Source organism: Varroa destructor, unplaced genomic scaffold, assembly GCF_002443255.2.
Source record: "Varroa destructor unplaced genomic scaffold, Vdes_3.0 BEIS01000005.1, whole genome shotgun sequence".
Lineage (NCBI taxonomy): Eukaryota > Metazoa > Arthropoda > Arachnida > Mesostigmata > Varroidae > Varroa > Varroa destructor.
Genome location: NW_019211458.1, coordinates 33,220,806 through 33,281,006, shown reverse-complemented (window position 1 = coordinate 33,281,006; position 60,201 = coordinate 33,220,806). Strand labels below are relative to the sequence as shown.

At 39.1% G+C, this 60,201-nt stretch overlaps 3 protein-coding genes across 8 annotated transcripts; 2 read left to right on the top strand and 1 right to left on the bottom strand.

The window, feature by feature from the left end:
• Positions 1 to 9,902: 9,902 nt before the first annotated feature.
• On the bottom strand, positions 9,903 to 36,163 carry LOC111251371 (uncharacterized). Of its 6 annotated transcripts, XM_086989803.1 has the most exons (12): positions 36,025 to 36,163; positions 35,694 to 35,774; positions 35,353 to 35,443; positions 31,095 to 31,188; positions 17,731 to 18,211; positions 16,332 to 16,413; positions 13,781 to 13,991; positions 12,806 to 13,303; positions 12,530 to 12,643; positions 11,894 to 11,986; positions 11,176 to 11,417; positions 9,903 to 10,965 (listed from the first exon to the last, which is right to left on the bottom strand). In XM_086989803.1, coding segments are annotated over exons 6-11 (993 nt in total). In that variant the 5' UTR covers positions 16,334 to 16,413; positions 17,731 to 18,211; positions 31,095 to 31,188; positions 35,353 to 35,443; positions 35,694 to 35,774; positions 36,025 to 36,163; the 3' UTR covers positions 9,903 to 10,965; positions 11,176 to 11,342. The 6 variants fall into 6 exon arrangements, with proteins under 6 accessions (XP_086845929.1, XP_086845930.1, XP_086845931.1 ...); XM_086989804.1 differs by lacking the exon at positions 35,694 to 35,774 and having other exon boundaries at positions 36,025 to 36,136; XM_086989805.1 differs by lacking the exons at positions 35,353 to 35,443; positions 35,694 to 35,774; positions 36,025 to 36,163 and having other exon boundaries at positions 31,095 to 35,295.
• On the top strand, positions 34,674 to 37,050 carry LOC111251291 (uncharacterized). The gene is made up of 4 exons (XM_086989801.1): positions 34,674 to 34,807; positions 34,998 to 35,051; positions 35,237 to 35,311; positions 35,729 to 37,050. Exons 1-4 carry the CDS (start codon positions 34,691 to 34,693, stop codon positions 36,845 to 36,847), a joined length of 1,365 nt encoding a protein of 454 aa, XP_086845927.1. The 5' UTR covers positions 34,674 to 34,690; the 3' UTR covers positions 36,848 to 37,050.
• A 1,216-nt stretch (positions 37,051 to 38,266) lies between these two features.
• Positions 38,267 to 51,145, top strand: LOC111251289 (uncharacterized). The gene is made up of 8 exons (XM_086990512.1): positions 38,267 to 38,600; positions 42,337 to 42,667; positions 42,990 to 43,206; positions 43,607 to 43,874; positions 48,802 to 49,123; positions 49,508 to 49,724; positions 50,177 to 50,404; positions 50,801 to 51,145. Exons 2-8 carry the CDS (start codon positions 42,407 to 42,409, stop codon positions 50,893 to 50,895), a joined length of 1,608 nt encoding a protein of 535 aa, XP_086846638.1. The 5' UTR covers positions 38,267 to 38,600; positions 42,337 to 42,406; the 3' UTR covers positions 50,896 to 51,145.
• Positions 51,146 to 60,201: the final 9,056 nt, after the last annotated feature.

The window sequence follows — 60,201 nt, the reverse complement described above, 5'->3', positions numbered from 1 at the left end:
TATATACAGGACAAAATTCACAGTAGGAAAGAGCTGCCTGTAGCCCTCTTAATGCAGCATGTCTCGATGTATCTGGTGTGTACAGTAACGCTAAGACAGCTCCTTCTATGGGAAGTTTATCGATAGCTGCAGGAACAGCACAGGGAATTATCTTGTGATGACAAGGTAATAGTAATAAGCTCAAACGTGGCAATAGTATAACGCGAGCGCTGTTCACTGGAGCTGCTTTACGTTAATATACACAACACAAATAATGAATTGCTATATCAGACATATGCAGAAGTAAGAGCTAAATTCAAGAGCTAGAAAATGGGACGAGGTATATAGATAACTTTACCATTCTGTTTGAGAATGATATCTTACAGAGGGATTCTGAACAGTCAGCGAGACAAAAACGCCAATTTAACGAATATGAAGTATTGGGAATTCACTGCCGAAAGAGCGCAATTTAGATACTCGGGGCAAAACAAACACAGAGCCCAACGGAGGTGGTCAGGAATCAAACAAGTAACCAGATGTAGTAATATCGCCTAATGAGAACTGTTTGCTAAATGACGGAAAAACGCTAAAATATCTGTAAGTTATTACTGAAGATCTGATCTAGTGAGGTCATCTGCATACACATATAATAGTAATCATCATTATCATTATTTTGATATCGTCAAAGGATCGGGGTTAAGCATCGCAGTTATTGTGCGTAGACACACGAAAAGCGAAGTGCTAGCCATATATGAAGGGCATTCGAGGGATTATTAAAAAAAAAACTACAATACGAAAAAAATTCGTCACCAATGCATTTTTGCCTATCTAACTTACTTAGTAAAAGAAATTCAAATGATCAATATTCGATACGCAAGAAAATACGTTCCGCGGAAAAGGTGCATCAAAAAGGACCAATATACGCCATTCAATAACTGGAATAGAAGATTAGACACAACGACATAATTCTTGTTTTATACAAGCCACATAACATCCCTTACCGTAAAGTGTCCCGTAGAGAAACACCGAAATATCGGAGACTGAGGTTGACGTTAAAATAATTAAATGGAGCACAAAATCACGCCCAACCCCTACATGACTCGTAAAATTAGACTGAAGTATAGATCAACTTCTTACGCAAATGATCGTAATAGTTGGGAATAAATATAGGAGTGAGACCGAGCACCTAAAGGGACGAATGTTCGCTACAAAATATGCTGGGAGAAACCAGCATCGATATAACTGTCCAAACAGCAATTGCTATTTCACATAGGTAGCCACGCGTTAGTTGAAAAGATTCCAAAATTAGTATTTTTTAAAAAAAATCGATCCGATTATTGCGTAGGTGAAAATAAAAATCAATATATATACAAAGGATCGGTCCGTTCAGGTACTTCTATTTTTTGTACTCGTGTGCATATACGCATATGTATATAAGCATAATTGAAAGATTGAGCAATATGGGGAACTCACATGTTGTCACGCTTGGCTTCAACTCTATAGCTGCCACGTGGCTGGCCTTATACTTCTCATCTACTACGTAGCATACGTTATCTTGAACGCTCTACGATGGCTGACTACTTTCTTTACAGATACCTCGTCCACACAGCCAGGGCATATCATACTTTGTTCACATTCTTTCCATCAATAAACGAATATAGTGAAACGAGGGAGCTCATTATTATCGCTTAAATTTTACGTTCTTAGCGTTGCCAATACTATAGATTTGAGCTAGCAAGCCCTTGATCTCTGACTTGCCTGAACGGTATCTGCAAACGCATACTCCATCCGGTTCGTATTCCGTTTGTGTCTCACAAACCTGACGACATCGAGTGCAAACCAAATTACTATGTAGCAGTTTCTACATTTTCAACCGTCACAACTAATCATGCGGTGACATGATGTAGACAACAAAGGATCGGCCCTGTTTAGCCTTGTGTCGATTTGTCCGTTCGTCATAAATATATTATAAGCAAAATGAGAATTAAGAGTGGTCAACTTGTAAGTTATAAAAAAGAATTCTCTTTCAATAACAACAGGGTCGTTTTTTTTAAATGATTAATTATCATAAATTAGGTGGAAAGAAAAAAAAGAAAAATAGTTAACATATGTATAGAAGTCTTGCTCTGCGTATATCGTATTTAATAAAAAAAAAAAAATATATAACTTTTTATGTTCACACAAGTCGTTCAGTATGTATCGTTGGTAGGACCTTATCTACTAAACGTCTCAGTTTTTATTTCCGGTACTGCGGTTTGACATCGTCTCAGGCGGCAGGCCCTCAGCACGAAACGAAGTATGTTTATGCATAAATTATTTGTAAAAATGAAAAAAAAGATACTTCTACAAAAACCATTGAAGCTGCTTGCAAGGGCGCTTCCCGCATAATGAATTTTATGGAAACGATTTCATTTAGACGCGGTACACCAAAACATTGTCGATGCTGTAGGAATCTATTTGTAGCGACAGGTTACGCAACAAAATTGAGGATAATCCAGAACGGGCCTCTTAGTAAGGTATGTCAAGAACATAAACTGCAGACGCGCAGCTAGGAAACGATCCTGCACCTTAGTTGCTGATCTCTGCTCTTGTTGTGGATGCATATACACTATCGAATGCAGAATGGAGAATTAATATGCGGATCGAAAGAGGGGCGATGGGGCAATGTTCGTGGAGTCTCGGTGGCTGTATCCATCTCATGGCTAGTGCCATGGGATACTATCATGAGCTTATTTATGGTAATGTACGTCATAATTAAATAAGCATGAACCTTCGCCGGTAACTCTCTTCGAGAAGCGCAGGCTATGAAGTTTGAGTGAGGATCGGATGGAATTGCAAAAAGTAGGTTTCTTTACGAGATAGCGATTGTAACGATTATAGGTACAATAAAATCACTAAAACATCCTTAAAAGTAAGGTCATTGCTAGGATTTTTTTTCCAAGTAACACTCTGATGCGTAATGACGAAGCTATCTTGCATAAATAGACACGTACGATAGTCAACTGAGATACAAGCGCATCGTATCGTACATTTAGTATCATATTGTTGGCCAACATGGATATGTTACAAATGAATTTACCAGCGACAGATTTTAATTGCAGGACGTCTCCCTTCCAATTTTTATAATGAACGTGTAGGCACGAGCTGCCTCGCGCAGTGCTCCTGAGCGAATCTGAGTGCCAGAGGTTTGCATGAGACCGCGTCAAACACTGCACACGAATGTACAGTGCAGATATCGATTCAATGTACCTTTGTCTGCAACGTGTCATATACAAAACCAGTACACCCTTTCGTATGCTAAAAACCTGTAGTTAGCTTAAAATAATTTATAGCAGACCAAAAACATCAGCCGATGGAAAACTGTCCAGCAATTAATACTCATAGCTATTCCTAGCCAAACTTCTCCATAGGGTAGATTTTTGATAACATTTTTTTTGGTCTTTTTTTTTGTCTTGTGGCGTAATCGTCGAAATGGCCTGTCTTCATACAGCGCGCATTCTTTTATCGTAAAAGCATATAGGAGACCCAGCGTGGTGCCAGTTACAATGTTTACTAAATATATTCGCTACATATGTCGTTAGGTTTAGGCAATGCATTCTGAAAGGGTCGCAATATGATTTGTTGTACTTTCCGAGCGGTAAAGTTCTCTTCCAACTTGGCTGTCCACCGTAAGCCCTTTCCGGCCATGGGATTCATTAGTCTTTGCCGAATCATTGCATTGAATATTTAAATTGAAAGGGCGCTGTTATCCGTTGGACCCGGCGATCTCCCCTCTCTGAAGTTACGTAATTACAAGTACAATTTTTCCAGTAGCAATCGCGTTTTTCACCCCGCTTATAACGTAGCTTAGCATCTTGTAATGGGTTGGATAAAGACCTGAATGTTCCAGATCTGCCTGTTAAGTTACGGTTAAACACTCTCTTGCATGAAACTGCATGGCCTTTGTCTGAAAACGTTCAGTACTTCACTGCGACTTTCAATCCCGTTGGTTAACGTACTTGGTGCAGGCTCGGAAAGCGTCACTAAGCGGACTGTATTGTATTGAAAACTGCTTTCACTCAGTTTGTCCTAAAAGTTTTCGTCTCTGCTAACGCCTTAAAAATGTGAGGACGGCAAAATTCATTTCAATAGAAGAAAGGGGCTGTCAGTTTCACTCCTTTCGGAAATTGCACAAACAAGCTTCTGCCATGTTGAAACAGATGTCTCAACAGTTGACTTACGCCTTGTACCACAAAGGTAAGCAAGGTTGGTTCGTTGGTAAGCTAATTATCTACAAGTTAATTATCATACCTAAACTGGCTACTAGTGTACACTTAATATCGGTCCTTATTGTACCATAGTCTGCAAAACTTCGTAATTATATTATAATAAGGGAAATGACCCACTTTTTTGCTTTGATAAGCTGATTACTGATCTTAATGCTAAGCAGGTCAATAGTCTGTTTATGGCTAAAATTGTTTCAAGACAACGTAAGCGACTAACCAATTATCGTTAATGCCTAAAGCTTTTTCCAGTCACGGTTTGAGTCCCGTGTAATATTCTATGCTATAACACACCTCTTTAACACAAAAGTAACAAGAATTAAGCTCCGTTCTTCAGTGTTTAGAGCAGGTCGTTTTACGATTGACGTAACGGAAACGGTGGCTAGCTGCCGATCTATATATATTACGTCGTTTTATTATACATTATTAGAATTCTTGCACCTTAGAAATATACACTGCGTCAAAAAAACAATCGGTAGCCCTTCTTCGTGTAAACTGCACACGTCTCAATCGCTCAAATCTGTGCTATCCTTTTCGAAATAGCTGCCGCCGTACTCAATGCACTTAGGTCACTCTTTTCAAAACAGTTTTCTAATTTAATTGTGGGTGCGATATAGTGCAAAAAAAACTTTGTCCTCACCTTTTTTTGGAATTCCCTGGTTATCCTGAATACTTGCCTTTCAAATATATTTTGAACTTCAGGACAAAGAAAAGCCACATGGGACTAGCTTTGATGAATACGTGAGCTAGGGATCCTCGTTGAGAGCTCTCCTGTGACAGTTCCTGGCGGACCTGTGTTTCCTCAAAACTCAGGTGCGTCGACACAACTCTTGCTGTCAACCTTCAACCTCCAAATGACCTTTTGGGGTGGCTCAACATAATTCGTGCAAGGCTGTAAACTTTTGAAGGGTAGCTCGGCGATCCTTCAACTAACTGTTCTGCTTTTTCGGTTTTCGCTGTGACAGATAGCACAGAACGTCGTTTCCGAGACCGTTTGGTTTGTCGCAAAACAATTTGAGCCACTCATATACCCAGTGCGAACTCAACCTGACCCTCAACAACCTTAACAACGACTTAGCACCTTCGTTACCTGTTGATTTTTTATTTTCGTTTTCTAGAAAAACAGAATACCCCTGAAAGCCACCCAGTTCGAAGCGCTTGCAAATAGAAATCATACGTTTGGATACTCAGAGTGAGCTCTTAAATAGTACACAGGTTGTGAGGGTGCAGCAGTGAGGTTGCTAAACCTAGGCTCGGAGCCGGGTGTAGTCACGTCAATGTTTCGTACTGGGAACCTACCGTCTGAAAGCAATGGTCGAGGGCAGTGTTAATCATCGAAAACGTACAATCGCGTTTGCGGACGCAAGCGGGACGGTTCGTCAGTTCGTTTTTTAAGCAGTAATTTCTAGAGAATTATATGTGTTAATGAAACATGGCAATGCACCAGCATCTATTGATGATTGTTGCTAGCTCTCTCCAACATAGTTCCGTTCTAAACTGCCCGAAACGAGAACGTCACATCTGCCTTACTTTTTCAAATAGCTGTGGACTGGCGTACGGTATCATCGTCGTTCGCTAATTAAGAAATCCGAAAGATAGAAAATCTTCAATGTTAGATAAGCCAGTCAACATACATATGTCCGCAGAGTCAATTGCCAACAATGGTAGTTTCGTATTTGGGCGCCCTGTTACGTGCCAACAATGTCAAGCAAAATAAAAGCGAATAAGCAGACGAGTCTTTGAGGTGTGGTTTGTGCGCGTCGCAAAACTTGACCATTGGCACATGGCGCACGATGATTGAGTAACAAACATCCCCAAAATTCTAGATTTCGAGCAGTGGCGAACCAAGCTTGTCCTATTCATACCTTCTTCCTTACCGAGTTTTGTCATAAAAATGAAAAAAAGTTCCATCCTTGCTAGGGAAATATCATCAATGCATCTAAAAAGCAACGTAGAATGAACACTTCCTCGCGGAATATCCACTGTGACGTCTCAAAAACGGCGTAAAACGTACAAGTTCGTGCGGCCTTTCTCCATGCACTAACAGATTTGCTCACTTATTCCTTAGCATAGTAACAGAATTATTCCGATCGTGCGTTGTTACTATTTCAACCTGCGGAACTTACATGCGATTGATATTATAGATCAAAAGATCTAATAGACGTCCAAGCAACGGGTAGCGTCCCAGTTCCTGGTTCCTCTATGATTATGGGTGCATTCGTTGTTGCACTCGAAAGCAAGCCTGGCATATGATGACTACTGCTGTATATTGGGAAGCTGCTTGCTTAGGTTCGAATTCCAGCGTCATTCGTTTCCACAGTCTTAGAATAGCGCGTTAACACATCCTTCCGATGTCGGCATTTGTCAGTTTTATAAAATATGGACATGCGAAAGACGTATGTACTGTACCCTTGGCAATGGGTCGTGCACTTCGTATGTAGGTCCGCAGTTCGCTACAACGCATAAATAGAATCACTGACATATGGCCTTGTGTAAACTAGGCGCAAATTATACGTCTGCGGTAATAAGCGTCCTGTGAAATATTATCGTGTCATATGTAGAAAATTTGGGGCTATATAGGACCAAACGCTATCACTGGCAAAAAGCGTTGCCACAGGAGAAGAAACGAATTCACTGTGGAAGATTGAGAAATAATAAATCATTAGTCTTCGAGAGATCGTCAGTTAGAGATATTTGTGAAGATAATCCACACAGCTATACCTGGCGAGAGCTATTAATGGTGCCGTAAAAAGAAGCCAATCTTAGTGATTGGAACAGCCAAGCTTCAATTATTTTCGTAAAGGAAGTAGTACATTTATTTGGACAACACAGTTAAATATGGTTGACTCGCTAACACAACCGGAACAAACGAGTTCGTTCAAAAATTGGTTTACTGATATTGAATAACGGATGATTTACGGGCTCTGTTCCCTGCTCTATACAATAGAATGGCAATCGTAAATGGAACCAGCCGTAATGGAGACAGACTCTCTCTCTCTCCTATTTGAATGACGCTCCGTGATGTTCCAATGCCCCCGATTGATTGCTAGCCTCCGTCATTGTAAGAAAAGATCCATGTTCTGTAAATATGCTCTCATTAAGCGGAAAGGGACCTTCGTTCTTTCCGTATTTGCTAAATGATTAATTGTACACAGTTTCATGTCGTAGATCCTGATTCTTCTATTATAAGAGATCTTAAAATGTGAAATCAAGGTTCGTTAGCTATAAAAGACGGAGTGGCTCACATAGCCCACGCTCTCTTCGCTCTTTGCTACCTGTTACTTCCAGTGACATCGACAATGGACGGCCTAATAATCGACCTATTTACTCCAAATGGGAATCCTTTTTTAGATTCTAACACAAGATCCTTCTCTTCGGCATAGTGTTGTTATTTACTATGTTGATAAATAGCAATCGTTGTACGACTGAACGAGGCCAATACGCATGCACTTTACGGCGGGGTGGATCTTAGAGCTATGTTTTGGATATATCCGTGGATTTTGCCGAACGTGACCACCCGATGAGGTATACTAGTCGGTATAAGCGTATCAATTGAAAGGCGCTTGATTTTTCACTGCAGCAGGCTACACAAGACTACAGAGCCTGTGGCAGCGTGTAGAGTTGTATCTAAAAGAAGATGTCTCACTACTACAGCCGCTCTGAGTAACACAATGTCCGGCCACCATGCCCGAGACCAGATTCAGCATCCATATAGTGCACGTTCCATGTACTATTTATAAAACACATGTAAAAATAGAGCACACACGTAGAATTTTTCTTCAATGGGTGGTCCCATTGAATCTAGCAATATCTGTGACAGCCTGAGCGGATATAATTACCTACTACTACTACTACTACTACTACTATCTACGTGTCAGACACACCCGTCAGCTGCTCTCGCTCGCGAATCATCGGTCATATAGTTGTGAATGATATCTTTGTGATTTGCTAGTAACAATATGTTACATTATTTCTAAAGCTTTTGCGGACCGACCAGTATAGTCGTCCTACAACAACCCAGATTGCGGGTTTACCGCATTAATAGAAATGTATGAATCACTAATCTGTCCTTCAAAGAACTGTGCCGAGTTCGGTATCTAAGTAAAAAATGCATCTAGCGCTACCGTTAGCGGTAATTCATTTTTGAAAAAGCTTTAATTTCTGCACTGTCGCATTGATTCATTAAAGCACGTTTATTTAAATTTCTAAATCTACGTAACTATGATTCTGATTCGTATTCAGCGGGCCATATCCTGTTGCGACAGTCGTTTTATATTCACATCAGATGTTCATAACTATATATTTGTCATAATTTTCATAGAAATTCAAAGAATAATTGCGTTCAGAGCGAGCGCGGGATTTTTCGAAACGGGTGATAAGTTTAGTTGGGGAACCCGTACGTCCTAATCACGATATTAATGATATTTTCAAGGTTTTTTTTCATGATAATAAAGCGACAATTCTTATCGTCAAATAGTTACCTTATGTCCGTAATGCCCTCAGTGTTTGTTATTATCATTATTATTATTATTATTATTATTGACTCTGGTACAAATTCCACTTGAAGCGTCCTAATTGAATGCATTCTGCGGCTATATCAGGACCTCTGGTTCCATCACAGAAATGAAAAAACTGCGATGTGAGACGATACGTAACTTACCATGTCTAAGTTACTGCTTTCCCGCACCCTAGCTTCCCAGCACGTAATGCTGCATCGCAAAATCTCTCTGCTAATGTCTTCTTGCTATAATCCGAATGGCGTCGCTCTGGTTCCTCTCTATGCGTATGTGTCACACTGAGCTTATGGTCCTCAGCATCAATTCTCAACTGTTATTTTCTCGTTAATAATAATAATCGTTATATGAATTGTTTTTGGGCGCCTTAGCATGAAATACTCGGTATATTGCGCCCGTATGTATCATAATGGAAAATGTTTAATAAATAGGACATAAATATATCCGAATTATTATAGAGGTATTCACCCAACGTTGAATCTTGTTCGCCCCCCGACTTACGTTTTTCATCGTTGTTGGTTAGTAGAGATCCTATTTTTCCCTAATCTTTTTTTTTGCTATAATAATAGCAATAAATATTCTTGCGAATCATACAAAATCATGGCAATAATATAACACAACAGAATGGATAGCGTTAGTGACATTTGTGGGTTGTACGGACGTAAGCATACGATATGTTTTTCTAGTCTAGTAAAAATCAATTACTAGGTGTACTAGAGACTTCGTATTAAAAAAAAATAGAGTAATTCAAGCCACATTTAAAATCCAAGAGTTTGTTCCGTGAAGAATAAATATCAAATGCGTAAGTTTGGATGTAATAACAAACCGTAACATAGTACACCCTTCCGGATAGAAATACACATCTTTTATTAGGGAAAGCAGAAAGCGTGGTCAAAGTCTCCGATGAAGCCAATCAAATCTATCTTTATGCCCCACTATCCCAGTCACAACAACTCGTTGCTCTGAGTTCAGTGACCTTAAAAAAGTTAAGGTAGCTCGCTTTTTTTTGCATGAGGCCGTTTTTAAGGTCAAAAGTGGGTGTTAACAAACAAAAGTGGGTGTCAAAAATCGCTGTGGATGATACTTTCTAAACAACTGCAAAATGTTGGATTAGCTCTGAATTAGTTGCAATTGGCATGTAATATATTATGGCAAATTTTTTTCATAGCAAAGTTGTTACTGAAACCAATACTGCAAAAGGTAACGCCAATCAAAATAAACTCTCATTCAAAATAAAATAAATTCTGAAATATATAAAAAAAAATATATTCTGAAATAATGTTTCGTTCTTAGAAATAATGAGGTGAAACACCTCTGTCATACTAGCAATTAGTCCCATCCGCATTATTGCGTAACCCCCTTGCCTCAAAACCCCTCGTGCCTCGTTCAATACAAGGCTGACGTATGAATTTTCACATTAAGTTGCCACAGATCTCACTATGCTGTCCCCGGACCAACGGCGTACAAAATGCGCTATTTAAAACTCATAGAACAAAAAGAACGGCGTGTCATACGTAGCCGATAGAAAGTTGTTTTCAGCAGTGCCGGCGTTAAACTTAAGTCAGCCGAATCTAAATCCCCGAGAAATTGTTAATTTTTAATCTGGCTTTGGAGTATAGACGGCAGTTTTGTTGGGCTTTGCGGTTCATTCGAAATTATCTTGCATCCGTTTTCAATTTAATTGTCTCTTTAGTATAATTGTTATCTCTTCTTTATTTATCCAGGTCTAAGCACATTAGCCGCCCCGACAGACTTACATGTTATAAAATAGTGACTACCCTGTAACATCTTCAAAATGGGCCTCAAGATCGTTAATGAACTTGATATCTTCCAGACCTATAAGGTTGAGACTATAGCATTGCAAGCACGTTCCAAAAGAAAAAACCCATTCGAAAAATTCATACCACAGAGATTAGCTGGAAAAGCATGTCTCTGATTAGTGTGATTATGTACGTTTTCATATTTTATATAAATTAATAATATTTTTATTTATTTATTTATATTATATATATATATATATATTTCTTAATTCAAACATATATATATATATATATATATATACATTATAAATATATTTGAATTACTATGTTCCTCGAAGTGAAATGTAGATCTTTCTGATTCACCCTTGCTTACCAACTGATCACCCTTTCTCATTCTTCTTTGAAGTTTACTGGTCTTTTTGGTGACAATATCTTTTCTTCTTTGCCCATCTAAATACAAAATGATCACCAGATATAACAGGTTTAGAAACGATAGCTTAGACCATATTTAGTATCTATGTGCATACGTGCAAAGGAAGAATGATTAAGACTGATCCTTTTAATAAAGAAAGACATAATACTGATGTATAATGAAGTGGTAGACCACTCTTTTCTGAGGAATAGTCAGTAGCATGCATGGCGTAGCCTTTCCACACTTACAACATCAAATTGCTGGGATTATATCTGACAACAATTTAAAAAAAACTCCGTCAGAAGTAGAACAGGTTCTGGCCCACATCTCCGCAATGGAGCCCTCGAAATCTGAGGTTGTCAACTAGATTCTTTTGGCCAAAAATAGTGACAGCCAATCACTGTCATGAGAACTCTCATCGCTTCTGCTTAGATGAATGCTCGGGCCGTCGATATGGGCGATTCACCAGAGGGGTCGCACAACTTTGACTCTGCAAAAGCCGAAATTGTAACTCGAATTCTCAATCTTCATCGTATAATTACACAATGATTTGCTCGAACCCAGTTAGGTTTGGCTAAGAGTCGTAGATGAATATATTAGCAGGGATAGAGGTAGCAAATAGATGCCGGTTCGGCCTGCAAAAATTTTTCTCGACACTACCTAATTACGCCGCGATCCAGCTGACACAAACTGAGTTTAGTTATTTTTCTTTGAAGGTTCTTTATTAATATATATGTTAATAATATATGTTATATAACATTTTGGGGTAATAACACCTTCCATAATAACACCAGAATTTAGAAGCGACAGTCGCTCTAAGCGACCCTGAAAGGTGGTCAGGGTATGTGACAATATACGAGCCGCGGAATAAAGCGAAGTAAGAACCTGTGTTCCATCAACCGAGTGTGTTCCATCTGTGGTCGGTAAAAACGAAATTTTCTAAAACAGAGTACATCATATACGTACCTTCGACTGCGGACGCAGCTTCGCAAGTAAATGGGAGAGACCACTCCTGATGGAGGTCCCCGACCGCTGTTTATCGCTTAGCGATTCTAGTCCCTGGTGAAATAAATATGATTAAGTATTGAGTACACACAAGAATTACGTCACGTGTAAACAAAATCGACGGTTATATGATGGCCTGACTGCTCGTATTTTATGTTAGACTGTGCCAATAATATTCAATATGTCGCGTTCCTTTTATTCCCTTCCGCAAGGGACTGTGAGAGAGATATGCTAATAATACTACCGACGTTCCACAGCAAGTCTCCGGTCATATAGAAACCGGTGGAATATCACAGTTATATCTGTGTCCACGTCGTTGCCTAATGGAAGGTAATTATGTACAGTTCCCTCCTCTTTTCCAAAGAAAACATTTTTCGTCACTAAATTGATTCTTGCCGCGCCCCATGCAAAAATACCCATAAGTAAATCTTTGATGACTGGAAATACCATGTTACAGAATTGTTTTAATAGATTTTAACAGCAGCCTTAAGATAGATTTTAATAAAAGCCAGAAGCAACAGCGCGCCTAATGATTTCATGACAAACCATAGAAGCGACAATAAAAACAAACGTTTGCGTTATTTTCCAGCCACTTACTTTGATTGCCTGGTGCAACTGGCTCTTTAAGCGGCTCACATCACTCCGATGCTCTATTTCAGAGGTTTCAAGTTCATTTGCCAGGAACGCGTTTCGTTCCTTCTCACCTTCCAGCTAAAAATACACAGAAAATTACTTTGAGAGCTGTCCAGTAGAATGATCCATAGAAGAACATGTTACAACAGATAAGCAATAGCAACGACTGTTAAATGTAAGAATGTCTACATTAACAGATATAATGAAATACTATTTTGCATAAAGAAACGAACTACCAGCCTTCGTTAGCAGTTCTTGAAGGTGACTCTCAAGACGATCAATACGTTTGTGAAGCTTCAGGTTAACTGCAACAACCTTCGAGTTATCCACCGTTCGCGTTCGTATTTCGTTTTCGAGTTGTTCTACCTTTACCCTTAGCTCCTCGTTTTTATCCTTCGCCTTCTGCAGGAGTTCGGCTCCTTCGAGAAGTTCTTCTCGGAACTCCTTTATTTCGGCCTCTTTGTTGGCTAGTTGTTTTTCTAGCTGCTCAATTTTATCATAGAGATTCGCCTGCCCAACACTCTCCGTTTCGTTTCTGATTGAAGTACTACTTGTACTCGCGAGATTCGTTGCTGAGCTACCACAGCTTATAAGGTACCGGTGCCTAAAGTCATCGACTAAAGGTTCTTGGCCGGCGCGTTTCTCCTGAACTCTTTTTGCTTCTTTGCGTAGTCGCTCGCAGCGATCCTCAAGGTCCTTTACCAACGTCCGGTGAGTGATTAGCTGTTGCCAAAGTTCCTGAAAATGTTTGTTTTCAAGAGCGTAAAAGTAATGCTTCTTATAGGTTCGTATTTGCACTTAGCCTTGTCTCCCTTTTGCCTTGATGCTCTAATTAATAGCTTACCTCAAGAATATATCTCTTGATTCTAGTATTACAGCGGTTATATTTCTACGAGCTTTTCCGTTGTCAAAACCAAACACTACACGAGGCCGACAGAGAAAAGTGCCCCCAATATAACAAGGATTAGTAGCTACTATTATCAATATTTCAGAAAACTTAATACCCAAAATTTTATGGCTGTAGTAATATCCAGGGCTTCCAGACCGGTTTAGGTAGCCTAGTTTAAAAAAGTATAAACATCAGGCGTCAATAGCTGTTCAACAGCTTGTTATTCTGCGGAGCCACAAGAGAATATTTGAAAATAGAGTGCCTTCTAACTTGCATACAATACAATAAATCTGTAAAACGCCAGCAAAAAACACGAAAAAGCTTACCGCATTAGAAGGTGCTTTATGATAAAATAATTTTTCTTGCGCTTGTGTAAGCTCGATTTCCAGATCCGTAACACGTTTTTTAAGGCTGGCCGAGAGGGCGCTTTGTAGTTTCAGTTCTCGCTGCAACGCGCGAATCTTCTGTTCAGCAACACTCTCTTCCAGCAGCCGAGAGCAGCTCTCAGAGTCTTTATATGCACCGGCATATTCCAGCCTAGAAAACGCATATTATTCTTGTTCTGATACTATCATATATGAAATTTATAATTATCCGATTTTTTACTGTAACATCCATGAATATTCAGTGATTCTAAATAAAGCTACGATAATTATTTTAATTGGAACAGCTTCCTAGGCAAGCAATCATCGTTATTATTACGATAGGCCTATGGTCTGGACTGCACGGGTTCTATTAGCACTCAGCCTTTTTCCTCCTCCCTTCATATTTAGTACTCATAATTTTCACAATAGATCCCTTACTTCCACTGAGTTTTTCTATATACATATATATATATATACATGTTAAGTCTAATTATGATTTTAAATTTGGCGGGATCACATAAACCCAGAAAATTCGTAGAGTGGCCAACTCCTTAAAATCCCCTATACAATTTTCCACGATCTCTCATATTATTTTATAGTAGAGAGTTAAGTTTTTCAATTTCACCATACAACTCCCTAGGCCTAGTAAACTAGGCTCATATGGGTTAGCATTATAAACCCCAAAGTATTATGCAAATCAAAGAAGTCCTGATTCAGCACGCTTCAACAATTGATTGCTTAATTTGTACGCACGATTCGGCTTCATTCACCATATAGTCACCGCCGCTTTTTGCCATTTCTTTGACACACTGCGTCGTTGAAAATGAATAGATAGAATTCGTTTGAAATATTATTGTTGTTAGTTCTCTTAATTCGTAATTGTTTTCGGTAGGTTCTAATGTCTGACATATAATCAATGGGTTAGGCCTCGAAAAACTATACTGTGCGGCAAAGATTGACAACTAAAATTAGGTGCGCATGCGCCTGTCTAAGGGCCTGCTACTGCTAGCCGTCCTGTGTATTTCTAGTCTAGTAAATAACTGTTTCAAACTTTCCATCTAAACCTGATCGAACTATAGAAATTTAAGCTTTCTAACGTTAACTGGGTGCAATTCGACAGGCTAATTTTATAAGGAACAGGTATTACATGTGACAATTGTAGAATGTGTGTGTGAACAGAGTTTTCCAAGAGTTCGCAGACGGATTTCCCTGACACCCTAGGATTACAGAACCTAGTTCAATATATATATATCATCACGTGCGTGCAGGCAGTTTGAGGCCATTAGCAGGACGAAAGCCAGTTCTATTATATGAACGTAGCACAGGAGTATTCTAGACTCATGCTCTATGTCGTAGTGCGATGCCTTTGCGTTTTATCTGTCTTTAGCTAACTGCTAGTTGTCTTTTAATGTTAACTGACAAGCTAATGGTGAAGCCAGCTAACGTATTGTACATGCAACTAGGACACTGCATGCATTTGCTAACTACATTTCAAATCTAATGAAAAGGTGGCCACAGCTGTCTCTGTCCTAAAGCGTTATATTAGCCTGGGCCATAGCGGCGCTCTAATCAATAGCCTATCTTAACACCTTATTATACCTCTTGGTATTAGAGCAATTTTGTATCACGCATTTGCAACCAGGACACCCTAATGCTATTTTTATATTACTGTATTAGAGGTATACTACGTAGTATAGTATAGTACTATATGTCTTCGGACGACTGCAATCGAATTGTTTTTTTTTTTTGTTCATTTTAGTTTTAAGCGTCAAGGCACTTTTTCGAAATTATTCTGTTATTTTTGGTTTACTCAGTAGAATAAGTTCATCTAGATGAATACCCGGCTTCCACGCTTTATTTCATGCACTGCCCTGAACCAGGCAGATACGTAAACGGTTCTTAGCGCACTCGCAATTGTATTATTTAGCATCGGAAGGGTGTTACGGGAAAAATTGTACGTGCCGTGTTTTTCGGAAAATGAACTATTTCGTACCCGTTGCGCAGAATGGTGCGCTTTAGTTGTTCCGTAAGCCACTCCACTGAGATCGGGTAGGAAAAATTTGTGATCTGTTAAAGATTTACCCACCACGTATAGAGGTATCTCAGATTAAAAGCATTTATCGCTGCCTATACTAGGCATCTTTTCATTGTACGGTACAGATACGGCTTTCCACTGTGATCCTATTTACAATCTATTCAAAGGGTTCTATTATAATTATTTGGTTATACTAGGCCACTCATAAAAGTGTTTATGGGAAAAAATGGAAATTCTCAACCGATCTATCCGAATAATACTGTTTGACTAACGCGTTTTTGTTTAAAGTTTTGAACATAGAAAACGCTTCAGTAGATGTACAATTCTACGAAGTACATCCCTACTAATACAACGACAAATTCATCCTTACGTTGGCGAGAAAGTCCGCACTGCTTATTGAAAATTTAATTAAAGGTTAGTAAATGTGCTTTACAATCGGCTCGGGACCTGATGTAGAGGCATAATTCCAAGACTTACATATGATAACGTCATCGCTGCACGAAAAATCGCTGAGCGACCCACGTCGTTGAAAACTGAAGTTGGTGCTAACTTAAGCGACCTGAAAAAAGACCTTTCCATTTATCAACAGGTGATTTTACGATCCTCAAAAAAAACAACATCTTAAAATTAACAATGAAATATAACTGTACAAATTTTTTAAGTAAACAGTTTATGCATATGCCCTATGTGCATCTATCGCTCAATTCGCCACCCGGTCATAGTGAACGACGAAAAATGCTCGAATTCGGAATGGAAAAACAAATAAGATAGCTTGTTCAGGATCTAAGCCGCATAGTGGATCACGTGCTTATGTTAATCAGGACCTTTTGTATGGCGTATATTTAACAACGAAGATATCTAGACTTTTTAGGTAGGATACCCCGGATAGACACATATTGTTTCTTGTTGGGTTTTTGCCGTTTGATACAATGATTAGCGGCCGTTTAGTGCAGCTGCAAATGACCAACTTTGCTCTGAACTGAAAGGCTAAGTAATACTCGTATCGCCAAACCCTTTTCCTCATTTGAAACATTGTACTTAACAGGGTAAACTCCAACTTCATATTAGCATACTATTCAGTTAAAATAATATTGTCTCTCATTAAGAATACTATCTTTAATGTTTAGAGTAATTTTTCAGTCGCTTTTCTGACTGATGACATGTTCAGCTAAAGTTTCCTTTTATACTTTTCACCGTATGATGGACTCAGGACCAAATAAACCTGAACTTAAAGCACGATACTTAAGCATCGCAACCTAAAGTTTAATGAGCAAGCCCCCATCCAACGTTCGTGATTAGAGAAAGCGTAAGGCTACTTAGAGGAAAAGTGATCAGGACGAAATGCTCTACAATAGCAGTTAAATGTAAGAACTCGAGGTCCGTTTTCGAGCTACAAGTTGTGGCAACGGGCAAACGGACCGGTTTCGATCGAGGCGAAAACGTTCAAATTTCTTGACTCCCTATTTCTATTATATATTTATTGCCTTTTCTTTTCGAGCTAACCGTCGCACCGATAATTTGCAATTTTTAATGATTTTTTGTAGAATTTTAGGTGTGTGCAAGGTTTTTTATGGTGAGCCCATATTTCGATTGGTTTCATTATTTCTACTCTAAACGATCAGCATTTTTATCATAATTCGGAATAAACAATTTTAAGATACAAGTGTGGCAATGAACCGTTAGTTATCAAACTGTTACAAGCAGGTCCAGCGGACTTTGAAATTAAATATTTTTTAATAATTGGCCTAACAATGAGAGTTTTTTAATTAATTCTCTACACACAAACGCTTATATTTGCCGTTCAGGTTCCCATATGTATGTTTTCTTTCTATAATTTCTCGAAGTAGATCATCATAAGTGAAATGTGTTTACTTACCAGTTGCCCGTTTTAAGACATGTAATAACACATACTTAGGGAAATTAAGCGGCTTGAGGCCGACGTTTTTTTTGTTTTTTCTTTGCTTCGTTCAGGAAGTAAGTGAAGCATGACGATGAGGTCTGGCGTTGTCTTCGATCAACCAAACTACGTGTTTTTGATTGCTGTGCCAACGATTTATGAGAACGGTTCATCTATTGAAGAACTTGCGATAGCGGGTTTCATTTCTGACGAGTATCTCGTAATAGTAAAGAACCTATTATGTCCATTGTCTATGCCTGAATCTGAACCTACTCGATTACATGTCTCAGAGTTCAATAGGAAAACACGTTATTTCTGCACGACGACGGGGCCATTTCAATACACAGTCTACTTCGTCCTGCTGTAGAGATGTGCCTATGAGCACTTTATGCTCCAAATTAAAGCTACGGTCGAAACGAATAGCGGTTGCATTGGACGAAGATGATCATCAGGGACTTCTCTGTTGACACATAAAAGAAATATCACCTAATTAGCCGTTTTCAGCTCAATCACTATTGATTTATTAACAATTTATTGCAAACGCCATGTACACAATGCTTCATATCACAAGGCTTTGCTCATTTATTAACTATAACGTAAACGGGTGTTTACACAGTTCAAGATTCAGTACGTAAGAAACAGTTATCGTCTACAACAAGTTTCCTTTCAATGGTTCAAAACAGCCTAATCGCCTCTAATCGAACTGATTTATGTTATGTTATCTTTTACATCCTAAATCTGTTCGATACGGTAATTCGTTAGGGTCCTGTTGGCCAGGTTAGGTCGCGTTACTATTGAATGCGTCTAGTCAGACTTTGGCCTGTTTATGGAACTTTTTAGTGTAAAACACTATGATGTTAACAGAGAATAGTGCATTTAAAAGATTTACAATTTGTTAATAATAAAATGAAGCGCTCCATCTAGAGCCTAACCAATTCTAAACGAAAATGAACGAAATAAACCATAGTAGTGTTGTTAGGCCACGCCACTCCTGCAAGTTGGACAAGCCTTATGTCCTGTTAAGTATTACTTTAAAAATTCAAGCAAATATATTGAAAAAATGCAAATCTTTCGAAAAGAATTTTAAATGAATTTTTGTTCTTAACCAATATCATGATTACCGCCCTGTCCGCGCCTTCAGGGACCGTGCCAAATTAAGTATACGTGCCAAATTTAACCTATATAAATTGTCACATCCAGTAAATGCGCGCTGTCGCAAGCTTACGAGATTTGCCATTTACATGTATAAAATATGTGTATGTGCATCTTTTTTATTAAATGCATTATTTCGTGTATTTACATTCCGAATTTTACCAAATTTAGGGCAAATCCCAAGTAGCGGATAATGTCGGCGTAACGGAAGTGGAACATATTATTGCACGACAGTGGCCTGGCTTATCGGTTTTCTCGACTGATTACATCGTCGAACTTCGTAATTATTCCTGGATAGACAACTTGTTAGAAAATCGGGCTCTGTACCAAACCATACGAATCGCGAGGTCCACCGCTGGCTCATTAGAGTAAAACTTATATTTATCGAGTCTATTCGTCCTTTTAAGGCTCTGCCTCCACGAAATCCATATGTGGCGTCACACAAAACGATACATACAGTTTCTCTCACTTGACATTCGTATCACTCAACATTCGTATGAAATAAACTGTGGCCGGTATTGTGGTATAAGCCGTATTGTTTCATCTACACTTCGGGGTATCGGTAAAGGGTCAACGGTGCCAAACCCACCTGAGGCGAGCAGCATGCCCCCATTGCCCTACATCCCTCGCTAGAATTTCGGCTTTGATCAAGTCGTTAGGTGAAAAATGCAAAAATGACTAGTCTGTTATAATAGGAAATACCTTTCGCAGCTCGCATTTCGTGGCTCTATGGACCACAGACGAGGGAAGAGTTCCTTTAATTTGCCTAATGCACATGCCACGGTTAGCGCTAGACGTAGCCTGCTTCCAATCGAATCTCGTGATGTCTAGAGCCGTTGTTATTGGCAATACTTCTGCATCCATCAATCAATAACGTGCCCGTGAATATTTTAAAAAAATACGATTTTTGTCTGCTAGACATTATCAGGTAAATTATCGAATCCGCTAGGTTATAAAAATATGTACACAAAAATAAATTAATTCATCCTATTACGCACCATACGAATCGTGGTGCAAAAAGCTAAATCAAGATCGATGTGCTAAATCAAGTGCGATGTCGACCACTTATTAATAAAAATTTATTAATAATAAATACTTCGTTCATTTTCCTAATGAAAATAAAGCGGTCAAATGCATTCACTGATTTCTTCACTCCATTGACATAAACACTTCGATGCTACCGTTTCGATGCCCACAACGAGGACGATGGTACAGAGCCCGCTTCGTTTATAGGCTATGATCGACCAGCCACAAACTGCTAAGAAGCGAAGGTATTGAATTAGATATCGATTTGTGATCTCACTCTACTCAGCACGACACCTGTATGGGTTGCACGCTTCCTCACAGATGGATTTCTATAGAACACTGGTCGAAAGCGGTATTATGAAAAAATGTTGTTATATTCTGTACAAATATCGGTGCCAGTAGAAAAAAAAAACTCTGTTGTGCTTCTATTTAAAAGGGTTCGGCCATTTTTTCTACGTAACTGGCCGAAATTAGTAGTAGTAGTAGTAGCAGCAGCAACAGCAGCAGTAGTAATAGTAATGATAATACTAGTGGAAAACAGTCGATTACTGAAACGTAGCAACGATAAAACGGTGCAGGGCATTTGCACTGCGTCTTAATACCGCTATTCGACGCGTATCATCCCCAAAGTCAACAATGCCCGTTTAACTCATATAAGCATGGACCCTGTAATCCTTGGTGTTCGTGGAGATTACGAATCACTTTGGATATATCAACGAAACCGAAATTGGTAGTCGAGAGATTCTGAAGAGATGCAGTGAAAAGGAAAACATCACCATAGCTAGGACTTTGCGAACGATCAATCATTACAGTCGGTGGACAGCCCGCGACATTTGAACTGCCAACCAATTCTGGCTACGGGCTTACTTCCGAAACGCAATAATCCGCACAATGACTCTACTATTGTTTACAATACAACAACAGCGAGAAAACCTTGTCTCCGCGGCCAACGGAGCGAGGTACGAGTCTCTCATTGTCGAGCCCCTAGCGTCATCAACTTGCAGCGAACAACAAAATTTCACGCCATCTTCATTCGTAAGGATTAACAGCTTTCTCCTTGACCAGAAATACGTTGAAAGTGTTCCAAGAACACGATGAATCCTAGCGGGTGATCATTACTGGCAAGCTCATATAATGTTATCGTTACAGTTCCAACCTTGAAACCTAACCATTGTTGCAATCAATCTCGCAGCCTAAAAAGGATTAATTAGGGCGTGGAGTGTGACAAGAGTATGCCAGTGAAGTTTTTCGATGAAGGTCAAACAGTATTTGTCTACGCAAAGTCGCTTACGAGGAGTGTCAGCAAAAGACGCCGCATGCTGCCAGTGCGAGACAGGGTACATTTGCATAGAATTGACTACTAGATGATTTCTACTAGATGAGACCGTATGACAACAGTTGTTAGGTACGAAAACTACGACATTGGATCCTTTTTCGCGCTGAAAATGAACATTTTTTTGGGTGTATTTCTATTTACCCGTTTGAAAGACGGCCAGACTGAAAGTATATACTTGCTAAATCAAGCTTACACATTAGAATCGTGTACAGATGAATATGCATTATTTGAAAAAGGTAACCTCATATGACGGTCTTTTAAAATTCTCATATCATCCGCAATCAATGATAAAATAAGCATCTGGATTGTACAGATCCTGGAATCGCATTTTATGTCTTTAGATAGGGCTACAGTAAATAACTAACTCTATTAGTTAAACAAAATCATCAATACCGCTATGAAAGCGTGTGCTACAAACATCGTTCATGCCTATAAATAGGCAAACTATAGAATCGCTACTATAAAATGGGGGTACTATTGTTCATAATTTGAATACTAGGACTCTCTTAAATGACCAAACGGTCCTGGCGCAAAGCGCTTCCCCCCCACGTGCTTCACCTAGGGACACCCTAAGTGTTCGTTCGTTTTCGACCATCGGAACGGTGGGCAAATATTAGATGATTAGCTGGTCGATAGCAAATGTAGTCGATCCCTCTGAATGCGTTTTGACCCCCTCGTCTGAACTTTTTACCTCCTCGTTCCTTGACTTCCCACATAGCGACGCGTTCATGTCACTGCCACTCTCGCCACCGTATGCAATTTAGTAAAATCAGAGGACCCCGAAACGGCTTTGTCGCTGCAGGCCCCGTCACAGGGCCGTCGAGTCACGGACAGTAATTGCTTTATTTTACATAATTAAGCCTTAAAAACCGCAGTAGATACCGGAAGTTATAATACTATACATGATATCGAAAAAACATGCAGAAACGACAGCAAGTAAAAGGTATAAGGCCGATGGGCGCGACCTATGATTCAGCCAGGGTTCTAGTTGACTGTAACCCTAATAGGCTCTGTTGTCACAAGCCCTATGAAGCATTTGCAGGATGTATCCTCACAGACGTATTTATCGAGGCAGTTGGAATTGTAATTAGTAATTACGGTAATCTAGTTGCCGCACATGGTGAACAGCGGCCATAGCAGCAAAGAAGATGGCGCATTAGGAAAGCTTACCGGTACAGACGCACCTTAGGCTGTAACAAAGAACACTGCAATAACGACAGATCCCCGCGCATACGGCTACGTCCATCGATTCTGGAAGCGTTTCAAGGCCTTTCTGAGAACCATAAGGATACTGGCATGCGAAAGTTCGATGGGGGAGGTAAGTTGCAATTTAATATATAAATAGCAAGTCGCGTTTGATACTCAGCGTAGGCAGCAATCGAGACGCTATAACGAAGCATCTGTAAGGAAGTCCGAGACATCGCCTATAGAAACGTACTTTTATATCCTATACTATACATGTTTTAACCTGTTTAATATTAAATATTGATTAAACTATTAAAAAACATCTTGCTAAGAAGGACTCTGTCTTTATAAAAAAAAAAAAAAAAAAAAATGGCTTGATACAAAACTTGTCAGTGCCTTACACAGATCAACGTCGTTCACTTAACACTCGAATGTCTAAATTTTAATTATTTTGCTTGTATATTGCCACTGTAAAAGACAATGGCCGCTCCTAAAAAGTCCGCTGGTCACAAAAATCCCTATCTCCACATTATATTCCAATGAGTGACACACGAACGCTAGAAAACCGTTTACATAATGCATTAAATGTAAAAGTCGTTCCTGCGATTATGTAATTGTAGCGCATTCGTTAACTAAAGGTTCAAAATCAAGCGTAGACCTAGCGTGGTTCGACGCCAGCTGCCTGACGTAATACTTTATAAATCTTGGTATAGTGGCCTATTTGGGCACAAGTTAGTTTTCTTACGGCCTTTAGGTTCTTCGGTAGTGTTCAACAGGGCTCTATTAAAACAGGGGGGAAAAAACGCTATATCAGTGCAATAGGAGATGTCGTGTAGCTGTAATTATTTAAATGTTTTTTCATTATCGTACGTTTAATTTTCAGTTATTGTGAATACAGTATAACAGCTTTTGTTAGGTTTCTATTTGAAGACTATCAATAATGGTAGACGTCTTCAGTTAATGGTTCACTAGCTCCGTTTCGGTTTACATTGACCCCCGACTCTACGTCCAGCAGGACATTTAGCTTAGGACTAAATTACTTTACCTCCTAAATGAGAGAGTGAACGTATATTTGTTTTATGTTTTTGGCTCAGTACTAAGCTAAAAATGTACCTAGTGAGAAATATGATTTTTTACGCAAACCTTAACTGCGCCAGTGCAAGCTCTACTCATTGGGATGAACTTAACCGAAATACTGGTAAGATTAGGCAGTCAGGGCCTTACAGACACGTTGTTTCCTACGCGGAAACTAGCGTGACCCGAGAGCGCAGTAAGGGCTTGATTATACAACAATAAAATAACTTCCTTTATTGGTACGGAGGCTGTGTAGTATGCGTCGTTGACGAGGCTTAAAGCAACGCCCCTGGTCCCCTTGAACCAGAAGCCTGCCCCTCGAGGACATTCAAGTCAAGAACTTGATAAATGAACGTATCTCTTTTCTTATAGACCTTTATTCTGTCCATAATGGATGCTAGTATTTCAGATGAATTATATAGTACTATGTGAACCAATCAATGGACGAATGATAAAAATGAAAGCGTTTGCTTTGAAATAACCGTCTTTTCGATTTAGTTTCCACTTGAAACGCACTGTACCGGTTGACCCCTCCACGTGTCCTACGGCGTACCCGCTCACTAAAGCGTGTTTTCGTTGTTCTACGGTGCGGTGTCGCCAAGAGGAAAAGTACCCCCGGCATTAACATAACGTTTATCTAGCGTACTATACTATTTACTGCCAGCAGTGCGCGTTTTAGATTTGCACAAATTATACTGTTCCAGTACGGTTAGCGTTGGTCGCAGAGATCTGCAAACAGCAAAATTGTGAAATCCATAGATCTACGGCTGAGATCATTGCTAATAAGATCCTTTAGAGTTTTGCTTGCTTTTTTCGAATAAATCGAGTATTGCTGATTAGCAAAACGAGGGTAGTAATGTAACGGCAGGTACACATATGAGCAGATTTATGGGGAAAATATATTAAACGACATCAATATATAACGCGGCGTGTATGATAAATTAGTGATAATCGACATAATTGTTTATAATCTTTTTGGACCAGCATTTTTCCCACAATGTCTAACTCCTAAGCACTGATGTTTATCGAAGTAGCACTCTTCCTATGGATGCTGTCCGCTGTTTGTGCGCGAGAAACTTATATCTATACGGGACTGGGAAAATACTTTGGAAAATAAATACACCATTCTATACACACTCTGTTCGCTGTCTATGACAATTCTATGGTCTCTAGTTCTTGAAGTTTTTGACTCGGAATGCGTTTCTTCGAATCTGCGCTTCAGAACAGCAGTTATTTTTTTATAAGTTCGTGGTCTCATATACACATACAATAAAAGGGTAGTCTTATAGAATTTCAGGCGTTGGAGGTTCTCGTGCGCTTGGATGCGCAAAAATAGAAGCTGAAGGTGCTACGAGCTTGATCAGAATCGATATACAATTACAAATATCTGACGCTAAAACACTAATGAAGATGTTTCGTCATATGCTGTTAGGCCGTTCTGCTAACAGGGGTTTCCGGCATCGAAAATGACGAATTCCGTAGTCATCAGGACATCTAGGCCAACCGGGCAGATGTTAGTGCCATTAGCGAGTTGTTTTAGACTTCGCTAACAACAATAAATGAAAAGCAAGGTTAAAGGTTTTCATTGAAGAACATTAATCAGTATCCTTTATGTCCTACTGGACCGGAACACAATCAGGACATCACCACAGGAATATTATCGTCTTCTGGACGACCGTTTAGTCCCCCCTCGCTGTACTATATCATCTCATAATTTTAACTTCAGTTTTTTCATATCATAAATATGATTTGGTGACGTAAGAAGCTAGGGTTTAACTTCAGCAGGTGAAATTTCACTTTGCGAAATTAGACAAAAATTCGAGCTATCACCTTGCTACAAAATTATACTTAGAGATAACAGGGTTCACCCATTTTTAATACATTTCTAGCCTATCAATTATCCTTTTCAACCATTTTACGATACAAACACATATGTTTTACCATAAAATTTCGAAGCAATGCAAAACTTTTTTTTTTTCGAAATTATTCTTCCAGTATCGGGGTACCAAAAATAATAAGTGGATTTATGCTACAAAGATGAGACCATCCCCCAACCACCTAAGCTTGGCACCGAGTCGCAAATGACCGAATTCTTCAAATACGCCATCAATTTCACCTAAATAGTGTTCGTTTCTTCTTAATGCCTACAAATAGAATGATATTTCACCTGTGAAGTATGTTATCCAATAAGAGTGTACGTATTAAAAAAGCTTGCCCAGATACAGTCAGCTCGTGAGAAACACCTAATTGGTTTCGAGGTTGATAAAAAGTCCACCATTTTTTAGTCTTTCATTATCCTATTGCGTTTTGCTTCTATGTATAATTGACTTCTAATCTCGGTACAAAACCGCCAGTGATGCTGTAGTCTTTGAGATAGTGTTTGTGACGTTTATGCATATTTTCACTTTTGTCCTTCAGAATTATGAAGCATTTCATATGCAAAACCCTGGTCCTAATTTAAAAAGAGCTCTCAAGCTATCAACATCGGGATTTCCCGGCGGCACAGACACTCTAAGTTGAAATGCTCACCCTCAGTGAATAGTTTCGTAAAAATAGCCCAGTTCTCCGCTTTCATTTCAGTTTGATGTTAGGAACTAAAACTTTCGAAATCATCTATTGTTCTAGTTGGTTTCCAAGCGCATCGGACTCGCACACCGCGGGTTGGGGTGAGGTGCATGAATCCTAGATTTTGAGGGTCTATCCAAATACTATATTTCTTGAGGTTTAGTCCTTCATATTTCGTGCTGAAAGTGATAGGTGCTATAGGTAATATCAAGTTATCATATTAGATAAATACTACGGTAAAAAACATTTACAACAGAAAGCGACATGGCGACGCATGTTATTGAATCAGACCACATCGCAGTTCTCTAATAATGGCAAACGAGGACTCAGCAGCTTGTCTTTCAACTATAAGTGTAGCTGCCATCGGAGTCATGATGATTCGAGTTAGACGTATGAATCACAGCATTGGCTTTCTTTTGAAATTGTTATATATCGGTACGAATTTTGTTGATTCGTACCTTAAAACAGATCCGTGGAACACAATCAGTACTCATATCGGTTAAGCCCGAACTTCTCTCCCTAACCTTTTGTTAACTGGTCGCCCAAGTGTAACACAATATCAGCAAGCGCAAACGAAATAACTTATGACACAGGCAGAAGTTCTCCAGCTGCCGCAGGAACGCTGAAATGAGCTATATAGTCTACCCCTATTAATTAACTCAGTATTTTCCAGGACAATAGGCTCCTGCGCGGCATTAGTGTTTAACAAAAAAAACCAAAGCAGTTCCACTGCCCTATTTACCTTTGCTGGTAATAGTGAAACAGCAGAGCTTCTCTTTTGCAATAGCATTAAATACATATAGCATACAAGCTGTACAATATGTGCCCTTGGCAGGTCATACAAACCGAAGCAATCTGTCATTCCGAAGGCCCAGGTTGAACATAATCTGGGGAAATGGTGGCGCCTAGATTGTAACCCAACGGCACTCAGTTGCCTCCGAAGCGGACTAACGAAGTTACAGGTTGACATTTTCAGACGCAAGGCTCATTCGGTTATCTTGGCGTAGAGCAGCCGGTGCGAGTCGAACTCCAAATTAGAAGGATTTCAAATTCGTAACAAAAGAACTAAGCACTGAATCCATGAAGGCTTTACGCCGTTAACCTCTGCCGTTAAATTTCGTTCCCGCTTGAATTCGCACTGACGGATTTGTTCACGCGCTCAAATTAATTTCCCTTCTCGCTAATTTACCATGCTTTCTGTAAACGAACAGCGCTAGAATTGCTTGCTTGGTATAACAGCACTAATCCTTTACCGGCCCCTGGAACGCTCATTTTTCATCATTTATCCGGAATAGCACCGCAATCCTTCCCAAATGCAAATTCTGCGAGCCGCCAGCTACGGCTCGCGAATCGTTGCCGTCGTATCCTCGTGCTTCCAATGATGGGCACTGCCAATGCAACGACGAATAGATACATTGGGCTGCTTTGGGTTGGCACACGGAAATTGCGCGTTTCTAACTTCATAACTTTTCACTGAGACTATCCTTGGTAACGCCTGTGGTGTCCTCAACGTTACGCGGCATGTAGGTTGTCCCCTTTAGAAACATCTCTATGTGAGGCACTACCCAATTTTCCGACAGCACTCGCTCCGCGGCGAGTTCGTACCCCTTGACCCATTCCTTCACTAAGGTCCGAAGGGTAACCCTGTATATGAGGCCGTCCTCAACGACAACAGAATATTGCAGTAGTATATATATATCTGTCGTCCAGAGAGGCGTGGTTAGCAATCACTCCTGTGTGGAACTACGTCACTTAATTGACCTATTAGCTCGTTCATTTAAAAAGATACTTGTAATTAACCCTTACTTTTCGATTAATCCTTTTTCTTTTCGTAAGATTTCTTCTTTCCGCATTTGGTCCAAATCGTCATTTTAGTGAACTTCAAACCATATTCATAAAGTCACTGAAGTACGATGGGTCTAGAAACATTGATTGGGACTATCTATGGGAAATTTGTCCTAAATAATATAATAAATACATGTTATCAAGTAAAAAAATGTTACTAAATAGGTGATGTTTATTCGTCGTTCATAAAAATTAATGAGCATGTAAACATTGTCAGAACGAAGCGGTTCGACTCACAGGGTCTGTCAAATCTGGACATTATGACGTTAACTGAAACGCCTATTATTTCTGCAGAAATGCGGACTTCGCCGTTTTTTATGTGGGAAAAACCTCGCAATCGGAACGACGTAACTTCAAGGTATTACTGCGCAGTGTGTAAATCAGTAGGCCGTATAAATTATTCCTGACTTAGCGCTAGTAATATCTGAATGCAATTTATATCGATTACTTTGTGTATCTTCAGTATACATGACATGCCGGATAAGGTAAGGGTAAACATATGTCTCTTTGTTTTGAACCTATATTACGCTAACCTTAAGTACCTGTTATATATTGGATCGCTAAATAGGCAAAACGTTCTAATCATTTGTAGATCGAGAGACAAAAACTTACTTTTTTTTGTAAACCTAAAGATTTATGCAGCGAATCAATTGAAGAGCTTAAACACTTCAGACGCGATTGTTGTAGAGGAAAGTGCTTCTTAATGAAGAAGTTTAACACAATGGTTAGCCCCTTATTTGGCCCTTAATAAGTATTGCCAGTATATATTTCTCATTCTGGAATCAGAACAATGGGCCGAGAAAGCACCACATTACATTTTAAGCTAGAAAGAAGATGATCAAATCGGCAAGTAGGCAAAGCTATAATCTTCAGTCAACTAAAATATATGGCATACTGCATACGAAGAGCCTTTCCTTAGAAGGCTTACATTATGATTGAGTTGATAGCCACTTAATCTTTAAGCAGCGGATACGCTGCCTGTAGTATTTGAACTCTGTTTGCATTTGAACGGGCTCAGTGCTGCCTGCATGTAGGCCTGTGGGTCAGCAACCCAACCAGATTGCTCGGTTGCTCAGTGGACGCCTCATGATTTTTGCCACATTAGGTCTCACACTTTTCGCTTTAATAAGGTTTATGAAACTCTGAAGGACTGATGAAGAAACTCTGAAGGATCTATCGTTGGCTTGAAGTGGCAAAGAGCACGAAAGATATATTCGACGTTCAGCTCATGGTACGTACAACTTCAATGTAGATGCGTGTCATCGAGTACCATCTAGAAATATGATTGAGTTTAAGAAAAATTTGTTTAAGATCATTTCGACATTAAGCGCACTAGTAATAGCAATACTGGCGCCCACTAGCGCTAACATATCCCAGTTTTGATTACAAAAAAAAAAAAAAAAAAAAAAGAAAGAAGAAAAAACTATTAAGAAAATAAGAAAGCCGGTTCACTGCGAAAAATCTGTTTCGGCTGAAGCAAAAAAAACACTGTGAACGGCCAAGCATGGATGTTAAGAAAGCACAACAATAGAGAACAGTTTGTCTTTTATTGATATGTCTATCCATATTTTTCGAATACATTAAACTTTAAGAGGATCGCGGAACTGATACCACACGTGTGTAATTTCTAAAATGTCTAGTTTTGTTAAGTTTTTTGTTTTTTCTAAAGGACTGCCATTACGTTTAACTTGAACTTTCATGTTGTTAACGTGATCCTCTAAAGGCTATAGATTCTCGTGAGAAAAATTTACTTTTGACTTGGGTTATCTTTATAGCACTATGTAAAGTTCTATAACGACATCTACGGCAAAAGTAAAACAATCGCCCTAACTGCATCTACTACTATTCGGTATCTCGAATTCTGTAAAATGTTATTCTTATTTATTTGTTATTATATTTGTAAAAAAAACGAGTGATTTAGCCCCAGTTTATTCATTTGCGATAACCCTATTACAGGCAAATTCTTAATATGCTTACCTAATACTGATGTACAGATGAGAATTCGAAAATAAACATGCACTGTACTAAACTTTCAAAGTTAATATTTTCACAGTCACGGATCTACGGATAGCAATCTTGCCACCCTGGGTATGGGGGCTAAGTCAAACGTCAACCAAGGAATATGTAAATTGAATGAGTAATATTATAAACGTTTATTTCATTGATAGGAAACATTTAAAACTATGGCATCATTTGCGTATCGTTTGTATTTGCATTGAATAGTAAGGATAAGTTGTGCCAAAAGTCTAGTCAACTTGAAGAATTTGTGTTTTTAGATCATAGATGTTTGCGGTACGCAATAGGAAACCTAGTCAGAAAGAACCTTGCAGTTGTGTGCAAACTCTTTTCCTCGGTAAAACTTTTACCTTCTATGAGCAATCGCATACGACCCCAAGTAGCCTGCAGAATCTATTATAGATTTACTTCAACTTTACCTACTTCGCAAATATTAATTAAAGTAATTCGCTCTCCTTGCCGCTATCTGCTCCTGCTTTTACCTGCTCCAGGTACTAGTCAGCCACGTAAACAGTCTGGGGCTTAACTGTCTTTCCGTTTTGGGGTTCAATTTGCATCATAGCATGAATATGATAGCTATATGATAAGCATTGATAGTTACAAAAAAAAACATTTCTTATTCGTTGGTTGCATCCAGAAACAAACCGCAGTGTGTTAAAATTTTGGTAGGCGGTTCCATTCGGCGTAAACCTCTCTATTTTAACTAAGCTTCCTTAAATGCGGAACGGTTCAGTTCTGTATGAAAAAAAAAAACAATTTGCTTCGATGTTTTTAGAAGTAATCTACCTTACTTTTAACTTAGTTGTTTTCAACTAAAACTAAAACAAGCCATTACTTTTATGAACCCTTATTTAAAAACACTGCGGTAAAAATGTTTGGGTTACCTCTTTTGTTGCCCTTAGTATGAGGCAAAGTCAAACAGTAGTTTCTCTTAAATACACGACAGCTGAACTGATTTGAACTACAACCAAAATCAGCCAACGACTCAGTTACGAAGACACATTTTCATTCAATTACAGTTAAGTTATCATCGAACTTTTTCAAAGGTGCTTCATAATAATAATATATCATCCTTTTAAAAAAGGGTGTATAGAGGCAAGGTTTCACTGTCACTTAACCAACTAGCATTTGATTATTTACTTACTTGAGCGTATGGCAGCCGTCTCCAATAGTTTTCAACGTTCGACAAAACCCGATCCGTCACAGCGCTGAGGGGCCACTAGGGATTGAGTAAGCAGCTTGAAAGCAAATATTTTAGAAATAAACAGACTACTTATTTTGCTTGTGGGAGACGGCATAGACTTTTCAACACTGACTTCCAGCATTGGATACCGCCAACTCTTCCGCCAAATGTGTCTTCAACGGTTCAATGATGCTTGTACCGTTAGCAATGCCAACAACACATATATATATATATATATATCCTTGCAGAAAATAACACGACAAATCCAAGACTGGTAAGACACCCTATGTAAAGGTAAAGCTAATTAAACGCATATTTCAGTAAAGAAGTTGCTTGGTAACAGGTCAGCTGTGGATTCCTATATTTTTATCAAAATCAGAAATAGGTACATGTAATAGATCAGAATGTACCGCTGTATAGAAGAATCAAATTGAAGGCGTGTTCAACCTTTAAGTGGTAGCACTACAAGAAAAAGTAAAATCTGATCTAAGCTCTTCTATTGTAATATTGGGTTGCTGGAAGAGACACCAACCGTTTGCAAGCCAACATTAATGCAACTATTCCTTTATACTTCAAAATAGTAGTACTAGGTGAAATATCCGTCATTTTCGTCAACGACCTTTCGTAACTTTTGCGGAAACGTGATAACCCCATGGAAAACTTTTGTAGCAGCTGATTTTTGCATCCATCTCTCTATTCAAACCAAATTGACACCTTTAAGAGGGTCCTGCAGAGATCGAGAAAAATTACAGTCTAGTAATGCAAGATCCAGACTATGCGTCGGATGCAATAAAATACCTTACCGAAGTTCTGTCTACTTCTGTCGATAGCTAAAATTGGACGTGGTCGGATACTGTCGTGATGGAAGACGACGCCCGTCTGTTTCATTGATTTCGGCCTACTTGTTTTCAATGGCTTGTCGTTACTTGCGAGCCGTTGATAGTAAAGATCCGAATCAATCGTTTTGTCAGACGACAGCATCTTATAATGCACGATTCCTTTCCAGTGCCATCAAACACATACACACGTCCTTTTCTTTAGCATCGATCTAATCTTCGCTATAGATTTTGCCTAGAGAGCATTTTTTTTAATTGCACATTTATTTTTTTGACTGTTTAAGAACTTCCTTAATTTCGTTGTGTTCCTGTGGAATTTTGGAATTAGAGATACAAACGGCTATAATCTTTTGCACTTGTACATCGGGTTTTTTTTGTAGCCTATGTTCCAAACTGTTTTGGGGGTGGATGTTTAGTTAATTGACAAAACCTTGACTACTTACGTCCCTGTCGACCTCAAGTTTCACAAAATTTCATCGGCTTTTTCTGTGATTGGTCCACGACTGTGAGAAGAAGATTTCCAGCACAGAAGCATTCTTGGGCCGTTTCTGCCAATCACGCACCCTGACCATGACTAACAGATTTTCTTCTATGGACCTGGGTAACACTTGTATCCTTATGGTACTAAGATTGCTAAATATAAGGAATTTTTGCAAAAATTTTGCAAGTGGTCAAATCGCTCTATTTTAAGTCTGAGTGAAGGCAATTTAACAGACTCAGTAGCTCTTCTTTTACTGACAGAGTTCGTCTTTCAAATGACACTAGCATGGACATAACGCGACTCCGCTTACCTTGGATGTGTGATTTTTAAAGCAATCTAGCTAGAAAAAGGGTTAATAATTTTCCGAAAATCCAATAGTTATGTTTGGATTGAATATCTCCTTTGAGTACCCCATTCTCAGCATTGGTTAGCAATCGTATTGGAAAGCAGGCAAGAATAATCAATGTACCTATTCTTAAGGTTAATTGATTAAACACAATACAATTTTTGTTCTGAAGCTAAGGCTATGTTTTTGCTTTATAGTTAATATTTGTTAATAAGGTGAATGATTCTGATTATTATTAATTTTTTTTTTTAATCTCAATATTAACTCGTGGATCAATAAAATCTAGATTTTGACATTTACTTCTATTTTAGGCTGTTTAGGCACAATTACTGATTTTACTAACTCGTATTCAGGACATTCAAGCGTAGACAAAGGTAGATAGTGAACGTAAAAGATAGGTATAGTCACATATAATAGAATTGCTTCCTTCCTGAAGCCAGCTAGAAGCCCTCATGTCGACCCCGAGAAATGGAACACGACCTTAACAAAGCAGCAATAATGATCGGCGTGCAGCAACAATATTGTATCGAGTAGAAAATGGCACACAAAACCGTAAATACAATACAACACAACACAACGTAACCAATTTCAATTGCAAAACTGTCAACCGTAAACAGATAATGGACCAATGAATGATACGCTTGGCCATTGGTGGTCATCACACTGTCATGGTACAGGGGGATGACCGTCGATGAAACAGATAAGCGTCTCCCTACCTCAACGACGTTCCAGCAATCGTCAACCCGCTAAATAGAGTTCATACCAATATTCCGCCGGAACTGGTTTCGAAAACTTCTTATCCAAATTGGATCAGGTAACTTTACGAACTGCGCAAGTTAATATGCCAACAAGCTTGATCTCAGTCCGTGGATCTCAATACGTAGAACGCAGCTACGGAAATAACTGGGTAATGTAGGAAGAAAACAAGTTAGCGATTTCGACCCTTTCAAGATGAATGAATTGACTTGACTCATATTAGTAATGATGACATAGTCCGTGAGATAGAATCACGGACAGCGTTTTCGTATAGGAAATTGGCCATGTATGTGACAGGTTCTCTACATTGCTGTAGCGGTTTGAGCCTGGATGTACTGCTATTACGGCAATTGATGCGTGGACACATGTGGCCACGCAAAATGTGCTAACTCAGTCCATCTAGGAAGAATTTCCGTCGTAAAACGAGGCTTTAGTGGAATCACGGCATATTTGTATTCAGTGCTATAGGGAGTTTTATGTGCTTAGAGACACTGACATTTTAAAATTCGCTCTCTATGGCGATAACATATGCCCTGCATTTTAGTAGTATGTAAAGTGGTAGAAAGCCCCAGTGTATTCCTATCGGAAAGGTCCGTCTCAAAGAAGTGACATGGTTTCTTTTGGTTTGAACAGCGCAAAATTTCTTAAAGGTCAGAGAGGGAGGCATCAAGGCTTTATCAACGGGCAAAAAAATCTTGGACTTGGATGTTAGTCATACACGTTCTGCATAAATATTTCGCCCTAATAAGTAAATCACATATACTTATCATGTTTTCGGTAGATAAGACGATATTGCCTTCCGCACAAATCTTGCCTGTTTAATCCGTCGAATTTAGCAAAAAGGAAATTAACGCTCATATCTTGTATCACAAGACCTATGAACCTATTTTTTCGCAACGACTATCTAATTGAGCAATTGATTTCACATAGATTAGACCACCGCAATCAAATGCGGTAACCCACAAGCAGAGCAAATTGGTTTTGTGTAAGCAAATCGTTCACCTTCCAGGAAATGCACTGGGTTAATCGAAAATCTGGGTTTGAAATTCTCCTTTCCGAACCCTTTCCAGGTCGTCTAGCGGGTTTAAATAGTATTGGGTTGGACGAGATCAAATCATTCGTTACAAAACAAACCATAATGTTTCTTAATATCGGTGCCGTTTTCTTAGTGATAGCCATAGGCTTTGGTAGTAAGCTGGATCAGGATTATACCGACGTTCTGGTTGCCAGATGCAGAGCTCGTTGTCTTAAAAAGGTTAGAGTCAAAAATACATCACAATATGTTGATATATTTATAGGAACTATATATATATACACTATATTTTTTTAAACGAATGCATACTAATTATCTTTCACTAAATTTTTCTTCTTCATATGATTTATGATCGTTTCGTAGATGAGCTCACGGAACTCATATCGTAACGTCTCCCTGTTTTTGTTTTCAGTTTGTTACTCACGATCATAGCGGCAACTGCGTCGATACCTCTGAGTGCTGGCTGGTGAATATCTTTTTAAATGTGACAATCTAAATTGCGACAAGATAATTCTATCTTTGTGAAAATTGCTAAATAGCATTAGGTTCTTGAATTTTGATGGTAACAACATCTCTGTACAGTAGAGCTATCCTCGCGATAATTACTACCTAAGGAAATTCTCACAGAACGCCTTGTGTGACATATTTCAGTGCTGGGACACATGTCACATGTTCTACAAAAACTTTAAAGTATGGGGTCCGATGTGCAGTGAGGAACACGCTTGCGTAAGTAAAGTCTATTCTTTTTGAAACGTATTGTTGCCTACCTTTACGTTTTGTGTGCTAACGAGCATAATCGGTACTTAGATACCAACTTCCCCCAGTTCGTACGCAGGGTTCCACAAGTTTGGCAGGGGGCTAGTCGTCCGCACGGTTCGCAAAAGACAATAATTAACATCAATGAATAAAAAATATAATTAATTGTACGATACAAATTATATTGGCCGTTAACATCAAAATTCAGATAATTAAATAGCACACACACACACCATAGAACGAGCACTGATAATAAATGTAGCCAAGTGACCGCAAACTAATTTACTTAGACTTCGTATATTGCCAAAAATACAAACTAACCTAGGAACGATCAATTGAAAATATCAGAGACCTTTAATTTAATCCATTGTTTATTTTCTCCCGCAGTTCCCTGGCTGTCAAGAGTCCTGTGATTTCTACCGCTCGCACAGTCCTATAAATGAAACAGCGTCAACAAACCTGAACCTCACTCAGTCACTAAAATATAATTACATACAGGATAAAGATCTCGTTCACTTTGAATGGCCTACACCAGCTGGCTATAACCATATTGAACCTCTAGTTTATATCCTGGCTATGCAGGATCAACTAACGGCTGGCTGGCAACAACTCGAGCAAACGTTCTTTCAGAACTTCACTGTTCAGCCGAACCAACTTAAGTTATTCACTCGAATACGGCTCACCTCGTATAATTCTAACGGCAAAGTAGCTGAAGTTGAAAAGTTGTGCGCCGAATTTAATTTTGACTTCAATGACGAACGAAACAATCTCATGTTCCGTGATGAAAAACATTTCAGTGGCGCGGCGCGCGGCAATCAACCTGATATTTTACACCATGACCGCGTCGACCATTCTTGGGCAGCTATTGTTACTTCGTTGCATTATTCAACAAAGCATTTAGGAGGAGTGGACGTAAATATCAAATGGCCACAAATGTATCGTAGCGCTAAAGTTGTTTTTAAGGTCGGATGGAAGGAGGCCGATCCTACTTCTGAAGGCATCAGTCGCCTTTATACACACAGCAATATGGTAACAATAACCGTTCGGTCTAAACATGTCTATCTTGTGAACATCCGCGCATTCCTAAACGAATCACTTCGGTCTATAGCCCAAAGCAAGACTCTAATTGTCGATACAAACTCGGACATTTTGGGTGAGAGTCCACTCGTTAATGGCTGTCTAGAACGTATTTCGGTCGAATACGTAATCTTTATAACAGCTGGTCTGATCTACGTTATCATAATGGTTCTTTATATCTTCGTAAGCTTCTGGCAGCGGGAACGTAATTTAAATGCTGAATCGAGGAAACCACCATCGTCTAGTAGTCAAAACGAAAAAGGACCATCTCTAAATAATCGCTCTCTAAAACAACAGCTTTCATCTATGAGTGCACGAATTTCACAGGGCCCGCTGACTCCTAAAGGCCAGCATGGCTGTTTCATAGAAAAGCAGGTCTCATTTCCTTTTCAACAGGCTAATGGAAAAAACTCACATAGACCTTGTTGAAAAAATGTAACCCTATTCATACGTGTAAATGTTCGCCCATATCTAAGTCACTGATAATATATTACAATACGTTTAAGCTTCATGCTACATAGAGCTTAATTAGCCTGACAGATCCGAGCATTCATGTTAAGCGATGCTATGGACAATTTTCTCTGCCAAACGAGTCGAAACTCAATAAATTGTGTTGATCCTTTAACGTTGAAGGTTATAGTATAGTTTTTCCTGTAGTACTGTCAAAATTGTACTTTACATGCCTGTTTCCTGCAAAAAAAAAGTTCCTGTAAATAGAATATACGTTCGAGTAGGTCCACAACGCCTCTAAAAAAAGTAAAGAAAAAATGTTGCCTCTTTTCTACTACTTTTGATGACGCAGATGTGTGGATAGACAGGCATTGCTGAAGCAGTCCGGACAACGATTCAATCGGCGGCATGGCATAGAACATTTTGAACCTACGAGTTTTCCTAACATACCTTCAAGGCCAAAAATACAAAAAAAAAAAAATCAACGCTGCTAAGTTTAGATGTGAAAAGAAACAATACTTTGTATATGTTGATATTATATAAATGAGTTTCCCGACCAGCAAGACTGTAATGTATGCGTTTATGTATGAGAAAGTATGGTTATAATGCCAGTAGTTGTTCATATGTTATACTATTGTACTCCAATTAATCAGACGTTGTCAAGCCCCACTCACAAGTCATCTTTCGATTCAGCTATATACTCGACAACTATATGTCGGAGTTGGCAAGACGTTGACCCATACGTAGTTGTCTTTTATCCATTCGCATATCGTTATGCTCTCTGTCCGTAGAAGGTCTCCGCCGTGTTACGCGGAATCCTTAAGCTTCAGCGGAAAAAAACAAGGCAGGACGCTTTCCGTCCCTGCAAAAATAGACAGACGGTAACATTTGTTAACTATTAGTATTTGTATAGATAAAAGTAAATGTATAAATAAACATAAATGTAACTGTATGAAAGCATGGCGAGACATAACTTCGTGCAGCTTCAAATTAAGGACAGAAAAAAAGCTAAATAGGATTGTTACCATAGGTGGCCAATCATTGGGTAAATATGGGGGCTAAATGGGGATATTGGCAAAAAAGCGCGGAGCGACGATATGTTAGAACCACCTTTTAAAAGGGACGGAAATAGCAAGCGTCTTCTAAATGTTGCCAGGGCAAATCCTTTACTTTAGCTATTCGTTGCATTTAGCGAAGTTTGTAGTAGCGCAGTCTCGTGTAAATCTTTCGACTCAGATTCAACATGCGATTGTAGCAATAAAATACACGGGCCAGTGCAATCGCTCAGCTGGCGATCTGGGAGCGGCTCGAACGCAGGTGCCCGGTGAGGCTATGTGAGGTCTCTGAGGAGGGTAATCGAGTTGATACGAGCGCAGGAGCGGAAGAGAGGCGCATCAATGTGTCATGGCGGCGCCCGTGTCCCCTGAAGCGAACTCGGTGCCATTTTAAAGCAAAAGCAGCGGCAACAATTCCCTATGTATCCGTACCTCGGCACACTGGTGACTTGGTCAATCGTCAACATGAGAATTGTTATTTGTTAATCACTTGAAACATTCATACATGAGATCAGTATTAAGTATGTGTGCGAGTCGATAAGAGGAACGACGGAAAGAACAAGACGGCAAAGGCCAGCTGACCCATCGAATTTGTCCATTTTATAGTACTGTCTAGTGATCAAAAATTAACATGTGATTTATGTCGATCAATCGATGAAAAGCACACTTCCTTGACGGTAAGTGAATTTACCTTGATTTGTATTCTTCTCAAAGCTATAGGTAGTTCACAATATTTTGCCGGCTTGGCTCTCGAATGAGAGGAAATGCGTTAGTTTTCTAGTTAGAAATGAGAGGAAAAAAGTTAGTGCGTCAGATTTTTTCCGGTAAATGACTGCCGTAATCTTGCAATTTTGGCTGAGGGCAATTCTTACTGAACCGCAAACTTGTGTGTAAACGAACGAAAAGTACGACTTTGCTACGTCTCTTCGAAGTCCCATATAAGGGATTACTTATTGAAAAAATCGTACGATGGACTTCTTTGTTGTAATACTTTGTTAAACATCGGGCGGCTGGATCTATTTAAGCACTTCAGCAGTCGATGCTCTTAGCTTCTTTTCATTTAAGCTTTTCAATGTTTAAGCTTGAAAAATGAATTATTTTTATCAAACCAATTATTAAATCTTCTGTCCCTCTCTGACAAATATATCATATTAGCTCTCTCCTAAAAGCTGTTTGCGTAGAGACACACGAAAGCTTTTGTTTTCAAATATAGAAAAATTCATATACACTGTATTGGCCTGATAGAACCAATTATCTATAATTGGTTTGCATATAAGGGCTTAATCGGAAAAAAATTGCCTGAAAAACTAATAATATTAAATCGTCTGGGTAACATTTCTGTAATAAAATTAATTGTATTATTGCATTTGCTATAATATTTGCTTATAACATAATTTAGGCACAGGTGCTGTTTATTGTCAAAATGTATTATTCGAAGAAACGACCCGAAGATAGATAGATAGAAACTTCCACGTGAAGGATGCTCTTCATACTAATAAATGAACAAACAGTCAGAATAGCATTTGAAAAACCCACGTACAAAAAAACCGACGATGCAAAATTATATATTCGATTGTAGCTTTACTTTTTTCAACTCCACAAGAGCGCTAGGAGGTCAAGTGAGTCCTAAAGCGATGGACCATGGCTGATGGGAGGGGGGGGGGGGTGCAAAATAAGGATAAAAAAAGCTGATATTGCAGAGGAATGACAAAACGACTGATTGGAACTTCTTCTATTAATAAATAACAAAATTATAGCAAACCATTGAAAAAGTCGGCCGAAATTAGTACACAAAGGACGCCTCGTCTTCCACCACGACATAATACATCTTATGCTATCCAGCAAAAACTGAAAAAATTTGAATGGAAATTTCCATATGGCGGGTGACGCCATATAGCCCGGCGTTGAAACATCAGATTATTATCGATTTGCTCATATTCTCTTAATAGCGTTACTTTAACTTCGATGGCTGGAAATATCACTTCTGACAATTTTTCGCCCAAAAATACCAGAGAAATTCCATAATGATGGGATTGTGGTGTTAGCAGAGAAATTGCAGAAAGCAGCTGATCATAATGGCGTTTAGTTTAGTTATGTAATTTTGAAATGTATACTTGGCTCAAGTTTTACTTGAGAACAGTCTATTTTTTTCGGCCGATATTAATTATTCTAAAATCGGTTTCAATACTCTAGCTGAGTGGTAGTCTTTTGTGGAAGAGATAATCTCTATTCTTCCTTTAGAAGCGGTAATCGATTATTAACTTAACGCTTTCAGAGTACTAGGGATGACAAACGATTAACTAAATTTGCAACGTTAACGTTTCAAACTATAGTACTTGCGACAGTCACCTCCATACCTTGAGATCAGCACTATACATAATGCCATACATTCATAGACACGACAGTCAGCAAAAACAAAGTATTTTTACGGGTAGCTCTCCATGTGATCGCCAGCATCAATCATACTGCATCCATACGTCAAGCACACTGGGGGCGGGGGGCAATGCTGGGGCGAGACGAACCAAGGAAACGTTCAAATCTAAAGAAGCGTCGCAGCTGACAAAAAAGGTGACAGAAAAAATGCCGCCCACGGGAAGTGACAGCAACGATAAAAGTAAACATATCCAAAAATTTGTCGCTACAAACACAGGTTTAAGCAGACCAAACAGCAGCACTGGCAGATATGTGACATCGACCGCAGCTATAAGCTGAATCTAGATCTAAGCTCTGTACGCATCCTGCAATTGCTTGTTCTAGAAGGGCGGGCAAAACATTCAGTGGCGGGCGTTAAATTTTGAAATACTAGACAAACAAGGGGCATATTTGCAAGCAATTTATAGTTAGTTCGAAATGACGCATTTCAACCTTGTCCGATGGCCCGGCGAGGCGACACAACGAACATCTTCATGATGTGCTCCTGTCGCTTACAACTGTAATCTGCAGATTATGCAGTAGTCGACTAGATAACTTGAAGCGTTAGGTGGATAATTTGGAACAAAATACTTCTGCAGGTAGACTACCTATTGTCACTTTACATTTCGTTTACTGTATGACTTGTTCAGATAAGCTCCGAACCTCAGTCTGTGCGATACTTAAATAATAATGTAAACTAGTTACGGCATTAACATTTGCGGAAAAGGTTAAATTATTATCAGTGCTATGATATAGGCAGGCAAAAAAAAGAGCACAACTAACCCGAACCGTTTGCAAACGTATAAAATATCGCGATGTGTAATAGATAAGCGAACAGTATGTTGGGCTATCTAAAAAAATCAATTTTATTTTAAAACAGTCGAGCAAGCTCTTGCACATGCTCGTTTTGTAGTAGAAAACATCTGGACGAAAAATGTAATGATACATATGGAAGATCCAGTATCAATTATACCGGACTATACTTCGCTGATTACGTTTTGGTCTTCGATGGACAAAGCAAATTAGATGTTATAAGGCCATTGTATATCATTATGCTCCAGTTCTTAGTTCTGAGGGCCTATTTAAATGCATGTCCTGGCTAGAAAAGTCGAGTACATTATCTTTAGATGACAGAAAGTATCACAGTACGATAGTTGTGTTTAATTCTGAGCGACGTCCTCATTTGCCGGTATCAGAGCAGGTACCGCAACGACCAGTATTTTATGTTATAAAGGTTGCTGGTTCCCAAAAATGTGTTTACGACGAGACCACTAGTGGAGTAGAGGGCTTATTTAAAAGTGATACCGGCGTTCAATGCAAGCTCTTTCGAAGAGTATTTAGATCGGACCTAATCAATATGTTTCTGGTAGGCACATAGTCTAGATTCAAGACTCTGGATGAGAGGAAGTACTGCGTTTCGACTGAAGTTGGTCTTAATCAGAAGTTCTTTTTGTTTAGGTTGCACTCATAACAGAGATACACAGATTTGTGCATTTGTTATACAAGACCACGCCTATGAAGTGAGTGAAAGATTACAAGACTCAATCAGTGCTTTATCTTGCTTGACGACGCCATTGATTCAAGTGTTTTACTCCTTCGAGTGTGATGAGGAATTACCCATTTACAATTTGTTTTCGCGCGACTGAGATCTAAAATCGTCCTACCAATCCTAGCCCTTACTAGTAGGGAATCATTTCGACGCGGGAAGTAAGGGGTTATAGGCTTGGAGTGGATCACTGTATGTCTGCAGCTATATTCAGAAATATAACAGAGCTATGCATAGTCAAATGGTGTTTGTTTCAACAGTAAATCTATAATGACTCCAACTAGAAGCCTATTTTATAAGGTGTGGATTTACACCGCAGTTCACTCTCCTACTATATATATATACACATGTGTATATGCAACATATTTTTCGTTATCAGTTCTAATATAAGTGGAAAGTATCTGTGCCCGACAATCCATGCGTTACTTCAAAAATTATATTGATTAATTTTATAGGGATCCTGGCTGTCCAGACGTATTGATTGCGCCTTAAGATAATCTCGCGCACGAAGTTAGTTACACCGAGATGAAAACTGATTTGTTAGGCCTCCTGATCGACGACAGTGGTCGGGACCCTCGATTTATTGGATATCCTTTTGTTGATTCACCTAAATACATTCTGGCCATCTCGGCCGCCTACCTTGCGTTCATCTTCTATATTGGGCCGCGTTTTATGCGCGATCGGAAGCCTCTACCTATAAAGCCGCTCATTCGGATCTTCAACACCTATCAGATAATTGCAAACATCTCCGTCGTCTGCAGCATGAGCTATCTTGCTTTCTACAAGGTAAATTACATTTTTGACTTTTCTTATTTTTACGCTTTTATTCGACGTAAGACACTTTATTACTATGATAATTTTGCTATACCTCCAAAATGTTATGCCTCCCCTTTTATTCATTTTGAAAATTTCGTTTCGTTCGTCAATGTTTCCGAGGTTGCGCAGTTTACAATACATAAACATTAGTTTTCGTCGAAAAATGGTTGATCCAGGTCGAGAAGACAGCTATTCTTTTTCATGTTGACTTCATCCAAGGCAGTGAGAATCAACCCTTCTACATTATCAATGTCGATCATCAATGATCTAAATCCCGGTCGTGTTTTTACAGCTACGTTACTCGATAATCTGCGAACCGCCTGATGCTAAAATGGACATTGACTCGCTGCGGCTACATAGAATCGGTTACTATTATCTCTACGTGCGGTTGTCCGATTATTTTGACACGGTGTTTTTCGTGTTAGCCAAAAAGCAGTCACACGTTACGTTCCTGCACGTATATCATCATCTCTGCGTATGTTTGAATGGCTGGCTGTACATGCGGCAGGGTGAGATAACTGTTTGTGAAGAACGCTTTACTTCCACCTCATTCACAAGAAACCTTAATGACGCTCGACCTACAGCAAAGGCCAACGAGTTTCTTGTCCAAATACATCCGTAACTATCACTGAAATGGCCACTCTTAAATTGACCCCGCTCAATCTGTATGCGTCTGTATCTTAAAAACGTCTTTATTGGATATAATCAATCGTCATCCATCCATCCATCCATCCATCCACGTGAGATAGGCTCGCTTGTGGTAAACGAATGGAATTAGAATCTATACACAGTTTATTAATAACAATGCTCAATCAGTCAATCAGTAATAGATATAAACATGGAAAATGTCAAACTTTCGCTGGATAGATGCCCCTGCTAAGTCGATTCTCGTTACATTTATCATTTCAGGTTGGGCGAACATCGGCGCCCTCGGCGGTCTTATCAACGCGTCCATTCACACAATAATGTATATTTACTTCCTGTTGGCAACATTTCCCACGATGCGTCGCCATCTATGGTGGAAAAAGCATTTAACGCTTTTACAAATGGCTCAGTTTATTGCAATGATCTCACAGTTCGTCATCGTTTATTCACAGCATGACCACTGCGGCTACCCCAAAGGGGTTCTAATCAACGGTCGGTATATCGATTTTTCGAGCATAGCTGCTTGTCGTAGGTGAAGACAACAAAGCAATAAGGCCCGTCGTACCAATATGGAAGCAGTGCAAGGGCTTCCATATTGGTACGCTAAAAACACAAAAAAACGTCCAGATGATCTAATTATTTGGGACGTCAAAGCATTCTAACCTCGTGTCGAATATATTAAACATATGGCGTTACTCTACAGGAAATGGCAAATAATGTCGTTTGTTGATCATAAAATATAGAAGCCCTCGTTTCGTATATATTATCATATTATATATACAGGGTATTTAAGTTAAATTAATTGTTATATATATCGAATAGATGATGTAAATAAGTTTATATATATATTAGTCGAAATGTTTTGAATACTGTTGTTCAGGCAGCAAGGCAGGGTCGATTTGATGCAGGCCATCCATATAAGCTGACACCGTCGGTGGATTTTACCTACTGATTATTAATTGGTCCCTTGTACATCCGTCTATAATAGTCCGGTTCTCTAACTAGCAGTGGTACGGAAAGTATTACTATTATCTACATTTGGACGATTCACATTGCCATCAACTAACCTAAATATATCATGTCGTTCCTGCTCAGGTATAATAAACGTGCTCATCATCTTCTTACTATTCGTGGCCTTTTATATCAAGACGTATCTTCGATCAGAGGGCAAGATTACCAAGGTCCAATGAGATACCGAAGCTCCTAAATATATACGTGTACGAATTTAGATATACGGTATAGATCAGAACCGCTTTAAAACAGGTTTTGTAGTAACTAATTAATGAACTAACGACCTAGTCATGTAAATTCATATATAAGAAAATTTTGCTCAGCCATTTTGGACAATGACATCACTCTTAATAGAATAATTTAAAAAAAAAAAGACAAAGGGGTGAGAAATGCTCGTGTTTGCTTACCCTCTACAAAATAATACATAAGAGAGAAACACTCTAGTGACATATAATAAAATTATGAATGCAATTTTAATAATTCTGTGTTATTACTGAGGCTTTAAAGATGCTGACAATTCGGCCAGCCGATTTATTCGACGTAGCGCCACACGTTTTTTACAAATTCACTTGAGGAAAGTAATTACTTCTTGAAGTTATGCCATGTTCTCTTCTCGGCGTGTTGTCTATTTGAACGTTTTCCTTTTCCGGTTTTTTTGTAACGAGTATTTTTCTTTTAACGTTTTTTGAAGATTTACTATTTAGGCGACAAAGGGAACCTCTTCCATGTCAGCAGTATAAAACAAAGGGTCCCCTTCTGACATATACTACAGGCTTCTTTGGAATAATAACGTTTGCTCTTAAATGCTTTATTGAACGTGGATTATACGCCAGCTAAATGTGCCACCAATCGATCACTTTTTGATTGACCATTTGCCCCTAGGTGTTTCAGTATTGCGCGCCTCATTGGTTACTGGCGACCGATTAACAGTGAACCGGCCCATAGTCAATGTCTATATATGCGAACTTTTTCATTTTTATCATTATTAGGAGTTAATTATTTTTTGAAAATCGAACACCAAATGGATATCTTATCTCTGACATAGAGTTGTGTCACCTGTACCTGGCAATGCGAAAACCTTATCGAGTACCTACGTGTTGTAAGATCTAATAGTGCAATCTGAGTGAAGTATGATTCAGAAATATCAAATTATGTCCTGTGATAATCCTGCTGTCGAAATGTAGAGGTGAAAGGGTAACGGAAATCGTTTGAGTTATTGATGAATGTTTTACAATCAAACTGTCATAAGGTCTAGCTTCACCGAAAGGAAGTAACATGATAATAGCTCACACAGAGCCACGTTCTCGCATCAAGAGACATTGGCTTCCGCTTGACGCACATCCTCATCACTAGCGAAAGAGACAACGCCATTGGAGTAACTTCAGAATTGGTTCTGATGAAGTTGACATAAAGGTTCGAAGGTTACAAAGTTACAATATTGCACTAAACGGTTCACTTGCTTATTAGCTAGAAATAAATAAACACGCTATAACAATATATATATACATATATAATATATACAATATAAGTATTAACTTCAACATGATTCATGAAGCGACTCGAAGGCGGTGCGAGCGTCAAATGATCCAACTTGTCATATGCATTTACCGACCGATAAAAGGCCACTCTTCTGATTACAGAGCTGAAAAACAAATGAGACCAATCGCCAAATCTTTTTGCATCCTTTGTTTAAGCGAATGAGTTTGCGTAGAAAGGTCTGGGATCTCTTTCGGAGAAGTCTGAAATCTGACCATTTTGATTATTTCTGTTAAGCGCATTTGCGGGACTAAAATTTTGCTGACTAGGTATTACGTATTCCAGCTGCTATTTGAGCCATCGCATGGAAGGGGCAGATTCCGAACGGAAATCCTGTTTGTCTACTCAGTGGTCAGGGCTGATACGGAAGAGATAAATGCACCAATGCACCTGCCAGATACGCTCGCTCGCATAATGTCTGTGAGAGAGCGATCTCAGGAATCAGGAATCGATTGGAATTAGATAGCTTTTGTTATATACGACACATTGACAAGTAATGCTTTGTTATATTGTGCAGAGTGTTTAATTTTTTCGAGTGTTACTAACGGTATGTCTTTTTTTCCATTTGATGGGCCTGATATTGTACATTTCCTGCCCAACTGTACTATAGAAAATAATGTGCTTTTCAAGTTTATGCTGCTTGCTAAAGACAAGCTTCTTCTTGCTTTGTTGTACTTAAGGAACGACGGCAGAATTAGAATAAATAGGACATAAGTATACAATAAGGAGTCTAAGTTAATAGCGTTTGTTTCAACAGTGAACCTACATTTTTCCTAACTGGAGACTTGTTTTTTCCTAACTATAGACCTTCAAAAATTTCTGTTAGATACCCGCACATAGTTTGAGCAAGTTGAAGTGTTGTCTGATACGCAGCTTTGGTGCCACATCGGATCCAAAAACAACACAATGATCTAGGGTAATGTTTGTACGAACTAATAAGTTATCGTACCAACTGAAGTGCAACTTTAGTGTAATAAGCAATATGTCTCCGATTTAATTAGTCAGACACTTTTTAGTTATTTGTAGCTTAGTCAGATCGCCGATTTATTGCTCGCGGCACTCCCTTGGTGGTTTTGCTAGTAAAGTTGTATTGTGAGTTTTGGCAAATATAAGTCATTATAATGTACGTCAGCGTAGACAACAAAGCGGTCAACAATAAACAGCTTGCAGAATATGACATTTTCCATCTTTTCCAAATGTCCATTAAATGTCTTCTCGAAATCAAATGATACACCAGTGTGCTGGGTACTCATTGCTTAGGAAAGACGACAGAATATACGTGGTATGAGAACGCTATGTAGAGAAGAGTTTGCACTGGTCGGTAGAATATTGCGGCACCCAGTGCAGTGCTTTCGTATGGCGCAGAACAAGAACTCTCGATCCTGAGACAACTTAACGCGTGCAGCCGAGTTCCTTCGTGCGATTTTCACTAGGATACGATTTTCGATGTCGAAGAAATTACCCTTATTCTTAGTGTAACAAAGGTGGCCCTGATCCTTGACGGAAACAGGACAATGATATTATGGGATATTATTGTCGAGAAGCGGCAAGTAATACCTGAGAGTTAGATGCTTACTTTAAAAGATTGTCAGAATATCTTCGAAAAGTTGCAAATGGAGTCAGAAGGTACAATACAGGTTGGGCTAGGGGATTGATACCGGAAGGTACAGACCTTCTGACAGTGGTCTTTTTTTCCTTTTTTTTATTGTTGATGTTTTTATACTCGTTTTTATGGGAAAAAAAAAACATCATGCGATTTGTCTATCACAAGCAATGCTGGCGTATGCGGCAATGTGACTCACACATTAAAGCATTGTGTACTCTTTGAGGGAAAAAGGAGAAGTTGCACAAAGTATAGAGCACCCATTTAGGGCAGAAACCATGGTAGAGTCGATTCGTCAAACAAAGTGAAGGATGTCGTAAAGATAACGAAAGAAGAGTGGCAGCAAGTGGTACAGGCATACAGTAAATCTTTTCTGAGCTTGGCATTGAATCATGTACAGAATTTCTCCCCTGGAGTTAAAATAGTATAAAAACGCGTATCTTTTAAGAATAGCGGAATGTGAATGCAGTAACAGCTAAACTCATACCAACCAGACGAATGTATGCATTTAGTGGGTACTGCAGTCGAAAGAATACTGGTCATGGTTCTACGGTAATATGGGACCATGACCAGCATTTTCGAGGCCGGCTATTCCTAAACGAAGTTTACAAACTAATGCTTCGGGAAGGTCTTGTGATTCAGCGCCACTAACAAAACCGAGTAAAAGGTAAACAGTGCTACAAAATCAGGACATTTCAGAACCGAAATAATCCAGGCATGTAAATAAAGGTTTCGTCTGCTTAGTATCTTAATAAAAATGTTACTTTTATTCTCGACACAGTTTTTTACAGACATACATTTCTCTATGCTGTGCAAACAATGACAAGCACGCAGTCGAGAAGGAAAAGGGTTGTACCAAGCATGCATCTTTAGTGTTCCATGATTTAATTGCAGAGAAAAACTCGACTTGCGGATGCGGTTAACAGATAAACAATACTGCTAAAAAAAAGAACACTTGAGGAAACGATTAGCTAGATATATAGGTAAAACACGCAGATACCGTAGTTGCAAGATGTCGAAATTACCTGTTGTTTTTCCTGACCAATAATAAATGATGCAGATTAATCGATGGTAATTTGTTTATGTCTCATATTAAGACATTGGCAAATTGAATTAAGATGTCAACTTGCGATTTTGGTTGAACACATGGACCCACAACACCTAGTGGCTTTTTGGGCATTTTTAAAAAAGAATGAAGTGAATAAAGAACTTATTTTCAAATTTCTAGCGTACACAAGATAGACGTTGTATTCTGTTAACGTGATCGCTTTAAGGATTATATTGACCATTTTTGTAGGAATCCTGGCTAACCAGACACGTCCATTGTGACCATTTTGGGCCATCTCGTGCACGAAGGTGGTTGCGTCATCATGAAGAATGATTTGCTGAGTCTTATACTCGACGAAAATGGCCGGGATCCCCGATTTATTGGATATCCTTTTTATGATTCACCTAAATACCTTCTTGGCATCTCAGCCGTCTACCTTGCGTTTGTCTACTATATCGGACCGCGTTTCATGCGCAACCGCAAGCCCGTACATGTGAAGCCGTACATTCGTATCTTCAACGCGTTTCAGATATTTGCAAACATACTTTATGTCGGTATGACGACCTATCTTGCATACTACAAGGTAAACCCTATACGTTACGTTTTCTAAATCGTTGATTACCTAGTTTTACTTAGAATGAACAGGGTAAAAAGTTCATGTTGATTCAAACAAACGTCACATCCTATTGTTCACATTGGTAAAAGTACGTTAACAAACAAACGTCTCTATCTAATGCACGCTTGACGACGTCTAAGCGCTAGATAAAGCCAATTTCCCAGCTGAAGAGCGGCCATCCCAAATAGGCGGCTCTTGGGCGCCTCCATTTAAGCGCGTTATACCTGTGAACATTAGAACCGCATTTAAATACATCCCATCGTTCGAAGAAGCGAATTGACTAGCTGAAGATTTTTTGTCACCTTTTCATTGTAAGCATTGGTGTTCCATACCCTAATTTTCTTTTTGCAGCTAAATTTCTCAGTCGTCTGCGAGCCTCCAAATATCAAAACGGATACTGATTCGCTGCGGCTTCAAAAAGTCGGTTACTACTACCTCTACGTGCGATTGTCTGATTATCTCGACACGATGTTTTTCGTGTTAGCCAAGAAACAGTCGCACGTCACGTTCCTGCACGTATTTCATCATCTTACCGTATGCTGTAATTGCTGGTTGTACATGCGACAAGGTAATATTGGTAATAAATTGATATTTGTTTCCCTTTTGTTCAGAATGACCTTAATCGCTTGGCATAATAGTAATAAAAAAAAAGGATAACTTGCTATGAGACGTTGTCTGCTGTAACCGAGTGGTTAACAGTTACCCATAAAACGGCCTGACAAGGAGCTGGCCCAAAAGCACTTCTCCTTGGATGCAGCACTGGGTAAATAATGGAAAAAAAAGTAAAAAAAATATGCAGTGCAAGCCCACGTTTCTGGTAGAGCAGCTCGAATGAATTCAGCTAAAGTAAAGGAGCAGGCAATGGTATCAGAAACAAGGTAAGCTTCATTTTATACATATATATAGTAAAAATTCAAAAAAATACCGCGGCTATCGTACACTCGGCCGCACTGTCTCGATGAGTAACATATTTAATGATTGCAGTAGTTAAACAACACCCCTTTACGCTTGCCATTTCAGGATGGATGAATATGGTCACTCTTGCCTACCTTGTCAACGCAGCAATTCACATAGTGATGTATAGTTATTTCCTGCTAGCAACTTTCCCTTCGATGCGTCCTTATCTATGGTGGAAAAAGTACCTAACACTTCTACAGATAATGCAGTTCGTTGCAGTAATCTCGCAATGGATGGTTGCGTACTCACAGCCGAACAACTGCGGTTATTCCAAAGGAGTTCTAATAAATGGTCAGTATATCGCTCTTTCGAGTATAGTTGGTCATCTTAGATATCTCTAGATGCTCAGTTAAAATTGTTGGCCTAACATTTATGTTGCCTAAAACGAACAGCCCACGAAATAGGCTTAACTTACTTATAGTTAAATTATATATGCGATGTGCGGTCGAATTAAATCAATACCTTGCACGCGTACCAGCCTGACCTCTACGTAGGGGGCCAGCATAGTGAACATTCGTTATAAACGACTATTCTATAATCCGCTTGTTGATCAATAGGCCACATATAAACATTAAAGACTTTTGTTCCTCTAGTGCCTTTTGAGGACCACTGACCATGTGCCTGATATTTGAAATCATATTTTCAAAACTAACTCGACTTCATTGTTCTTTTATCGCCCTTAACCAGGTATGATAAACGTGTTCATTCTGCTTGCACTATTCGTGGCCTTCTATGTCAAGACGTATCTTCGACAGGAGAGGAAAGCTATCAAGGCCCAATGAGATGCCCGAAGCACACCTACCTCGATATAAGTTCAAGCATATAATATATATTCATAATACCTGTAGCAGTTGGTCAATGGACTATTTCATCCGTGTGAATGAATCTTGAACAATGTTATTTACTCATCTCGGATGATTGTAGCAGCTGAAATGTAACAATGGATGGGTCAGGGATGCTGCCTTCTGCTTCTAGCTGGAACAACGAGTAGAACTCCATTTAGGCGCAATAAAAGAAAACGTTTTGTTCTAATTTGAATTATTCGATCAGAGAAAGACTGCGCAATGCATGACGCGATTCGTTCAAGTCCGTAACAAAGAATCTCTGCGTTTTACGCAACGACGAATCGTATTGAACAATTAGTTATTTTGATTATGATGGGTTTACATCTTTTTTTTTGGCGTTGTGCCATTTATGGCACCATGGAGCCGTAAATCCGCTCGGTTTGGCTACTTTGGCACGAATCACGTTTCTTTTCGTACTTGTAAAAATCCAATCCGCCTGGAAGATAGAAAGAGCTTAAAGTTTTAAGCTAATGCCGCAAAGTAGAGCGGCCTCCAGCTAGCATACATTCCGCGATTGTCCGCTCATGACTTTCTTGGGCTGAACGCCCAATGAAGCATCAACCGGTAATTTCCTATTTGTTATTTGTACACATCTGTGTACACATCTGTGACAGCTCTCAACTGCTATCATAGGTCGCTAGCAGAAACTGTGCCAGTTACAAATTTATGTGTTAATCAAACAAACATCAATTCTCATTATGCTCTATTTTTGTTCATTCTTTGAACCTCTCATTTATCATATAAGGCTACGTCCTAGTTTTTTTTCGTACAGTACCGAAACAGGCTACAAATCAGAACAAACGCTGCGACAATTTTACATATAAACACGCCATATCTTTCCCGGGCGTAACGAATTGGTAATACTGCGTAGACAATTCAGCTGCCTGCAAAACTGAGCACAAATTTCTTCTACATCTGAAAGCACGTTATCTTAGCGTGGCTTACAGATTTTCCAGGTGGTTACAACATGTGTCCGTGAAGACACGGCATCGGTTGGCGTTTCGTCAAGCAAAAAAGTTTCTCTAAAGACGTTGCTGACGTTCAATCCAGGACTATCAAACGCATCGATAAAAATAAAGGTCACTTGTGATGTCTTTCGCCCGCCGTGGACCAGCTGCCCGTAGCCTAAGCTTAATCTAGGCAGCGATATAGAAGTGGCAAATCGTAAGCGGAGATTCTGTTCTTGGTTGGTCCGTGATCAGGACTGATACGCAAAAAAAAGCGCTGCACTGTTCAGCCAGGTCCGTACGCGTGTAGGAAGTAGGCAACTGCGAGAGCCAGTCGGTCGAAATCGAATTTATTTTAGGACACAGACACGGCCAAGTAGCGAAACCTTCCTATATGTTTCTTTTCCAATATATTATTTTTTGAATTTTATCCGATTGATATTTAAGGTTTCGCAGCCAATTGTGATGTATTGTAAAAAAAATTGCGAGCTTTTTTTAAACATACGAATGTTCCTTGTGGCTGACCCGTACTGACCGTTTCGTATCTTGTTACATGCTAACGAACGTAAATTTACAGTAGATAAGATATACACAAGTATACAGTTATAAAAAACAGGCGGATGGCCAAGGAGTCGATTTACGGTTTAAATAGAATTCCTTTGAACAGACAACCTACAATTTCTGCACGATTATAATTTGAGGTTCCCGGCAACTGTAGCATAGCATAAAAAATTGTACGTCTTTTTTTAGATTTATAAGCGTCACTGCTAACAAACGATATGTAGGTACGAAGTATTGTTAGTACTTAAGCGTAATTGTTACGGTCGTGCAATAGATAACCTTACAGCCGTGCTAAACTTCCTCACGTGGTCCGTGCATGTTATGTTAAACCGCTGTCTGCTCCAGAGCGTGCTGCTTTCGAATCCGGTAGTCGACAAGAGATCGCGTGCACAAGACTTAAATACTACAGTATCATTTTTCCCAGTCAGCCTCTTTAATGACACAGGTGCGCCCACTTTAGGAAAGCTTAAAAGTAATGCAAAATTACGTGAGCCGTTTTTAGTTAGGCAAACAGAAATTCAATGTACGCAATATGTAAACTAGGAAGAACTACGGGTTTCGCCTCGTGCCCGTTTTGTCATTGATTCATTTAATGGGTCTGCTTCGTTAATGTCACGCCCACTCTAACGTAGTTTGTGGTTCAAAAAGCTTTCCTGCTGCGGTTACCTGTTCGGCTTTTCTGTCACTTTATTCGATACTATAATTTCTCATTTTGTATCACTGAGCCGTCAATTTGGCGCAGTTATTACTTCATCGTCGTAGTCGTTACTTCATCGTAATGATCGCATTACTCAGGAGAAGCTATTCTAAGTTCCCATAGAAATTACCTTGCTGCAAATAATCCATAATCACACTGCGTGAATCCTGTCGCCTGAAAAAATCATTCACGCAATTTTAAAATTGACAATATATTATTCCTTATTTGTTATTCGGCCAGCGGAACTATAGTAGCATAAACTAGTGCAATCACGCAGCACAAACTAATAACATTAACTCAAATTTCTAGACCGGAGTGTTCCGCCCATCTACTTGGAGAAAAGCTTGTGCTGTTTATTATATGCACGCATTTCTATAAATTATTGTGTTTGTTATTGATGATCAATAACATTATTCACTATGACTTTGTACCTGCCTTGGGCCGCGGTTGGCCGTAAGTACTTCTAATCCAGTAATTTTAACCATTTCCATCTATTGTATAAAGCCAAACTTGATTCTTCACAGTAAGTTCTTACGTATAAAGCTGCCTATTCCAGTCTACAATAGCCATCAAACATTTTCAGCAACACGAACAAAGTCAACTTACTGTGCTGCAAGTATGCAAAAAACACCAAGTTAATTATTTAGCTTTTTAGAAATGAGTTAACAAATAAATTTCTCTTACCTTATTTTTTTGGGCAGAGATACAATCTCGACGTACCTTTGCATAAATAATATATTTAAATCTGGATATTCGCGCCAAATATCTTCGACGTAACGAGAAATGAAGGTCAGAGAACGGCAGATGCTTGTTGCCGGGTTACGAGGCGCAATGCGTGTATTTCACGGTTTTCCTATTCATGTGCAAAGAGATTTTAGAACCAGGGTTGAGAGACGGCCTAGATCAGGAGTCGACTAGGAAAAAGTAGGCTCTGATGAAACGCCTTTTCAAGAATACCGCGCAGTTACATTTTCTGTATTTATTTAGATACATTTGTCAGTCAAAGAATGCATGATATAAATAAACGCCCTTTTTATGCTTTAACATAGATACTGCTGGCTCAAAAAAAAGCATTGAGAGTTCGGTTATGTGCCAACATGCCTCAGTGAGACCGACCCTCGTTTCTTTTGAACTGGCTGATCATTGGTCTCTATTTTTTTTACAACTCAAGCCGTTCAGTACGATTTTCGTAGCAATCTTTGTCAATCAGTTGATATTTTAAAATGGTCCAACCTAACCCGTATGAAACCTTTTTTCTGCTTTCTTCACGTGTTGACCCATATTTTCTCTAGCGGATCACCCAAATCGAGGACTGTCTTCCAGGCTTTTTCATAAAACACGAAGTCGTTGCTGCGAGTTGTACACTGACAGCCTGATTCTGAGAAGCCGTTGGCACCGCTTGTGCGTACTGGACTTCGTTTTAAACATAGGGCATCTTTCATTTTCGTTTTCCAGAACTTATTTACTTCAAAGTAGAGATTTCTTCTATATCTAAGAAGGCACAAATTCATTTTAGCGCGGATAACAGATCCTGTGGAACATTTGACCCACCTGTTTCTTAGGGCCATGTAAACATGAACAGTACACCTTTCAGGAAAAATACTTAGATAGTCCAACTTGATTTATATTGCTCAACCGATAAAAATAAAAAATTGGGATTTTCAAATATTTTTTTTTAAAACATATTGGTCCCATAAGTCCCGTTACGTCTCTTGGCACTTTGTCAAATATGGGAATTACTTAAAAGCGTCTCCTACTCCCAGTTCAAAGCATCTTTTACGAGGATTTAGATTCGATTATATGAATTATTTCCATGAAGCGCATCGTCCACAATAAAAGCTCACAAGTGAACTACTCGGCAGACCACCTGCCCGTACCCTGATTGATCTAGGCTTTGGCATGGAAGGGGCAGATCGCAAACGGAAAGCCTGTTCGTTTGACCTGTGGTCAGGGTTGATATAGAAGAAACCGATGCCCTTGTCAACACTACTCGCACATTTTAAGTGAGTGAGCAGTTGCAAGATCCAGCCAGTTGAAATTCGGCCAACCTTGCTAAGTAGTGAAGTTTTATAATATCACTTAGAATATTTATTTGCCGTGTTCCTTTCTTAATATACAGCTAGAAAAAAAAATAGGCTAGAAAAATTCTACTTACTCCTCGAGTACAATAAACCTATGATTTGCCAACTACAGATTTACACCTTAGCTCCGTGTCCATGGAACTCAAATGCAAGGATATCACAGTAGACAGCCTTATAACCCCACCAAACTTCCGCACGTAGATACGCGTGTGATATTAAACTGCTGTTGGCTCCAAAGCATGCAGGTGTCTTACTACAGGTAGCCAGTCAGCTTTGGAGTTACTACAGGACACTGCTGTACAGCAAAGTAATTCATGAGGCAATTACTTCCAACATAGGATAAGCGTATCGATGACTCGTGACTGCTTAGCCAATTATCAAGTGATATAATAGAGATACGCAACCAATATAGGATTCTGACGTAACGTTCGTCGGAATCAACATATTATAACATTGTCTGACGTTTGCACTGACTGTGGTTGCGACATTATGTTGCAGGTTATCGGGGGTAACCTAATTAGCCCACTGCAATATTTAACATAAGTAAGGTCGAGGCTCTCCAAATGAGCAGTCAACAACAAAGTTTAAATACTACAATATTGCTTATCCTTATGTCTGCCCACCCTGTTTGATACAGGCGCGATTTTTTTAGTCTATAGACAATTAACGTTTACGTTGCGTAATTATCCTAATGACGTTACGTCTATCTCATCTTAAATGAACAACATCCATTTCGACGTGTGACGCTCGTCCGCTACGGAATATCTCTCATGTGCTTTGTACGGTTACGCCCGCTGAGCCTGGGCCCACGGAGACGTTTACGCGTAAACTATAGCACTGTGGTACTGCGCGGCTTCATATGTATTTCTATCAATAATTCAAGCATCATACGAGATTTTATAAAGTGTATGTTGGGCTTTGTCTAAACAAAACACTACATTAAATATATAGTTATAGTTATTCTTGATGCTAATATTTTGTCAACCTGTCATTTTACATTGGTAACTCTACTACTTTGATGCTATTCTCTTATTTTCACGCTTTAGGCAATAATTACCCCGCCATGCTAACCTTGTTGTGGTGTTTTAACAATGCCGTCCTTGAGGTGTTTTAATAACCCGCAATCATAGTCAATATGTTGCCTCACTGCACGTACCCTTCGGCCTGAGACAAAATTTGAAAAGATTTATATAAATCGAAACTAATTTAATAGCACATGCTGATACGAAGCTTATCTCCAGTCTGGGATACAATCTTAGTCAAACCCCTGTTACAGTTCCTCCCACTTTTCCGTTAACGCGCCAATTTTTGCTTTTGACTTCCCGTGCATTGATTTCCCAACGTTTACTAAAATATGCTTTTAAATTCGAAAAAATTGAAAAACCATTATATGCTTTCTTTAGTAGTCGCATCGTACGTAGTACTCTGCAATTGTAACCTATTTACTCTGTTGCGTATTTCAATATAAACTCGTTATTTATTCTGGGTCTATCATCCTATTCTGCGGTTGCTGCTAATCCGTTACCGCACCCACATATATCCTGCTGTTGGAAAAAAAATAGTTGATTTTACCTTAAAATAGACAATGTAGCCCAAACAAATTTAATCTGCTTGTAGGTGCAGAGTTCACCTCAAGCCACGCACACCGCGCGAATGCCAAAATTTACTTAATCCTACATATCCGATTTAAATTTAAAGTAGGTTGAGTTTTATGTCTAGTACCGCCGTTAGACATTGCTTCATCCACTTCAACATCCACCCCGTTGGAGCCCCCTTGTAGTCTCGATATTCAGTTACACTTGTTGCGTTTGACCTTTTTGATAAATCGGTTTCCCGTTTTCGCGGCAGCTTATAGATCTACAACAATTTAGAACGATAGGCAGGCTACATTTGTCACTTGTTGTATGTAATATTCCTCTTTTGGTTAACATGTGGTACTAAATAGGTCGTCATTAGTAGTTTGCGGACATTAGCCACTGGAACATTTGCGTGTTTAATGTAAAATATTTTTTTCACTTATTAGCTATACTCTTTGCATCGATAAGTCCTTAGAATTATCTTCTCTTCGGTATAGCATGAAGGACTTGCCTCACTAGCCTACTGGCTAAATCTACCTAGGCTTTCTCCTACAGGCCTACAGAATTACATCATATAGTCATTCATTAAAGTAGCTCTTTCTGCATCTATTAATAGCAGATACGTACAGTTTCTGCTATTTTACAACCTTATGCAGTGATAAGTTTGCCAGCGCTGAAATTACGAGTTCCACATTTGCTATTTCCATGTAACGAACACAGTTAATTAGCCATACCAAACTGTCTCCCTCAATTAAGGTCCTGGTTTTTGGACTGGCAACGCTCAACGTCGTTATGCAGCGGTATGTCCCGCCCGGCTTACAGCACTACGACGATTGTATCGTCCAGTTGTCTGGTCTTGAAAAGATTAATTGGCAATCTTGTTACGCTATGCTGATTGATTTTTATTTCAATCATTTCGAGGACCTTCCGTCCCGTCTAATGGGCATCGTTATTGGATATTCGGAGCGGCACAGAGTTTAGCAATACTACGATAGGCGAATGGACGAATCCCTGCTAAGGCAAAAAAACCCTATAAAGTTTGTCCTGTTATGCCGGATTACACCGTGACCCCCGGTTATAGTGAATATTTTTATCGACACCTTCCACTTTTGCTCAGTCTAAGCTCGCTTCCAAAGCAGTACGCATATAATCATGTTTTTGCTGTCACTCGAATCTCGTCATTTGTAATTACACGACCCAGAGATTCCGCCTCTTCTCAGAGTACGTTCATGAGTTCCTGAGCTACTTGATTACGGCTATGTATTTAGCCGAGACACAGGTTTCTCGGCGCAATTTTTGTCGTAAACCCTCTAGACTCAAAACAACCTTTTAAACTCATCTGTGAACTTACGATAATTCGGAAACTTTCTAACATGATTTGTTTCCGTTTTTTCCATATTTGTTGTGACAGCTCGTCCAGACTGAGAATCCTGTTGAAGATTTAGAACGAAATACTCTCAGCAATGTCCCATAGCTTGGTCCCGGAAAGACTTCTATTGGCACTCAACTTCCTTCTAAACATATGACACCTTTGGCTACTATATTTTCGTTTTCCAATAACAAACTCCCTCTGAGGGAGCGCTGAAGTAGAGAAAACGCGTTTGAGTGCTCCGAAATATTGTCTTCGGATAGTGGTCAGGTATATGAGATCGCCTCGTTTACACTCCGGTTCTATCAATACCTGTTTGATAGTGTACACCTATGGACATTACGTCCACATCAGCGCCATTCAAAGGTACCATATCTCAAAACCGTATGAGTCCTAAAGGCGAAAGTGTAGTGTTGAAAAGCAAAATGGTTAATGTGAAATGAAAAATGGTTAACGTGACCTTCATGCTATAATCATTGCTTTACGTTTCAGTCGTATTACTGTGATGATGTTTTTCTATCTTCCAAAAAAATGTCAAAATGGACTTTAATATGCCGCGGGAAAAAAGAACTCGTTTTTATTTTGACGTAAAGTTATGTCCAGCGATGTCAGGATAATATTATTTCATCATATTATAAATATTCGCCCTGGTGCAATAATAACGCCAAAAGGAAACGATGAAAAATAGATAGCCACCATTAATATCTTTGGAAAGTTAGTTTCAATATATTTTATATATTTTTAATATATATATATATATATAAATCATGTAGAAAGATGAAGGTTCATAAAACTCGCAAATTACTCCATAGTTTCAATTTCACACGCTTTATGTAATTAAACGATTTGTAACCATATAGGTTGTTAAAAATTAATCATATTTAATTTTTAATATAGATCCATAGGCATCGTGCATGTATTATACGAGGTATCTGTATGACGTTGATTGTCTAGGTCCTTGTATTTACGGGCTGACTAAGTGATCTGTAATAAAACTGGGATATGTAACTTTGAAGAATTCACAAATGCCCTTTCGTTAGATTCGTAGTATCCTTAAGTTACGAACATAAATTAATAAAGCTCTATCAAATATGAATTTTTTTTATTATATGACGACTTCTATTCGTTAGTTTCCGTTGGCCGTCGATTTTAGCTGACGCTGGGCAAAATGAGACACTTGCTTTCACCATCTTTAACGCCTACACACATGTCCTACATGCTTCAGTTTTCGTGAGCTGAAAGCTTTCTATATATTCTTGATGAACATCGGGATACCTGTCAGCGTATACACCTAAAACGGCTACCGCGTGGGGGTCAATACGTATTTAAAAAATGTTGGCTTCACTCTCTTTAAGCGGAGCAGGTTTCGTTTTTTCCTTTCCCAAGAAAATTGGAATTCCATATATGGCCATCAGTTCAATTTTCAGGTTAATCAACCGGTCTGCTGATACCTTTTACGGATCTTCCTTTCCTCTGTACGATCAATGAAAGACCATCCCATTGTTGTTGCCGTATGGTCAGAGTATGTAATCAGTTTGACAGTTTTCTGGCTCATTCCATTCAGAAACGAGTCACTGCTAGCAAATCTTGTTCCCCTTCTGAACTTCGCGGCCCCTGTGTTGTTAATTTGATGTCTAAGTTCGATACCAACGTCCAGGGTTTTCAGTGCGAAGGACGGGGCAGGAAGCTCTGTTCCAAAATAGCTGTCGCAAATAGTTAACTTGTTGTTTGATATAATAATCGCTCCCCTTCGCGAGGTAGGGTTACTCATTATCACAATACTGTATCACTGCAAAAGCTCTGCTGCAAGCACAACATGTGTATCGTCGAAAACAAGAAATTCTATCGATGTATTGCTTATACAGGATAATTCAGCTGTTTGAAACGGGCTGGACAAGTAGTAAGGAATATTTATCTTGTGTTGCTAAATGTAATATGTGCCATTGTCCTGTACAGAAAACCAAGCTAACTTCTACAAAAAGGTCAAATAGGCATTATGTATTCTATATAC

What these genes read in the sequence shown, in the direction of transcription:
- LOC111251371 (XM_086989802.1), bottom strand. Translation starts at nt 14,616, where the DNA reads ATGGCAAAAAGCGGCGGTGACTATATGGTGAATGAAGCCGAATC. An exon ending in ATAAAGCACCTTCTAATGCG is followed by an intron (nt 13,304 to 13,780) that starts GTAAGCTTTTTC and finishes AAACATTTTCAG; the next exon opens with GAACTTTGGCAACAGCTAAT. An exon ending in AGTTGCACCAGGCAATCAAA is followed by an intron (nt 11,987 to 12,529) that starts GTAAGTGGCTGG and finishes TTATTTCACCAG; the next exon opens with GGACTAGAATCGCTAAGCGA.
- LOC111251289 (XM_086990512.1), top strand. Translation starts at nt 42,407, where the DNA reads ATGAAAACTGATTTGTTAGGCCTCCTGATCGACGACAGTGGTCGGGAC. An exon ending in GCTATCTTGCTTTCTACAAG is followed by an intron (nt 42,668 to 42,989) that starts GTAAATTACATT and finishes GTGTTTTTACAG; the next exon opens with CTACGTTACTCGATAATCTG. An exon ending in AGCATAGCTGCTTGTCGTAG is followed by an intron (nt 43,875 to 48,801) that starts GTGAAGACAACA and finishes GAATCCTGGCTA; the next exon opens with ACCAGACACGTCCATTGTGA.
- LOC111251291 (XM_086989801.1), top strand. Translation starts at nt 34,691, where the DNA reads ATGTTTCTTAATATCGGTGCCGTTTTCTTAGTGATAGCCATAGGCTTT. An exon ending in GAGCTCGTTGTCTTAAAAAG is followed by an intron (nt 34,808 to 34,997) that starts GTTAGAGTCAAA and finishes TTTTGTTTTCAG; the next exon opens with TTTGTTACTCACGATCATAG. An exon ending in ATACCTCTGAGTGCTGGCTG is followed by an intron (nt 35,052 to 35,236) that starts GTGAATATCTTT and finishes GACATATTTCAG; the next exon opens with TGCTGGGACACATGTCACAT.